Genomic DNA, 72089 nt, shown 5'->3' with positions numbered 1-72089 from the left:
CTAATATACAGCCTTGCCTAACTCCCCGTTTCGAATTGAAACGGGAAGTGCATCTGCCTTCTTTAGTTACCCTGACTGCGGCAAATAGGTCCCGGTGTAAGGACGCTATGAAAACCACCAAATCTTCGTCAATCCCCATCCTCAGTAAAATTTCCCATAACTTAGATCTATTGACCAAGTCGAAGGCCGAGGAGAGGTCCATGAATGCTAAATACAAGGATCCCTCCTAGTCCACAGTGTACTTAGCGGTCAAAAGATGCAAGTTCGAACACTGTACTATCGTGCCTCTTTTTTCCCTGAAGCAGTACTGATTGTCGGCCAAGCCCCCACACCCCTCCAGGCTGTTTCTTAACCTAGCCAAGAGGACTCTGCCCAGGATTTTAATAGCTGAGTCCAGAAGGGATATAGGCCGATAACACCCTGGATCATCCCTTTGGCCCTTTTTAAATATGGGGACTATTGTGGAGGTGGCCCATGTACTTGGGGGGGGGGGCAAGCTGTTTGCGGCTGTAAACACATTTGCCAGGATACCAGCCCAGAATTTGGGTGAGTATATATAAAAATCGGCTGGTACCCCGTCTGGACCGGGGGCTTTATTCTTTGTGGTAGCACGGATTGCCTTTTCCACCTCCCCGCTGTTAAAGTGTAGAGGTGTGGCCACCAGGCCTGGCATGTTTTGTAAGTGAGTGAAGTCGCCCGTATCACCATAGACAGTGCTGAAATGGGCCAGCCACTTCTCGTCAGGTATTACACAATCCATATCTGTGTTGGGAGAATCCGAGAAATATGGATGGTTAACTACGGCCCAGAATTGCCTGCTGTCCCGCAATATATCAGTGGAAGTTAGTTGTTCCCATGCCTCCTGTTTGATACAATCCCGTCTACTCTTAGTTGCCTTCCTATATTCTTTTCTCAGGGTTGTGACCAAAGCCCTGTCCCTAGGGTTTACTTTAAGGGCAGATTTTAAGGCTTTGAGTGCCTTGGTACAGGCGGAATCAAACCACCTATGGGGCTTTGGCTCTCCCCTACCCCTTGGGGCCATAAGGTTGCCGGACACTATGTTGCATATTGACTGGAAAGCATCCATGATGTCATGGCCTAGTGAGGACGGGTCTTGGCAGATCATAATCTGATCTTTAATCTGTGGGCCAATGTCGGTGTAAAAGTCATCTGGTACCACATTCCCCCATTTCAGCCGTCTACCTTCATCTATTGGGCGTAGGGAAGGTCCAGGTTTGATCTGCCCTGGCCTAGGACCCATAAAGTCCCCCCAGCGGATGATCAAAAGGACAGGGTTGTGGTCACTAAAGGGGGATAACACAGTGCAGTAAGAAATAATGTACTTAAGAATAGCAGATGTCACAAAGATATAATCAATAACAGTCCCCGGAGATGAGCCCTTAAACGTTGGTGTTCTACGGACCCCCTCCCCTGCTGTAAATTCAAGGAGGTTAAATTTGGACAGGAGGTCCTCCAGTTCCTCGCCAGCCCTGGTATGTTCAAAGTGCGGGCCCTCCTGTTCCCGTGTCTCCAAGCCTTCAATTTCAGTACAACCAAAATGACAAGGGTGGATGTTAAAGTCACCCATTAACACAAATTCATAACTGGTAAGAGTATTTTGGCTGAGTAGATTTAAAAAGGCATCCAATTTTCAGATATTATCACCACCATACTCCTTGTTAACAGAATTGTAAAAATTAATAAACAGAGTACTCTTTGATGGGCAGGTTTGCCTTTCTACAATTAAACAGTTTGGAGAGTCATATTTGATCTGTTTTAGAGGTCCAATGAGATCAAGAGAAAAAAGGGTCAAGAGGCCTCCCCTCGCTTTGCCTGCAATACTAGGACAAGCCGCGACTGCAAAGCCTGCGAAACCGTCCAACCAAAAACGAGATGTCATGTCCCACGTTTCCTGCAGGGCAATAACATTATGGTCTGAGACAAATGAAACCCATTCATTGTCACTCATTTTTGAGCTAATTCCAGCAATGTTCCAGCTAAGAATTTTACAACCTTCTTCCTTGGTGGCTGCCATAGTGGCCCTTGAGTCCTACGGAAGCGTGGTAGACTCTTCCATCGTTAGTCAGTCCATATCATCCAGGCCAGACAGGGGAGAGAACTGATTACTTATGCTCACACTTATCCCGTCCACCAAAGTTGCGGTCTGAGCATCATGATGTATCAAGGTGGGTGGGTTAGGTAAAGTTGTTACTGGTTGCCTTATGGTGGGCTCATTTGCATTTCTACGTGCCGCTGCTAACCTTTTGCCCTGCCATCTGGCCTGATAATTTATGTTGGGTTTATGAAAGGGTGGTGGTTGATAGAAAAACCCAAGGGAACAGGTCTTAGGCGATCCCCGTTTGAAATTGCTGAGCCATCCCAGAAAAGTCTATCAGCCACATCAGCCCTGCAGAAGTTTACAACCACGCAGTCGCCATATGTAGTTTTAGATTGTTTACCAATCCATCCCACCCTTCTTGCATGGATAATCAAATCCGCTATGTTTCCACCACAACATTTCTCGCCACTCCACCGCTTGACTTTAGCCATGAGTTCCTTAGTTGATTCCCTTTCCCCCTCTCCCAGTGGGTCAACCCCAATGAACACTGCAACCAGAGGGGATGCTTCTGGTGGGAGGTGGAGTTTGTATGTACTTGGCGAGGCCCTTTTTCTAGATAGTTGGGTATTATCAGGCGGTGCTAGTGGGACAGGTGCCACACTAAAGTTGCTTGTCATTGCTTGCTGAGGAGGTGTACAAGTATCATAAGACCTAGTATCACTGGGTAAGCTTCCGCCTATTGGATTAGTCACAAGTATGGCCCCCTCTGCTTTCCTGTTCACTCCCGTCTCCTCAAATTTACCATCGCTCGTTTGAATGTGGTTAGGGGGGAACGAGTGGATGATTCTGTCAATGAGGGAACATTTCTTCAGTAATCCTTCCAGGCATGTGTTTAAGGTATCTACAATGTCTTTGGCGATGCGCACCAGCAACGGTTCTATCCTTGCCACAAAGATTTCCTCCAGTTTTTCCTCCAGAGTGGCTGATTTGTCTACAGTAACTGGCATGCTATTGGCTTTTTTCCCTCTCTTGCGGGTAATAGTTTTAGTGACTATCTGGGATTGGGCTCTTGGGGATATGACAGGTGGACCGGGTACTGAGTCATTTGCTGGTTGGGCATGAAGAGGAGGGTTGACAATAGTCACAAGAGGTTCCAAAGGGACACCAGCTGGGGTGCATGGAGGGTGGGTTATGGCCTCGACTGTAGGCGATGTTGATGGAATACTGGGGGAAATCAATGCGATGGCCAGCTCTTGCTCCGCATTAGCAATCTCCTTTGTTAGGGCCCCCACCGCCGAGGAGAGGTATGACATGATAGAGTTAGAGTGCCTGGGCATTTTAGCGTTTTTCACCCCCTCATCCATGGTAGTATGTTTCTTTCTCTTACCCATCTCGGATGTTGGATGTTAGCGAGTTGGCCCCGCCCGGCCTCCTTCGGCCCCTGACGGCCACAGACGGCCCGCCCTCTGCCCGGGCTCTGCCCGGCACCGCCCGCGCGCGTACGCAACGCGGAGGAAGCTGCTTCCTTTTGTGCGCCTCCTGGCGCTGTGGGCAGGAAGTGGGCGGTGTTGGAGGAAGGCAGGCTGGGAGCTGTGGTCCGCCCCGCTCAGCAGCCGTGCGATGGTGCTGCTCGGCGGCGGGGGCGACCACAGCGTCAGGAACCCAGCGGTGCGGCGATGTTTCTCCCAGGTCAGTACAGCATGCAAGGTAACGCTGTGACCCCTCCTAGGGTCGAAGTCCGCTAGGCAATGTCCCCCGCTCCCCAGTGGGAACTGCTTCCTTTTGTGCGCCTCCTGGCGCTGTGGGCAGGAAGTGGGCGGTGTTGGAGGAAGGCAGGCTGGGAGCTGTGGCCCGCCCCGCTCAGCGGCCGTGCGATGGTGCTGCTCGGCGGCGGGGGCGACCACAGCATCAGGAACCCAGCGGTGCGGTGATGTTTCTCCCAGGTCAGTACAGCATGCAAGGTAACGCTGTGACCCCTCCTAGGGTCGAAGTCCGCTAGGCAATGTCCCCCGGTCCTCGGTAGCTTGTTTCCGGTTCAGGGAAGGCATGGCTTGGCAGTTCGGGCTAGACTGTTCCCATGAGGCACAGGGTCAGACAAATTTGCATATGGCCATGTCTGAACTGGGGTGGCAGAGTGGGCTAAAGAACGGTGATGGATTAAACCCAGATCAGTTGACTGGGGGTGAGTGCTTGTATTGTCAACGCTCCGTCCATCATTTCCTTTGGTTTTTCTTTGTTCACCATAAGTTGGCAGGGTATGCACAGATGTGAGTCCCTTGCTCACTTTGCCACTGGATTCAAGCAAGCCGGGCTATAGAAGGCTGGAATGCCTGAAAACGGTCCTCAGTAGCTTGTTTCCGGTCCTGGGAAGGCATGGCTAGGCAGTTCGGGCTGGACTGTTCCCATGATGCACAGGGTCAGACTGGTTTGCAAATGGCCATGTCTGAACTGGGGTGGCAGAGTGGGCTAAAGAACAGTGATGAATTAAACCCAGATCAGTTGACTGGGGGTGAGTGCCTGTATTGTCAACGCTCCGTCCATCATTTCCTTTGGTTTTTCTTTGTTCGCCATAAGTTGGCAGGGTATGCTCAGACGTGAGTCCCTTGCTCACTTTGCCACTGGATTCAAGCAAGCTGGGCTGAAGAAGGCTGGAATGCCAGAAACCGGTCCTCGGTAGCTTGTTTCCGGTCCAGGGAAGGCATGGCTTGGCAGTTCGGGCTGGACTGTTCACATGAGGCACAGGGTCAGACTGATTTGCATATGGCCATGTCTGAACTGGGGTGGCAGAGTGGGCTAAAGAACGGTGATGGATTAAACCCAGATCAGTTGACTGGGGGTGAGTGCTTGTATTGTCAACGCTCCGTCCATCATTTCCTTTGGTTTTTCTTCATTCTCTATACCTGCAGATTCTGTATCAGGGGTCTGAGATACTTCAATTTTCTTTTGCACATCAAAAACATTTCAATAGAAAAAAGCTAATAATGGCTGCCAGGGAGACAACATTGGTGAAACAATAATTTTTTCGTCAGTGAAAATAAAATTTTCTTTAGAATTATGAAGTCCAGTAAAATGAGATGAATCACCTTGGAAATTAATGGTCCTAAAAATAGGAAAAAATTAAGTAGAAAAGAGATTTATCACAAATTAAAACATTCTTTTATAAATCAAAAGGTAAAAACATAAATCGATCACACTTTTAAAAAATGTCCTTGAAAATGTATTTGCTAACAAAATACACAAGGCTAAACTGTCTTTCTCCTTCTACATTCTGCAATTTGGCCGGTGCAACCAGCCCTAACAAGATTCCCATCAAGAGTTATTTTTGTTGCTTATTCCCTTGCTTCTGGGGTCTTCAGATGGTGGAGGACCTCTCTGCTCTCCTGACAAATGTCTTCGGAAGAAATTAGTAAAAGAAGAGTTCCAGCAATTACTTTTGATATTCCAAAACGGCTTAGGTGTGAAAAGTAATTTTATTCTTGAACCTATCTCTAATGTGTCAATAGAGAGTGTAAGTAAAATCCTCTGTCTGCATGCTCTGCATACTCAATTGTGATTCTGTTGTTTTTGGTCTCTGTACACTGGGACCCTGTTAACCAGGCACAAGTTTAAATACTCTGCCCCCTAAAAAAATTGGATTGGGTAAAAATCCAAATTGGCACTCTTAAATGACCTATTAGTACCTACTATATGGTGCCTAGTGCACCCCAGGCCTGTATTTTAAATGTCACTAGTGCACTTCAGTACCTATTCTGCCACCACTAAAGTGACAAGGTACATGATACGTTCAGGCCTGCCACTGAAGCATGAGTGTGCAGTTTTAAAACTGTGAATTCGAACCTGGAAAAAAACATGTTTCCATATCTAAACCTCCCTTTTTAATACTTATAAGACAAGCCATAACTAAACCCTTAATGCCCATATAGCAAGGTGCATGGTATTTAAAAAAGTAGGACATGCATACTCATGTTTTACATGGGCTGGCAGTGAAAGATTTACAAAGTTATTTTTCATTGTTGCAAGGCTGGTTCTAGTAGCACGGGGATACATTATGATACCTTGAGATGCCTAACTTCTCTTTGGGATTAGCAGGAACAATAATTTAGGGACTCAAATTAATAATAATGTAAAATCCAACCTAGTCAAGTTGGATTCTAAATTACTAATTTGAAACTTTGAAAAAATTTACATTTTCCTGTCTAAGCCACATGTGGCTATCTGGCATTGTTCAGTGTCACCTGACTGCTAATGCCTCTCCTGGTGTGGGACGTGCATTACTCCCGGACAGTGGGCAAAAGGCTTGGGTGTTGGGAGATGCATTTCCCCCTGACAGGATGGCCATCTGAACTGTGCCCAGGAACATAATTCAACTTCATAAGGAACTGTAGTTACACCTAGCCCTAGCCCTCTATTGTCCTTATAGCCAGCGAGACACCAAACCCAGTCCTGTCCCCAGGACCAATTTAGAGTGATCAAAGGATGAGGTTTGCCCATTATATTAGCCACAGTTCTGGGTGGGGTGAAGGTGCTCTACACAAGAGATGAACGGTTCTGCCTTGATGGGTTTATTTAGAGATGGGCATTGTGGGGTGGTTTATAGTGAATGCTTATAGAAAAACACAGAGAAAGTGTCTCAAACATAGGGAGCGCCAGGGGGCGCACAGACAGAAAGGCCGCACGAGAGTGAGGCTCCTGTAAGCCTTGGAAAATTATCCTTTATTTATCCTCTAAACCAGCACCGTAACCTGCTCTGACGACGGCAACGAGCCCACTACCCTTGGGGGCACCTTCGGTGAAAGTTTTAGCTGACTCCGGAGTGCCGCTCCTTTGCTAGTGGCCATGGAGCTCCTGACCGGCGGTGGCCCTGGAAGAGCTGAGTGAGTGGAGGTGGCGTCCGAGGGCTAGACTAGACCACGGCTCTCTACCGGAAGTGTGGGCCCAGCGGAGGTGGAGGACCAGCACCAGCCGAGGGGGCAGACTCAACGCGGCACCACTGTGAGTTTCCCTGAGAACTGGGAGGCAATTCATTGCTGTCGGCGAGGCTTAGGGCATTCCTGGTCGGAGAATTGAGGCGGATTCGAAGGCCTAGGGGCGGCCGGCGAAGGGACCGGCTCCCGCGTTGCCGCCGCGGAAGCGGCCGGAGGAGGCGGCCGCTTCCGATGTGCCAGGAGAGAGGACAGCGGTGTGCCCCATAAGTCCGGAGGTACACACCGGTTGGAGGTATTTGAAGAGTTAATTGGCGCTGGTGATCCTTTGCGGCTCGCTTGAACACAGTGGTAGGGCCTGGTCGGCGGATGCCCATGGTGACATCACTACACTGCCCGCCATTGTTGAAGGAGGGCGAATCACCTAGGCGCTTTCTTGCCTGCGATATCTGACTACTGTGGTGTGGAGCGGCTACCTGACTGGCACTGAATGAATGAATGAAATGGCATTTGTAATGCGCAACTATGCCCAATGGGCGTCAAGGCGCCTAACTCAAATAACTAGCTGTCAGTAGTCAGAAACAGAGCTTACTGGTATGCTTTAATGAAAAGCCAGGTTTTCAGTGATTTCCTAAAGAGGTCAAGTGAAGGCAATGACTTGATCTCAAGTGGGAGTGTATTCCACATCTGGGGTGCCAGAATGGAAAAGGCTTTACTCCCCCAACTGGCCTTCTTGGCTCGAGGGATTACCAGTTGGTTAAGCTCACTGGAGCGTAGGCATCTGTTAGGGACATACCTAGTGAGTAGGGATCCAAGGGCATCAGCCGGTCCTGCAGTTAAAGCCTTGTATGTTAAACAAAGAAGTTTGAACATAATCCTTGAGGGAATAGGAAGCCAATGGAGATTCTTCCTCGCCAAGGTCATGGATGACAGCCAAGGCAGTGCAAGAGCAAAACGCGCTGCCGCATTTTGTATGACCTGCAGGCGCTGCAGAAGGCCCTTGTTGGCCCCGGCGTAAAGTGAATTACAGTAATCAAGCCTGGAACCAACAAGAGCGATCACAACCTGCTTCCGTGCCTGTGGGGAAAGATAGTGGACAATCCTTTTCAGAGTCCTGATGACGCCCCAACAGGTAGCCACCGTTCTATTGACCTGTAGCTCCATAGAGAGCTGGGTGTCAAAAATGACACCAAGGTTCCTGGCAGATTGTGTAGGTATGGGGCAGATGCCTAAAGATGGGGGCCACCACTCACCTGACCACATGCCCTGGTCTTTGCCGAAGACCAAGACCTCTGTCTTCTCCCCGTTCAACTTTAGGGAGTTGGAAATCATCCACTCTGCAACAAGTTGCATGCAGGACCTAAAGTTTGACGCGGCTAGATTCACAGAGTGGGTCAGGGATACCATAATCTGCGTGTCGTCGGCATACGACACTACCTCCATCCCCTGAGATCTTACTAGTCTTGCAAGGGGGGCCACGTAGATATTAAACAGGGTCGGGCTCAGTGCCGACCCCTGTGGCACCCCACATTGCAAAGACTTAGCCGGGGAGAGGTACTCTCCTAGCATGACACGCTGCTCACGTTGATGTAGGAAGGAGCTCAGGAGACTGAGAGCTGGTCCTTCTACCCCTGCCTCCCTTAACCCAGATGTTAAAGTAAGGGGAGACAGGGTATCGAATGCTGCTGTAAGGTCCAGCAGTACCAGCACGGTGGTTTGACCCAGATCGACTTTCCTGCGGATGTTATCCATGACTTTAGTCAGAGCAGGCTCCGTACTATGCAGCTTTCTAAAGCCATGTTGAGACCCATCCAAGAAGCCTGAGGCATGGAGGAAGTTAGAAAGATGAAGATTCAAATGAGTCTCCAACATCTTGGCAGGGGCCGGCAGGAGAGATATGGGTCTGAAGTTCTTCAATATGCCGGGGTCTAAGGTGGGCTTTTTCAGAAGAGGCTTTACAATGGCTTTCTTCCAAACTAGTGGAAAAGTACCTTGTTCCAAGGCTCCATTCATTACTTCCAGCATCGGAGGGAGAATGATGTCCCTACAGTCCTTTAGTAATTTCAAAGGGACTGGGTCCAGTGGGGAAGACAATTTCGTTCCATCCAAAAGGAGATTAAGTCCTTCCAAGGAAAGAGCAGGAAAATGATTGAGAGACTTGGGGGCATCTATATTCCAAGATTCAAGCAGTTTGATTTGGGAGAGGTCCTCAGCACTCAGAAATTTCCTCTGTGATTGTAGAGCTATATAGATATCATCTATTTTATTATAGAAGAAGTCTGATATGTTGTTACATAGCTCCTGTGAAGCAACCACGGGATCTGGTACCTGGAGAGAGCACAGTGAGTCCACAATTTTAAAGAGCTCTTTAGAAGATGTTAGAGAACAGGTTATGTTGGTAAAGTAGTCCTGTTTTTCCTTTATCACTCTACTCTTGTATTCTCGCAACTAGCTCTTGTAGACTTCTCGATCCATGGGATCCCAGGATTTGCGCCATACTCGTTCCTTCTGTCTGCATTTTTGTCTAAGAAGCCTCAAGGCAGTTGTGAACCAAGGGGCAGTTGGCTTCTTTCGAGCTACAGATTTCAGAGAGGGGGGGGGGCTAGTTCGTCTACGGCTCTGGAGATAGCATCCGTAAGTTCTTGAGCCGACTCATTCACCACCCATTGGGATGTGATGTTTGTATTATGAATGAAGGGGGCCAGAGCCTTATTTGTAAAGTTTTTGAAACTCCTTTTGAGGGATTTTTTTCCAGTGCCCAAATCAACATCAGAGCAGAGGATGTCCAGGGACAGTGGGACTGCTAGATGGTCAGACCAGATTATCGGTACCGGCGTGCCGACAGTTAATCTGGAGTCATTGGAAAAAATCCCATCAAGGGTGTGCCCCGCCTTGTGGGTCGGGTGTAAAACTCTTTGAACAAAGTCACAGGCCTCCAACGAATTGAGCAAGGAGGAGGTGTCTTTCAAGGTCCTATCCTCTAAGTGAAAATTAATATCGCCCAAGATGGTAAGATGAGGTCTACCGAAGTAAGGTTCCAAAATTCTAAAGAGTTCTGGGCAGAAATTAACTCTGGAACCAGGGGGTCTGTATAGTAGAATTCCTGAAAAGGAACTCGATGGAGAATGTACAATACAGAAATATAAGGCCTCGAATGGGTCCGTAGGAACCGATAAGGGTCTGATGGTGCAAGAGAGTGTAGATTTAAAGAGAATAGCCAGTCCACCGATTCTGCAACGCTCTCTATCTAACCTCAGGAAGGTATAGCCTTCAGGTATGGCCAGAAGAAGATCGTGACCAGAGGAGTCAGAGGCCCAAGTCTCGGTGACAAAAACCCAGTCAGGTTGCCTCATGTTAACAAAATCGTGAAATTCTATCCTATGTTTGATCAAGGATCGTGCATTGATCAGAAAGCCCTGTTTGGGTTGGGAAATGAGCCTACCCGCCACAGGGGGAGGAGAATTCCTAACTGCCTGGACTGGACCCCCTTGGGCTTGACTTTTGGCGTGTGAGGCTGCCCGGAGGATTGCATTGTGCCAATAGTTCTGGGCTTGTTGCGGTACCCAATCTGCTCCCCGACTGGCTTGGTGAGAGGTAGGAAGCAGATCACGCGTGCTAACCGGCTCGCGCAAAGGACAAAGCGGGGGACTGACCGGAGGCGACCTGCGCGACATGGCCTGACACCGGAGGGGTGTTAAAGAGACCCCCCGAAGCAAGGGGCTGCATTTGGGCTGTGACATTGGAGGACATTTTGCAGAGCCTGGCGCTTCCGATGGTGGGCGGCCTGCTGGTTGTAGAGGAAGCGGCAAGTTTGCAGCCTGGCCTAGTGAGGGGTCTGTGGATAAGACCAGAGTTCTGTTTCGAGCTTGTGTAGGGGCGACACCTCGTAAAGACACTAATTCAGGACGCCCACCACGTTGCTGTGTTTTGGAGACCTGTGCAGAATTTGAATCTGGGTGACTGCCTCCTGCAGGTCCGTTATCCTGTAGAGTCAGTGCTGAACTTTGTCTCTCTGGCCATAACCAGTTGGGATTATACAAAACACTAGCAGCTCTTGCTCCCCCCCCCCCCGAGATTGCAATAGGCGCATGGTAACAACCTCAGACCTGTGAGAGGGGAAAACCCTTGTGCTCCTCTAACCGGAGATCGGGTGGACATTCAAAGGGGGGGGGAGAACCGGACGGCCTGTGCAGAGCTTATGAGTAGAGCCTCTGGTCTGCCCCGAGATGCACTCGTAAAGCGACCCTTGCCGGTAGCCACAAGCCCCAGTCAAGGACATCCAATGGGTAAGCCAGACACTCGACAGACTAAGCTGCCCTTTGAAACCACCACTGCCAAAAAAGGGTCCAAGAATGTGCCGGATGTGGGGAGCTCGCAGAGCCCTTCGACAGCCGGGGCGGGCTCTGGCTCCACCGTGCCGGACATGCAGCAGATGATGCAGGAAATGCAGCAGGGGTTCTCCACAATTGTGGATAAAGTCGACCGCATGTCATCCAGGATGGATGCTATTGCGCATAAAATTGATGTCCATGAGAAGCGCATCACGGAGGTTGAAAGGAGAATTTCCAACAATGATGACACTACAGCCTCACATACCACACAACTTTCGAGAATGGATAACTTTCTTGGGGTTATAGCTGCCAAGAACGAGGAATTGGAAGCTCGAAGCCGACGCAACAACATTCGCATTATAGGCGTTCCGGAGTCCACCAACACAGGACGCATGGAAGACTACGTTGAGAAAATACTCCTGGCTGCGATTGGTCCTGAATTTATTGTTGAGAGGGCGGACTGCTCGCTCGGTCCCCGGCCTAAACCTGGAGCCCCGCCACGGCCCATCATTGCGCGGCTCCTCAATTATCGGAATCGGGACGTCGCATTGCGGGCGGTGCGCACCAATCAAAAGCTGGCGTGTGAGGGTGTCAGTTTTTCGATCTATCCAGACTTCACGCCTATAGTACAAGAACAGAGACGCAAGTTCCTTGATGTTAAAGAGAAACTCCGGGCGCTCCAGATTGACTATGCGCTTTTGTACCCAGCTAAGCTAAGGGTGACCCACCAAGCAAAGCAGCATTTTTTCACGAACCCCCAACAGGTTGAAGATTTTCTGAATACTCTGCGGCGAATGCGAGCAGGGCATGGAAACAATGCAGATGACGGACAAGAGGACGAACAGTCGATGGAAGAAGAATCCTAACTTTGAGGCCTGATTGCTGAGAAACTGTAGAGCCCTGCTGACTCAAATTCGGGGGCCTGCGGAGGGCGTCTTCTGCAGCTGGATGATGCTGCTGGTCGAGAGTACCAGGGACGAGAGTTGGACTGCTGGTGGTAATGTATTCCAGGCACCACCCCCCCTCCCCTACATTATGCCCCTATGAGGCCGTACAGAACGTGGGGCAGGGTGCAGGGGGTGGAAATGTGTGCCCCTTAGATGACTCCCATAGGGAATACTCCACTGATTGTGTTTCTTACACTGCAAATGTTGGGGTGTTTAATTAATGTTCTCGGGGGTGGGTGGGGGGTATACTGGCAAGTTGGGGATGCTTCAGAGGGAGGGAGGAGAAGGGATTGTTGAGAATTGCAGGACATTTCAGGACACCACGACTGATTCTGCTGCTCCTCTGCTTGGCAGGCATATGTATGCATATGTTGGGCAGGTGATGTGTTATTTGCTGGCAAAAGCAGAGATGCGCCCAGTGACTTGGGATGCAAATGTTTTGTTGAATGGGAAAGGGAGAAGAGACGAGGTATGGTTGGGGACGCCTCCTTGGGGTGGGGGTGGACCTCGGGGCCTCAAACAGGAAAGTGTGGGGTTTGATGTAATCTCAACTGACAAAATGTCACGTTCTAGTGGACTGTGGATGCAGGAGGATGGGAAAGACATACTGGTTCACATGTTTGGTGGGTGGGATGAGGATTCTGGCGAGTTGGGGATGCTTCAGTGGGTGGAGGTGGGCAGAATGTGTTGAACATGTGAAGATGTATCGAGGCAGGGTTGGGCAGATAAATGGTTTGACTTTGGTAGGACGGCATGGCCTTGCTCCCAAATTGTTTTTATGGCTACTGAGAGTGGTGGATCTGATGACACAGCAAAGGTCAACAACACAAAATATAGCTTGCGACGCGGCGGAATGGGTGAGGCCGCATGACATGGGAATGTACAGCTGGCTGAATGGCGCAGAATGCTAGTTTAACCATGAATATACTTACCTGGAATGTGCGGGGCCTAGGGAACCCTAGAAAACGGCGACAAATCCTTGCATATCTAGACAGGCATAATGTTCACATAGCTATGCTGCAAGAGACCCACTTTGCCCCCAAACAGTCCAATATCTTTGCATCACGATGGGCTGAGCACAGGGTTTTCTCCTCTTACTAAAGTTATGCGAGGAGGACGACAATCCTGATTAAGAAATGGGTGCCTTTCTCCCTGGTAGGATTCCACTCTAGCGACGAAGGTAGATATAACATGTTGTGGGGCAGGCTGGGTACTGAATCAGTTACGCTAGTGTGCTGCTACGGGCCTAATGTGGATGACCCTAGTTTTTTCAGTTCCTTGTGGGAGGAAGTGCGAAAGTTAGATTTGACTCATGTCATCTGGGGCGGGGATTTTAACGTTACATATGCACCCGCTGCAGACAGATCACACCCCAGCCCACATCACCACACCAAAGCATGCTTACTGCTTAGGGACATCATTACAGAGTATGACCTCATAGACACATGGAGACACAGAAACCCGCCGAAGAGGGAAGGCACATACCTCACTGCACATGCATCGTCCTGGGCGCGGTTCGACTACTGGCTTGTCTCCAGGGGACTTGGCCCGGCAATACGCGATGTTAAACATCTAGCCCGCACTTATTCTGATCATGCACCCGTCATACTCAAGCTGTCTTCAGAAGCCCTTAGTCCACCACGTGGTACATGGCGATTGAACCCCAAAATGCTTATGGACGCAGTCTTCCAGGAAGAACTGCAGGTCGAGATCTTAAATTTCTTTGAGCGTAACAAAGGCACAGTACAGGCTGTGGAGACCATCTGGGAGGCTTTTAAGGTTACACTGAGGGGATACTGCATTTCCAAGGGAGCGGGGGTGCTCCGGGACATTACCACTAGGCTCAGGACACTAGAGCGAGACCTAAAATTATGGAGGAAAACATACAGAGGGCCCCAGATGGCGCCACAATGGAGAAATTCAGAAAGACGCTTACAGAATATTTACGGAAGAGGCGCAAAGGGAAATCCATTTCAGAGGAAAACACTGGCAGGCTCGTCAATACGGGGAGGGGAAACGCCCTGATAAAGCGCTCACTGATGTTATCCGTAAGCCCTGATTTTCTAATTATGTGCTGGAAATTGAGACATTCGATTGAACGCGGTGCTGTGACACGGAAGGTATCCTATTGAAATTTCTCACACACTACAAGGGATTATACACTACCTCTGGCGCTCCATGTGCCAGTATGGACGAATATTTGGGGGATGTAGCCCTTGGATGGCTTGGTGACGCTGATCGCAGGTTTTTGAGCGCACCTTTTGAGCTGGATGAAGTACGGGATACCATTATGGGTTTACAGTCGGGTAAAGCCAATGGGATGGATGGCATTCCAGTCGAATTTTATAAAACATATGTGGATATTATGGCGCCAGAAATTCGTGAGGTTTATGAGGAATCGCTGGAAGTGGGCTCCCTGCCTCCATCCATGAGGGAAGCCCTCATCATATCCCTGCTGAAGCCGGACAAATTATCTCAACTATGCGGCTCTTATCGGCCGCTTTCTTTACTTAACTGCGATGCAAAGATTCTCGAGAAGCTTGTTGCGAACCGGCTGGCATTGCTCTTGGAGAAGCTTGTTCTCCCGGACCAATCTGGGTTTGTTCCGGGAAGAGTGACCTCCCATAACCTTAGAACCCTTTTCACGATCATGAATAACGTTACCCCCGAGTTGCCGCTGGCTGCGATCTTCTTAGATGTGACCAAGGCCTTTGATTCTGTTGAATGGCACTATATATTTGCGATTTTGGCTCGCATGGGTTTCCCCCCGCTTTTTCCCTCCTGGATCCGCCTTTGGTATCATCAGCCAGGTGCTAAGATACTTATCAATGGCCAGATATCACAAAGATTTCCAGTCACTAGAGGGACATGACAGGGGTGCCCCCTGTTCCCATTACTGTTTGCCATAGCCACAGAACCCTTGGCGGCCCGACTGCGGCAACATCATAATGCTATGGCTCTGCAATGCAACATGCGCCAGATCCTTGTGTCCATGTACGCGGACGACATCATGCTCTATGTATGTGATCCACAGACCAACTTGAACATGCTATAGCAGAAGTTTATAGTGTTCGGGCACCTATCTGGAGTTCAGATTAATTGGGAGTAATCATGCCTCCTTCCCCTGACAAAGGGGGTGACTCGATTCCCACTGGACTTTCCATTGGAGTGGTGTACGGATGACCTCCACTATTTGGGGATTGGCATTACTAGGAACAAGGAAGATTTGATTAAACTTAATTATGGTGTGGCACTTACCCGCATCACTGACAGGGTCTCCAGGTGGATTGGACTCCCACTGTCAATGGCAGGGAGGGCGTCGCTGATCAAGATGGTAATCCTGACACCAGCTGCTGTACTTATTTTTAAATATCCCTTTTTCTCCGGGGCGTTATTTCTTTAAGGCCCACAGGTCGGAAAAGATCCGGCTGGTGTGGGGAGGCAAACAGGCTCGGCTGCAGTGGACTGTACTTCTGATCAGGCCCTACGCAGCTGGGGGATTCGACATACCCGATTTTGAGACCTACTATACTTGTGCCCAGGCCCATTACTTATACTTTTGGGTGAATCAGCGCAGATACATGCCGCAATTGGCAGCGGAGCACTGGCTGGCCCACACTATACCTATTGAGGGTGCTGTATATATGGACATAAATGCTAGGGAACGAACTCAAATGACAGTAAACGCCACGGTCACAGCATGGAGAAATATTGCGGACCGCTTGGACATTCCGGTGGTATATGCTCCCAGGTTGCCTCTGGTGTACCACCCTGCGATGCCGCTCTTACAGGAAACTATCTTTCATAAGCTATTGCAACGCATGTCCGTTAAGACATGGGGAGACTTGTATGAAGATTTGAGATTCCGTACTTCTGATAGCATCTTCCAAAGTACCCAGAGCACGCCCATGGATTTTTTTTGTACATCCGGCTTAAGCAAGGGGTGCTCTCTCTACATCCAGACTTCCCAGCTGAGCCTCCACATCTTGCCCCCTGCAGATATTACTGCAACAGCCATCGCTGAAACGATTAGTATCTCTACTTTATAGCACAGTGCGCAGCCAGTGTAGTTTCGATGACGCGCCATCCCGCTCCAAGTGGGAAACTGAACTAGGCGCCCCTATGACAGACGAGCAATGGGAATATTGCTTCTTACAGACCAAAAGGATATCGGCCAGCAGCAGATTGAGGATCATACATTTGAAATACCTCCATAGGCTATATCATACACCAGTCAGTATGCATAGATTCCATCTCCGGGACAATGACAGGTGCGATCGTTGTCGCACCTCACAGGCTGATTTTTTGCATTTGGCCTGGGCTTGCCCAGCAGTACAGGATTACTGGGACCAAGGTTTTGTGGCCCTGCGATGTATGACTGGAGTGCATATAGAATGTTCGCCGTTGGTCGCTTTGCTGAGTAATGTGGCACAGATACCGATCGCCAGTAGAAAATACTCTGCTCTAGCCTTACTGCTCGCAAAAAGACGTGTGGCCTGTTTTTGGGGCAGGGGTGGGCGCTCAAGTTTAAGGAATGGCTTGAGGATTTAACATACTGCCAAGACCAATCAGCGCTGCATGCGGAGCTATTGCCTGTCTCCTCCAGACAGCGAGACATTTGGGCGCCACTTGTCACTTATTTACAGTCAATGACTGAGGAAACCGGCGAGTGATGCAAATGAACATACAGCTGAGTGATCCCCAGATGGGAAGGGACTGATGCCTGGATGGGACTGGAATGCACGGGTGAGACTGTCTGCTTTGAATCCTAGGACGTATCTGAAACTACCTGATGGGATGCAACGGAAGTGCCTTTGGTGGGCTGCGCTCCTCTCCTTACATCATATTCCTTGTATAAAACTGTACTGAAATGTGAACTAACGCGGCTGGCCCAAAGTGGTTGTAGGCGACTTGCTGTGTTGTCATTTAAATGAGTCCATCACTGCAGTTATATAATTTATCTACTTATTGATGCCGCTGGCCACTGACTGGTTGTAAGCAAAAGGCTGTGTGTATGTCCAACTACCAATAAAGGTTTTTTGAAAACTCCCCCCCAAAAAATAAGTGCCTCAAACATGAGTATTGCAAAAATGGGGGGCTGTAGTCAGACAAGAACAATAGATTTAACCTAGATTTCTTTACTGGCGATGAATGTTTGATATACTGAGCATTCCGTCCATCATTTGTTGCTGTAGCACTTTTTGCCCTAAGTGGGATGGGTATGCCCTTGCTTGCTGTGCTACTGGATTCAAGCTAGACTGGCTGATGAAGGGTGAGTATGCCCTTGCTTGCTGTGCTACTGGATTCAAACTAGACTGGCTGATGAGGGGTGAAACCCCAAAACCAGTCCCAGGATGCTTGTTTCCAGTCCAGTGAGGACCCGGCTTGGCTGGGTCCAAACTGGGGTGGCTTAGCGAGTAAAAGAACAAGGGTTTTAACCCAGATCTCCTGACTGGAGGTGAATGTCAGATTTACTCAGCATTCCGTCCATCATGTGTTGCTCAAACATGAGTAGTGACATCCTTGGAAACTTTAAGCTCATTGGTTAGGGAGTGGACAGAGTTCCCCGCACCGACAGGCTGGCATCAGACTTAAAAGTGGTCTCTTCAGAACACCTCTGAACCTGTGAAGGCTGAAGAAGAACTGAACCTGCTGTTAAACCTAAATGGAGCAACCTAATGGGCTGGACCTGCTCTCCACTTGTACACAGAACAGAAGAGTAGAATATAATAGTTATTTGGCCAGCCTCTTGTTAGATTCCAGGAACACAAAATCTGAAAGAAGACAAAATCTCTGCTGAGCCCAGCTACCCAATTGTAATTGGATTTGTTCTGGACCCTGCTGGTGCCTTATGGGACATTGAGTTCTAAACCCCAAGTGAATCCCAAAGGTCCTGGACCCATGGCTGCTGCATATTCTTTTCCCCTTCAAAATTGATAGACTGGACACTTAGGAATATTTTCTGAACTTTTCTACAAAAGAACAAGAGGCTACCACCAGACTGCAACTCACCTGCAGCCATTGACAGCAAACTGCTGGTTGGTCTCAACCTGCTGATTTGCCCCACTGAAAGGATCTTGACTTTCAAAAAAGTTTCAAGAATTCACTGAGATGAACACCGATCAGCAGGCTGAGGTCATTACTTCTTCCACCCTGGTGGTCTACCACCCGCCATATTTAGAGGGTCACTTCTGGACCATACTGATCTCTGTGCCTTCAGCACTTAAATGTGGTGAGGGTGTCAGCTGTCCTTACTCCGATGGGCCCTCCTCCATAGGTCCATCAGAGTAAGCTTTAGAATGGCAGGGCCAGAATGCATAGCGCAGTCAGGGAGATGACAGACCGAGAGGGGTTTGAAGGAAACGATACTCTGGCGCATTTTGTTTGTAGTGGAATAAACTGTCCACCAAACTATAACTCGGGGCTTAAATCGCCAACCCATGATCTTCATTTTTGTTATTCTTACCAATACTTGTCACAATCGGCACCAGGGGGTTTGTCTCCCTCTAGGTCATTATGGGCACTGTTTAGAGGATTAAGAGTAGAGAGCCATCTTGATCTCTGAATGACTTCAGCAAGATGAGCTTTGAGGCCCCTATTCTCTAATTCAACCCTCTAAGCTTCCAGACTGACAAAAACAGATCATGGAGAGGAAGGCACTTTGGAGCCTGAAAAATGAAAGAATAGTGAGAAAGTTGTACAGAAGACACAGAGACATGGATTAAATTAGTGGAAACCACGGTCTGTGTGACCAGAAAGAAGAACTACTCTCACATCTGATTTCTTCCCTTACGGCAGACAATGAAGGATATGAGGAATCATAAGAAATGCATAAAGTTGCAGAAGATGCTAGCTTAGGCAGAGTATCCACCCCCAAGATCCTGGAGCAGGAAAACAAAAGAAAATTCTAAATTCTCTGATGATTCAAAGAGATTTAGAATGGGTCTCTCAAACCTCTGGCATGCGGCTATGAATTACTATGGGGTTAGAGAGAGAAACTGTAATATTAGAAATATACTGAACTAGAACATGCTGACATTGTAGGGATGATTTGATGTGACTACGTGCTTGAGGAAATGCAGACACTTCTCTCAAGTCCAATGACAACTGACTCCATTTCTAACTGTAATGCATTAAAAGAAACCGTAGCGTTGCATGCCATCCCTTCTTGCTGGTATCAGTTGTACCCACTAGAGAAGGATCTGAATGGGGTGGTAGACCTCAGTCTAATAATTCCAGGTTTATCCCCCACTTAAGAAGAATGTGAATATGAGCAGTCAGTAGAATCATTATATAGGTAGATGTTGCTGTGAATCTCCTCGTCCAAACAGTTGAGGAGGATCTGCCATCATTATGTTGGTTGCAGGCATTCTGCGGAGTCACAGAACTATGCTTGGGATCATAAAACCTTAGTAGGCAGGGATTGAGACTTCCTACCACTTGAGTACTAATGAGCCTGGACTGACTAGCTATAGTGTCTTACTTGCCCTCCTACTCACTCACGGAGGAACAAGTGATTAGACACCTCAAAACACAACACTCCTGACCATCTCAGGAATTGCGGTTGGAGGACACACCCTTTCACTCTCACACTCGTACTAGTCGACAATACGATCTGACAGAGACACGAGATAAGTTTAAAATGTTTTTTTAACTATTATGCTCTAGTATACTGTATACGTGCCACAATAATTAAGGAAATACCTAATACAAATACGTTCAGTAATGTAAGTAGTCCAGTAATCATGACATGAGCTGTCATCATAAAAGATAGAATAGTTTAACTCCCTCCCCTTCTACAGAAGCAAAGTGATTATATACCAGGAGCTCTCTAGGTGTTTGCTGCAGACCCCGTACCTTAGGATGCACAGAAAAGTAGTGTAACAACAAAGAGGAGAGTAAGGGATTTTTTCACCAAGTGTGAATGGAGATCACTCCTGTTCCACAGGGTAGGTATGTAGTTAACAAAGAAGGAGTATCGCTATAGAGAATAGTAGACTCTTAATGGGATGTGTGTTTGAAAAAGGAAAGAACTCTTCCTTTTATAAAAAACCCTCACTCACCAGCCTAGTGGTGACATGCTTCATCACTGGGGTCCGCCCTGATGACTGAATGCCATCAGGGTGTGCTACAACACCTGAAATACAGTGGAGCTGGTTTGTGAATGTTTGAGTGCAAAAAGAATGTTACAAATTGTCCTGGTTAAACTAAAAAAATACATTTTATTCATAAGTAACTGGACAATGTTAAAAGAAATGTGGAGATACTTTGAGGGTCGTTATGACCAAGAGTATCTCAGTAGGTGGTCTGGTCACCAGACCACCTACTGAGATACTCTTGGTTTTTGAGTTTAACCCGGACAATTTTTAACATTGTTTTTGGACCCCAATAATGAAGCATGTCACCACTAGGCTGGTGAGTGAGGGTTTTTTTATAAAAGGAAGAATTCTTTCCTTTTTCAAACACACATCCCATTAAGAGTCTACAATTGTCTATGGCGATTCTCCTTCTTTGTTAACTACATGCACAGAAAAATCTACATCACAGGTGCTGTCACAATCTCTTCCGTGGAATGATCCCTCCCCTAGTGTGTTGTTACCTATTCATTCATACCGATATGGCAAAAGTATGTGTTTACAAACAATAGCTGAATTTGTGTGTTTTGTCTAGGTGCTGAGGCCGGATAAGAACAAAATAACAGGGGGCATTGTTGTTTGACCTCGTCTATCTACGGTGTACAGACTCAATCTTCGGAGAGAACAGAAGGTATGAAAACAACAGCAGGTTCTGTGTGAAAGTAGGGTGTGACACAAAGCGAAAAATGTTTGTATAGTAACGTGTGAAAAACAGAGACCAGTCTGCAATGTGCTAATGCTAACATAGGGGAAACATCAGTGGGCCTGCACGGGACATATGACATGCTAATAACTCAAATGTCAGAAACTTGCCTAATAAAGGTAACTTATTTGACCGTTGATTTACCCCAGGTTAAGTAAGTTATATTCACAGCTGCAGGTGTCTTGTCTTCCTGCTTTTTATAACCACAAGTGGAAAGAGGCCTAGGACCCGATGTAGGTAAATCTCATTTACCGACTCTAGAATACCGAATTTTACTGTTACCGACCGGTATTTGGTGTCCTACATCGGGCCCCTAGTGCCTTGTCTGCTAACTGTGTAGTCCAAGAGGATAGTGCAAATTCGGACTATAAGATGAAACTCCTTGAAGCTAAATGCTTTGTGTTAAAAGCCTTGTGTTTGTCTTTGCCAAGCTTTCCTTTCTTGACTTGTATGGGACTGTAATACCAAGAGTGAGTTTCAGATCTTTTAAACCTGACCAGTATTTGTTTTTGCAACACATTTAATGGATAGAGTGGCTGTGAGAAGATGGCCTGGTATAGGATGTCCACTAATGTAAGTGGGCACCTTGCATCAGTCCAGGCAACCCTTATGGTCATTTAAGAGGTCTTAGACAACCTTAGAAAACTCCCTAAATGGTAGCTGTGGAGAGCAAACGTCAGGCTTAGTCTTGAAGGAGTATAAAGCAGCGTGTTTCACCTGAATGCAATCTTATAGTATATATTAAGTGAAAATGTATCACACAAAGTATTTATAAAAATAAGTATTTATTAAATAACAGCATCTAGTACATTACAGTATCTCCCACACAGAGATAGACACAAAGCACACAATACTTTAGCAAAGAAATCAAAGTATTTAGCACAAATACACAGTGGGCCACAGGGTGGGACCAAACCATATGATGAGAAAGTGGTATAAGAACCAAGGCTTGAGTCAGGACAATGTCGAAAGTAGATAGAATTGCTGAGGACCCAAGGAACCACCCAAGGTAAGAAGATAAGGACCCTCCGGAGGGCGCGTGCAGCGTGGGAACACAACCACGGGCTCTGTACAACTCTACGTGTAAGTCACAGTTGGATTGTTAAAGATTAAGGACTCTACCTAGTGGACCCTGAAGAAACCTCATTGAAGACAGAAGGTTGGAGAGCCACCCCACCGGTAGATACCGTAGTACCCATGTTACCTACACCAGGGAAGCCGAGTGCATATGGGTGAGGTGGTCGGAAACCGCAGTCAAACCCAATGGAGGGCTTCAGGTAAGTGCTACTGCTGGAAGAGGAAAAAGTATCTGTGGGAATTCAAAGGTGGATTGTAGAAGGAGAGTACCTGAAAGCAGGGGATACAGAGTCTATGTCACTCGGAAATGAGCAGGATATTGGGAGGCGAATGCCATTCAATGTCGGGTGCTTCAGGGAAAATGTCGATGACCTTGACTCTGCAGCTGTGGGGACTAGGCGATGCTGTGGATGATCAGGAGCTGGATATGAGCTGACCCATGAAGGATGACGAGTGCTGAGGGGTTGGTGTTTGGCGGGAGCACCAACAAGCCTTGGCAAATGCAACCCACGCAGGAAGTCAATAAGGTGCAAAGTTGGGACCAGCAAGGTCCAGGGGACTTACCACAAGCAGGGGAGTCAGGGCAGGCCAGTGCAATCAGGGGAGCCCACAGAGAACAAAGTTGACCCTCAAATGGATGCCAGGCCAGAGGCACTGGAGTCACAAGAGGACCTCAAGCAGCTCACCAAAAGATGCAAGCCACAATGCACACAATGTGATGTTGCTGAAGATTCTGGTCACAGAACAGGCAGGAGGTTGGGGCTAATTGGAGCCTGACAATACTTTTGCAAAGAGACAAACAAGCCTTTGTAACTGCAAGTTGGACAGGGTACCCAGAGGTTCGGTTATTGCAATCCCCATGAGAACTACTGGACTCAAATTTGGTAAGAGGGTGGAGGAGGCCTCAGGAGCTGAGGAAAACCACCACCTGTGTCGTAGAGCCCACAGAGTCTGGAAGAACTCGGGATCTGCAGACCGGTCGACTTAGTTGCGCTGCCTGCAAATACAGGGGAGTGACTCCTTCATTCCAAGGGATGTTACTTTGGTTGCCCTTGATGCTTCACAGGCCTTGGAAGGTTCCTGTATGATGCACATGCACAGACGATGCAACAGACTGGAAGGGAGATTAAGTCTGGCCCATACGAAGTCCAGCAAAGTCAAGGGTGCCCAGACAGTAGAAGTGCAGAGGTGTCTGATCTGAATCTTATCCCTCAACAAATCCAGAGACCGACACCCAGGTAAGCCCTTAAGGACCCTAGGGAAAGGGTTGGACCCTCCCAGGGGAGAATCTGGATGGGGGAAGTTACTCCCATGTCCTTTGTCCAGTTTAACGCTAGAGCGGGAGCCAATGGCTCCCAGGACTGGTTTGAACAAGACTATGCATAGGGACACCAAATATGCCACTCATGCAGACTTTCTGGCACTAGCAAGTGCACCCACCCAACCCTAATACACTAGCCTCCAGATTCATTCTGGCCCTGCCATTCTAAAGCTTACTCTGATGGACCTATGGAGGAGGGCCCATCGGAGTAAGGACAGCTGACACCCTCACCACATTTAAGTGCTGAAGGCACAGAGATCAGTATGGTCCAGAAGTGACCCTCTAAATATGGCGGGTGGTAGACCACCAGGGTGGAAGAAGTAATGACCTCAGCCTGCTGATCGGTGTTCATCTCAGTGAATTCTTGAAACTTTTTTGAAAGTCAAGATCCTTTCAGTGGGGCAAATCAGCAGGTTGAGACCAACCAGCAGTTTTCTGTCAATGGCTGCAGGTGAGTTGTAGTCTGGTGGTAGTCTCTTGTTCTTTTGTAGAAAAGTTCAGAAAATATTCCTAAGTGTCCAGTCTATCAATTTTGAAGGGGAAAAGAATATGCAGCAGCCATGGGTCCAGGACCTTTGGGATTCACTTGGGGTTTAGAACTCAATGTCCCATAAGGCACCAGCAGGGTCCAGAACAAATCCAATTACAATTGGGTAGCTGGGCTCAGCAGAGATTTTGTCTTCTTTCAGATTTTGTGTTCCTGGAATCTAACAAGAGGCTGGCCAAATAACTATTATATTCTACTCTTCTGTTCTGTGTACAAGTGGAGAGCAGGTCCAGCCCATTAGGTCGCTCCATTTAGGTTTAACAGCAGGTTCAGTTCTTCTTCAGCCTTCACAGGTTCAGAGGTGTTCACTTCTCTCAAGTCCAATGACAACTGACTCCATTTCTAACTGTAATGCATTAAAAGAAACCGTAGCGTTGCATGCCATCCCTTCTTGCTGGTATCAGTTGTACCCACTAGAGAAGGATCTGAATGGGGTGGTAGACCTCAGTCTAATAATTCCAGGTTTATCCCCCACTTAAGAAGAATGTGAATATGAGCAGTCAGTAGAATCATTATATAGGTAGATGTTGCTGTGAATCTCCTCGTCCAAACAGTTGAGGAGGATCTGCCATCATTATGTTGGTTGCAGGCATTCGGCACCTGTCTGGGCACTATACACCTTGCATCCTTCCTGTTAATTTTCCTGTATCACAACTGAGAAAAGTTACCGAAATAACATTCTCTGCCTGACTCGAGTCCTGACATCACACTTGATGGCTGCTTTGTGCTAGGCACAGAGAGTCATAAGCAGCATATAATAATATTTTGTGAATATTTTAGATTACAGTTGTTCAGACTTAACAGACGAGGGCTTCAGAGCACTGTACTTCAAGATGGATTCATATGAGGTAAGAGAGCACAAATTACGTCAAAGAACTGCACAAATGTTGGTTACCATGTACTTGCATATGTAAATATTGGAAATACTAAAAGGTGTACACAGTTTTAATTGGTATAAAAATGGGTAGCCTCATTTACAAGAAACTGACGCATCAGCATCGATGTGTCAGTTTCCTTGCCTCTGCGTTAATTACCCTTGTGATACCACAATTAACAGTTGTGGCAGAAATTCTTTTTTTTAAGAGAGCTTTAGTGAAATGTTTTATGAGTAACGAAGAAAAAAAGGGAGCAGGGAAAAGAAAAGAAAGAAAGAATAGTCAGCAACTGTACCAAAGAAAAACAACATTGAAATAACTTGCACAATAATTGTTCAAACAACGTAATGGTAACAGTACAATATCCTACTATGAACAATATAGGAAAAATAAACCAAAACCCTCATGGCAGTTAAAAAACAGAGGTACTGTCCTTGATCTGCATTGAATGAGAGGATAAATAGTTAGTAAGCGGAGATCAAAAGGCCTCTTTTCGAACAAGTTGGTGGGTGGAAGTGACAGATGCTCTGTCCAACCTATGATGACAGAGAAGATTACAGCAACCAGTATAAGTGACCTTAGTAGCTTCCTTCCAGTTAGAAGTTATAACTTGAAAGCCAATAGCAAGTTATAAAGTCACAAACAACCCCAACTTGCAGGCACCAAACCAATTGGGGAAGTACTTCCTAAAAATATAGAATTGATCTCAAATGGGAAACTAATAGATCATATAGAGGACATTGTTATACAAACCCCCTATCCAAAAAGAGGCAATTTTATTTATTTATTTTTATTTTAAGAGTTTTATATAGCGCTGGCTAGACCCGGAGGTATCAGAGCGCTTTACATGAGGTTCCACAAAATTACAAGATTACATCAGTTCCAATTTACATCAGTTGCTAGACAAACAATTTCAAGAGCATAGAAAACTCAATGAGTTTTCATATATTTCCACGGAATTCCACGGAGTGAAATTCCACAAGTTCTGCTCACCCTTAGTGTTTTAATGATTGTCTTCAGAAGTTTTGCATCCATGGTTGCTCCCAGGAAAGTCTTAGGCATGAGTTTAAAGTTATAGCTCTGCTCCATTCAGTGTACCTTAATGCAAAATGTGATTGATTGAATTATTAGTTGAAGTGGATTGTAGTCGATTGTAGTCCTCTTCAGGTAACATTGACACTATTCCTCACCATGTCCAGTTAGGTCTCAATAATTTAAATCTGAGCTCAACCCTTGATAGCCGTGGTACAGAGCAGACAGGTGCAACTTAGCAGAAATGCGTAAAGCATTTATCAGTACCAAAACAGTTAAAAAGCAGTTAATACAACACAATAAAAATACCACTCCAATTTATAAAATGAGAGTGAGATTTAATGAGCAAACAGCCAAAACCAACATGACAAAAAAACAGATGTAGGGAACTGGAGATATGATTTATCCAAGTTTTAGTTGTTTCTAGCACCAAAAACTGCAAAGCGCAAACTGTAGGTATCTGGTTGCACTAAACTGTGTCAAAGTCACAAGTTAAGGCCAACCACGATGAAGTGTGAGCTGGATACATAGGCCAGGTTTGGTCTAATGGAAAGGTTTATCTACTGACTTAGAAACATTTTTAGAAAGTTGAAGATCTTTAGCGGGGCAAGGCAGCAGACTTTGAATGAGATGGGGTCCATGAGGCCAGGTTGCCATCGGATGAAATCCACTTGAAGCCATTGACTTTTGGTGAGAAATCTCAGAGCAGAAGAAATTCATACTTATGGTGATGATTTCTACCTTTGAACTAAGAAAGTTTTTGGGAAGTACTTTCTGTAGGATACACCAAGAAATTGAGTCTGACATGTGATGCGATGTTGGCTGTGGTGGTCTAATTGTTGCTTCTTTTGTCAAAATACTTGGAAAAGATCCAGCTTTCAGGAACAGGCAAGGGGAGTGCACTCTGACTCTTATACAAGGGCCCCAGGACCATAGGGATACCACTTGGGGTCGGGACTCACTCCAAGGATAGCCAATAGCACTTTCCAGGGCAAGGGCAATTGGAACTGATCAACTGGGCTCTTCATTAAAGGGGACTTCTTGCAGCCTTTTATGACCCTGTAGCTTAAAAAGAGGCTAGCCAGCCATCCCTTGAAGCCCACTCTTTTGTTCTGGATACATATGGAGCACATCCAGCCTTTGGAATCTCTGTACACAAGTTACAATAGGTGCAGTCTTCTTTCTAAAGTTAGGGCTCAGCAGGTGCAGTTTTTCTCTGTCTTCTTCAAGTCCAGCAATGTGCTAGGGGTGCAACTTTTTTGTCTAACACTAGTTTGAAGGTGACTCCATAACCAATAGAGAAAAAGTTAACAGGGGCAACTCTACCCACTTTGACATCACTTCCTGGAGGCTTCGACACTAAACAATCCCGCACTGCTCTGCCAAAGTCTAACATGACATCATCTTTCTTCCCTTGGTCAGAACTCTGGGCACATCCCTGAGTTGTGTAGAGGGAAATGAAGAATTGCTGCCACTATGGCTACTTGGCCAATGGCAAGGACAGGCCTAGATGTGAGGTACACCTCTGATGCTTGTTCAGTTGAATTCCACATTCCCTGGGCAATCCTGTCAGAAGTAGGTCATGTCTTCTCTCATCTAAGGTCCTTTTGTTTCCTGACCTGAGAGCAATACACACCTGTCAGCAGGCTGCCAGGTGACAGTTAGAAATGATCTCAGAAAGGGTTACTGGAGGTGTTAGGCTGGAAAATGCTACCTTTAAAAAAAGTGGCTTTTCCAAAATGGTAATTTAAAATCTAATGTTACCTTCAGATTGTATTTTAAATTCATATCAATTTGAGTAATAAAATCATGCTTTTAGCTATCCACAGAATGAAGTTATACATTAAAAGGTGTCATAATGTAACACAGTGCTTTTCTATGGGAGATCTAACCTTGCCACAGTGAAAAACAACTTTGAAAAACATGTACAACTTAAGTTCAAATGTCCTACCTTTTCAATTCCTTGCACCCTGCCCTATGGGCACTTATGGTCTAGCTTGGGGGTGACTTACTATTATTGAACAGGAAGGTTTAGGCAAGGCAAAATGTGTATTTTGCTAGCTCTAATTTTGTGTTTGAAACCTGCACAGTTGGCTGCAGCGGTAGGCCTAGAGTTATGTTTTTACTTGTCACTTTAGGACGACAGTGCTGCCATCACTGGTGATATTCAAGTTACAGGCCATGGGTACACAGTGCACCATATACTAGGGACTTACAGGTATGTTAAATATGCCAATCAGGGATTAGCCAATACTACATGATTTTAGGGGTTCAGAGTACATACAATGTGCACTGGATACCAGTGCCCCATTATTAAAAATATTTCCAGCACCATCAGTTCAAAATTTGGGGCTGAACATGCAAAAAAATTACCTTTCCTTACACAAAGCATTAGAAACTTTGTGTAAATGTGGTTTATACAAAAAGCTAGGCAGGATGTCCATCCAGAATTTTGTGAGCATTGTAAATATAGACAGCTAAGCAAGATGGTCACCAAAATTTCCAAATTTCATGTGATCCGGCTAATCTTGTGAATGCTAGTAGTGCTTGATAACTTTTAGTAGTCCATCCTAATAGCCTGTTCTGTGTTTTTTTCCAAATACATTTATCTTCTATAAACAGTGGTTTATATAATTGGCACTTTAGTTTTTTTACTGGTTCATTTTAGTTCAACTAATTCCCTAATAATCCATTTGTCAGAAAAATGTGATCACAAGTTTTGGCTTTTTTATTTTGTCTGTCTCCAGCATATTGAGGTTGGGGTATGTGGTATAAAACGTTTTGTCCAGCAGGAACTCAGAAACTGCTAGGTTTGGAGGTTTGATTGTTACAGAATTGGCACTTGTCTCCATCAATGCAGTGCAGTGCTTAATTTGAGCCAGTGGTTTCCGTTACTTGGCATCGTCACTTATTTGTCATACTAGCACCGTTGACAGTCTGCCACATGGTGGCGCTTTCTATTTAATTTAGAGATGAGCACAACAACTGGTGTTTATTAATTCAAATTACAATAAAATTGACTAGTGCCTGCAATATTTTATTCAGAAAGTCTCACATATGTTTGATACATAATAAATACCATAAAGGCTTAAATGCATTTCTTTACAAAAATTCAGAAATCATCTTGAGATCATTGTATGTCCCAGATGAGTAACAAAATCAGAAAAAGGTCAGACAGCATCCATATTAGCACCCCTTGTGGGTCGTCTGGCTCATCCCAAATGAGTTCTTATACACAATTCTTCCATAACAAATTCGAAAAACAGCAAATTCATCATGGTATGATCGTAAAAAACAGCTCTTTAGAAAATCAGAAGTGTGAACATCATTACCTTAATACATAGCACTATCGCATTTTACATTTTAAGAAAGCAGCCAACATCTTCATTGCTACTGCCATGAGGAGATGTTTGAACAAAATATGAAGTATTTAAACAATAACACTTAACACAAATGAATGAGACTCTTCTACACACTGGGACTACAGTGGAAAGATCTTGGAAGTTGCAACATATCACGTACAATAGGAAATGTATTGAATGCTTTGTGTTTATAAGTGAAGGAATAAACCATTACATCAGCTGCCTTCGCTGATGTAAAGGTTTATTCCTACAGAGAAGATGGGCAGAGGAACAGAGTGGTAGGGGGAGAATACAGGAGTAAATGTCAGAAATAACATCCATATTACCCAAGATGGCATTTTCAAATAAATGTGGCATAACTAGATTATATTAATAAACACAAACATACACCTTAATAAACTTGTTTCAGCTGTGATCATCTTAACCCATCATTTACATATCGGATCCAATAAACTAATTATTAATATTCTTTATTATTTATTGCACAAAAATATACATTTTAGAAAAATGGGAGAATTCAATTGGGATGACGTATACGATGTTGTAAACCAAGTCTCCCTGAAAACTAATAAGTAAAAGTTTTTTTTTAAACATAGGAGGCTGAGGGTGTTCAAAAACTGCTTTCAGACTTATGTTCTGGTTTACAAATTGGATCATTATGGTTGGTATTCTGTAGTGCAAAGGGTTGTAAGTGTTGAGGTCTTAGTTGCAAGGTGTTCCTCTTAGGGACTGACGGGTAGTTTGGTAGGTTGACAGTGAGTTTTCCACTGATGAGCAGGAAGAGTGGTGATTGATGTCCATGTGTTGTCCACTATAGGTACTGAGGGCAGAATCTTGGCGGGAGGCTTCGCATATGAAATTCTTCCTGACATTCTTGTAAAATGTTTTGTTTAGAAAATAATGGAAAAGCTCTGTGAACCTATCCTATTAAGCTGTAATAAAGAGCTACTCCATTTAGGATATATTCTATTCATGGTGTGGTGCTGTCTATTACTTTTGTGAGGGGTAACCTAAGATATGGCTCATCATGTAGGAATATTTTCTAGGTCGGAAGATGTTCAGCATTTAGATAGAGTACATGGATTTGATTAGACTGACTGTCTGAGAGGCAGAGAATTAGTTCATCCATAGTGGCAAAAATGAACAGAATATAGACAGAAGTCCAAAAAGTGATAGTTTTGTGCAGCAAGTTTTTAAGGCTTGATATAGTGTTGCAGCCAGGATCAAGGCAATTGACCTGGAAATTGTATTGGGTGACTAAGGAGCAGATCTTCTTGTATAGCAAGGATTCATAGGAGAAGATGGCGGCTGCAATGCACACAATTTCACAAAGTAGGGGGCCCTGGAGCCACCCCAGAACGGTGGAGAGGTCCTCACCACAGAGGTAGGAAGGGATACACCGTCCCTATTGATTATCCACAACAATAACTAAGTACCATTTCTTGAACCGGTATTGTTCCTTTCAAAGAAAAAGAGAGAGAGATAGAGGATGGGGTGTTCTATTTAGAATGAGACCTAATACAGGCTTATAACCATAGTCCTATGTCACCTCCCTGTTAAGGGTGATAACGGAAAGAGACCCTTTTCTTATTATAGCCCTCACTCACTCTAATAGTAATATGCTTCATCATCGGGCTCACCCCAACTCCTAGAGGTCGGTGTGGGCTCAACCATCTTTCAGAGAGCACTTATGAATATATTGCGTATGGGGGCGTAACGTTTAAAGATACAATTCCTCCCCCACTCCTAAAGAATCCTTTATTAGTGGATTGGGGATGAAGGTTGAAAATACTATTATAGGGTGGGAGAATGTGATGGTCCTATGATCCTAAGCAAGACACCAACATGTTTCAGCCGTTTCTATTGGCCTATTGACGGTCTTGGGCTTTCATCAGGGTGGGATGCGAAGAAGTCACTACCCCCAAAGACGTGAGTACAGAATTTGTGGAACAAGTCTAATACTTGCTGCTGTTTTCTATGAGAAATTACCTGAAAAAGAAAACAGCATTTTTGTAACTCCAATTGAGCTGGCAAATTCTAAGGCCTTGATTACGAGTTTAGTGGTAAATGCTACCAAACTTGCACATAGGGTAAATATTGATACCACAAGGTACGGTAAATACATCGTAAAGAAAACTGATTATTAGTTTTTACAGTGAACCATGGAATCATTATGAAGCGCATGTGTTAAATACCAAAAGTGTGCTATTTAATGCATATGGTAAATACAGTATGAATTATACAGTATGAATTATTTAGCACGTGTGGTAAATACCTCACCCGATGAATATCATCACCACAAAACATCAGGAATTGGCCATTTTCAGGCAATGAAAGTTAGTCCCTAGAGAACATAAACAGCCAGAGCAACACATAAAGGACCTTATGACACCCCAGATGCACACCAACAACTCATTACTGTGTGGGAGTAACCAGAAATGTATTTTATGTGGACAAAGCACCTTGAAGCAAGATAAATCGGATCCATGGCCTACCAAACCTTTCCGTCATTGACCAAATCAGATCAAAGAAGTACAAGTTTACAGATCCTGGGTGGGAGTTCCTGGCCAAAGAGGTGGTAAGACTAAGGGTGGGCGTAAAATCCGTTTCGCGGCGAATTCGCGGATTTTCCGTAATTTCGCGATCCGCGAATCTCGCAAAATCGCGGTAAAATCCGCGAATCAGTGGGGACGAATTTTCAAGCAAGGGTTACAGCAGCAGGTGCAAAAGTTGAACCTAATTTCTTTGTAACCTTTTACAAAAGGGTTACAAACAAATTACCTTCAACTTGGACACCTGCTGCTAATTGCTTCCTGGCGCCTCGTTGCCTACTTGCAACTATTCTCTGACCTGCTCTGACCCTTGAAGCAGGGTCAGAGAATAGTTACAAGTAGGCAACGAGGCACCTGTCCAAGGAATTAAACCTCATCAGGAAGCACTTACAGATATAAAAAACAGGAAGAAGGGAGAGAATGACAAATACACCCATTTTGAGTTGTCAGGAGGGGTTAAACTAAAAGAGACCTTTACAGCACAATTTTCATATGCATTTTGCTAAAAATAAAAAGCTCTATGTTCTGTAGGGGCAACTCAGAAATCTGGCCCTTCAGAGATCCGGCCTCTCTTTCTTTCTCTCGTTCTCTCTCTCCCTCTCTCTTTCCCTCTCTTTCTTTCTATCTATCTATCTATCTGTCTATCTATCTATCTATCTATCTATCTATCTATCTATCTATCTATCTATCTATCTATCTATCTATCTATCTATCTCTCTCTCTCCCATAAACGACTGCATGGGTAACTTCGCTATGCAAGCGGCTCGCGAAGACGCAAAAATCCCAGCAAACACGCAAAAAACCCCGCGAACATGCAAAAAACCCTGCGAACACGCAATAAAACAAAAATCCGCAAATTCGCACAAATTCGCGAATTTTGCAGATCGCGAATTCGCAAACCCGCAAATTCACGGATCGCAAATTCACAAAATTCGCCCATGCTTAGGTAAGACATCATGGCCATCTAAAGTGCCATCTCATGATGAAGATGCCCCCAAAAACAAAGAAAAACATGCGTGTTAAAGGAGATAACATGCATAATTAATACTAGATCAAAGTATCCACATGATGTTGAGAACTTTAAAAACAGGCCCTAAACCTTGAAATTCTAGGTACCTAAGAGAGTTGCCAAGCATAAGCACTAAAGCATGGAAACTCGTGGGAGTTCTCCACCTTAGCTGTACCTCAAGATGTGTGACCAACCAATTATGATCATCCCAAACTTATCTTGAGTGGAAGACATGAGAGGCAGTATCAATGTCAGAGCAATCAAAGTTAACAATCATAAGAGTTCTATTGGAAGTACATATGGGTGTTAAAAAGTTGACTTGGCTGATATCATCATTGTGAAGACAGGCCAATGTAATTTGGTACACATATTCATACTGACCAATACCCCTAAAGTCAAGGGGTGTACGCACGGTGTGTACGCACCCTACACCTTCGACCTTGGGGTGTAGGACCAGTACCCCTATGGTCCGTACACCTACGATCATGGGGTGTATGCATGGGGACATACGCACCGTACCCCTGAAATCCAGGGGTATACGCACCGTACCCCAAAGCACCGTACCTCTGCATTCATGGGGTGTACGCACCGTACACGAAGGGGTCCGTTCCGTATGCATTTCAAGGAAAAATCTGCTTTTATGGACGTTTTAGGGTCCCGTAGAAAAAGAGTCGTACGGAGTGTTGTCGATACGATTTGTACTTGCTGGGTCGGAAAATGCAGCTTCGATCCTTAAGGACATCGCGTACTGCGCGTTCCGAATGCGATTCATACGAATTTGTGAGTTGTACGGTCTTTGATACGATTCATACGGAGAACTGCTTTGGGTACAAATCTTACTACATCGTACGTACGGGTACGGTTCTATATACGATTCGTATGGGAAAAAAGCTTTGTGCGGCTATTCAGAGGGCATTTTACCGAATCGGAATCGACCCCAAAATGTTAAAACCCATGAGCCTTATTACTAACATTATATGCAGCACAGGGCAGCAAGTGAAGTTGCTGCGCAGCTTGCGTGACATGGAGAGAGCTGAACAGCGCCATGGTAAATCACAGAGGGAGTAAGAAATTGGTCATTTTAATGCTGAGTGTGTAAGGGAAGAAATCAAGATTTACTTACTTTACATCATTTTGGTGAGGCTGGCTAACTGAGGCAGAAGAACTTTTTTTAAGACTGTTAACTACAGAAAGTTAGCAGATGTTCCTCAAAGTGCAGAGGGAACCAAAGCAGATATCATAGGATGAAGCAAAGGGGAGGAGGGTATAAAGTCAGTGACAGGGTGCGTAGCTTCAAGTCTTTGTATAGACTATGATTTCTGGGACTATCTGATAGATCTTTTTCCATTCAGGTGTGAGATGGAGTTATCTGTTCCAACAGGTTCTTTGTTCAAGTGATCCACTGGTATGCAATTTGCTGAACTCCAAATATTTTATTTAATATGTTTTTAATTTTTTTTATTAAAACCGTCAATTGAATACAAATTATTAGATAAATACATAGATACATGAGGAAATGCTGCGGAGGATAAATAAGTTTTAAAAGGGAGAGTGAAAGCATTATTTCAACATTTCATATCTTTTTCCTTTTATGGGTCAGTGGCCAAATAGGTTTCCCTCCTTTTTTAGCCCCATTCCTTTTCTTTCATATATCCCCTTTTCCAGATTTTAAATAGATAAAAGTTGTTGAAAAGCGGGAGGAGTGGGCTCCCAACACGCAGTAGAAATGCATATTGTTACTATTGCCATAGCCAGAAAAACAAAATATTGTTGCGTCTCGGATGCTCCTTCCTTTCTGACCCCCAACAACATTTACTCGGATGTAAGTGTTATTTTTATCCTCAAAGACTGTGTCATAAATGTTTCTTTATCTATCTTCAGGGTTTCTAAAATTGGACAAGTAGAGAGCATATGGATAATGTCAGCTTCTGCACTACGGCATCGGGGCAGAGGACTTCCACTGTGCCACCCCATTTGGCAATCTTGGCCAGCGTATAGTAAAGCAAAAAGATTGTTTTGTAATGTTGTGCTTGCAACCCAGCCGACCTCAGGATTGAGTGGCAAAGTGTTAGCAAATCAAAATAACGCAGTACCATCTATATCTAGGGTTTACTACCATTTCTCTCCGAATTTTTCTAAATTGTCAGACATCATTCGTCTCAGCCCAACATATATTTGAGTGATAGTACCCCCCTCTTGATCCCTGATCACCTCCATTATAGGGTCTTCGCTAAAAGCTCTTCCCCCCCTTTCTTTTTGGCTATGTAGTTCCGAACCTGCGGATTTATGAAAAAATCTTTCTTATCAATGTGGTAAATCTGCTGGACTTCCTCTAATGGCACTATTCCATTCGCATCAAGTAGATCCCTGGTCTTTCCCACACCAAGATCATACCAGCACGACATCACACCATCATGGAATATTTCTGGAAATTATGGATTTCTAAAGAGCAGAGTATAAAAATTCATCCTCCCTAACCCTAGTTTCTTCCTAACGGCCTCCCATACAGAGAATGCCACCCTAAGGGTCTTAAATTTAACCTTTTTATAGTAGCTAGATTCATTGTACTTCAATAGCCAACTCTGAGCCTCTTTTCCTAATAACAATTTATATATATATGTTTGGGGGTCACAACTTCCCACTGGTCAACAATCTTCCCTCCAACCAAACCTTGCATAAACTGGAATTCTGCTGTCCAATAATACATTCTTAAATCTGCGACACCTCACCCCCCTATCTGCCTGGGGAGAGTCATAAATCTAAGGGGGATATTCTCAAGAACATGTGATAATGACAGCAAAGTTAGGTTAATTTAATGCAGCTCTCCATATCGCAGGCTATCGCTGGAAAATAATGCTGTGTTAACTAAGTATTCACAACACAACGGTAACAAATTATATGCTTATGACACTGCTTGAAATGTCCGCAAAAAACTAAATGCGATGCAGCAAAAAAGCTAAACACAAATGCAAAAAAACTTGCGATGAGGCCAATCGCGATACAAAATGCAGTGAAACCCAGCGACAGGCCAGCAAATCCCACACGTCATGTGGGAAAATGCACTATAAAAGTTACAAAAAGAACACACCAAAAATAATTCAAAGTGCCTAGCACCATGGATACTCCCAGATCGAGTGCAGAGGTCAACGCAAACCCCACAAGCCCCACAGACCACCAGCAAGGAACAATGGGGTCGGGGAAGGCTAAGGACAAGAGAAAGAGAAAGACGGGTGCAGTCCGCAGGCAAACCAGATCAGCGTCACAGAGATGACAGAACACTACAATCAACTGACCCACAATTAGACTAATGTGAATGCAGTCGGAGTGTCGAGGAGGTCAAGAGGTGCTGGCATGATGTGAAAAGCAAAACCAATCACAAACCTGCTGCCAACAGGAAGGCAGCAAGGGCAACAGGAGGTGGGAGTCCTGCGCCACAGGAGGAGCTGGAGGAAATGGAGGCCACAGTCATCAGTGTGGAGACGGTTCAAGGAGTTGGGAGTACGGACACAACTTGATAGGACCTAACACAACATCAACAGGGCAAGTAATGACCAGGGACTGGAGGACGGGAGAGATGGGCACAATGACACACATGCACAAAGATGTGTAGCACACTGCACACCCACACAGCACACACACATAGCAATCACAGCACATCCCATGATAATGTGGTACATAGTGCAACACCAAAACTGCAGAACAGGGGACACAACTGGTCATGTGCAGAAATAGGCCAATCACAGCTAACAGAGCAGGAAACTGTGAGATTGAAATGTACATGTACAACCTCACATCCGTCATGGAATCCAAATGTCCACTGTCCCGCATCAAATTGCCACTACCTTCCAAACAGTCACAATGTACATTGTCATATAGTCTGCATGTCTACAAGAACAATGCGCCAACATACATGTCATACATGTCAACACAATGTCAGCATACATGTCTCCTTCACATTGCAGAGGGACAAACAACACCTCCAGCAGAGCAGGCCAGACAACCCATCAGTGATGCTGTTGACGACCACCACAGCTTCGAAACTGACACACTACAACAGCTCATGGACATCTTAGGCAACCCACCCCCAGGAGCAGGGCAGCCAAGCTACATAGAGGAGACCCCTGCCCCAGCACAGACCACACAGCAGGAAGCACCCGCCACCACGGCAGACTCCCAACACCTCACCGAACCACACATCACATTCCAAGGCCAGGTGTCAGTCAGAATGCCAAAAGGAGGTGGCGAACAGGTGCAGGTGGGGTCAAAGATCAAGGAAGCCAAACTACATCTCATACAGGGTGTACAAGTCCCATCAGGGACCACCTACACCCCACAAAGGAGACCCACACTGAGACAGAGACACATGCATTTGCACATATCCTGTACTGAACCATGCCCAGATCCCCGGAATTACCATTCACACACCCACGCAGGCCCACCGTACAACAGCCCAGTCCACTCCTCCTATGTAGTGAGTGGCTGATGACAAAGCTACATGTCCAAGATCTTACCATTTGCCAGCGGGGGCACGATTGAATCCGCTGTACACAGCACATTGTAATTTTGAAGGTCCCGGGCCCTCATGCATACATTATGACCACACGGACACTCTTATATAGGTGGTGGGACTGGCTACGGGCACGTGCGCCTGGCCCCGATATTGTCAAGGTCACATGTACAGTGACGCCTGTGCTGGATGTGTGTGGGGTGAGTGTAAGCCAGCCTTCACTGATTTGTTGGTGCTGGTTACAACTACAACAGTGAACACTATTAAAACAGAAACAGAAATTAGCAGCAGTACAGAGACAACAGTGGAGCATCATGGTGGTAGCCGGAGCAAGTACAGAGTCCACCCAGTATGCAAACAGAAGTGTCCGTGAGTTGCAGTGCACTGAGGTTAGGGCACAAGAGCTGAGCGCGCTCATTTGAAGAAAATGTCTAGGATTTTGTCCCTTTGGGATATTCCTGATGTAGCTGCAGTGGGGGTTTCACACCTGCATCATTTTCCTCATCATCCTCCCAGGTCTCCCAAAGTCCCTGTGGTGATATTCCTGCGTGAGCTTTCCACAGCACATAACCAAAACAGAAATGGACGATTACTCATGGTGCACTGAGTTAGTGGCACCTGGAGTGCTGAGCAGGGCATCAGGCAGATGATGGCATCCACGACAGGTGTGAGCAACTCCGTTAGTCTTCCAGTACGAGTGTTTACACTCTGGCAGTTGGTGGTTGGAGGTGGACCTGGCGGTGGTGGTGTGTGCCTCCTGCTGTGATGCGATGTCCGAGCTGGTCAGGACTCTATTTAATGTGGGAGCCTTGGTGGACTGCAGTGTAGGCCGGAGGAAGGGGACAGCAAAGGCCAACAAACACATGGCGTCGATGACCACAAGCCCATTGTCGCAGAAGCCATACAATATTCTATATGACAGGGTCCATGACTTCAGCTGCACAGAGTTAGTGGCCCCGGATGCACTGCGGCTGGGACAGGCACACTCTTATGGGACGGTGACTTGCGCTGTACTGAGGTAGGGCCACCTGGACTGAGCGGGTCCTCATCGATGTCCGCGGTGAATGTGGCGGAGGGTTGTGTGGGACAGTAGACGATGTCCTGCAAGGCATGATGCAGAGGGCAGACATCATCTGGAAGGGGAAAATGGAGGAGTGGAATGCTGGAATGCTACAGCCTCATCATTACCAGCATGTTATTATCAGCTACATGACGATGAAGAAAACCCCCAGTCCAGAGACTCAGACACCACCAAAGTTCAAACAGAGAGTGTCCATAAATGTCGGGTAACAGACTTAGTAGCACCAGGCTGAGAGGGGTTGCAGTCTGCAATGATGCTGGTACAAGGATATGAACTTTGCCATTGATAAATCAAGACTCAGTTCCAACTGTGTGACTTACTGGACCGCAGTGTGGGCTGAAGGTGCCTGCAAGGGGCCACAGATGTGTGGTTGTAATGCTATTCACAGAGTCGGTGGCACCACACCGAAAGGAGTATATTGATTTGAAGTCTGCATTGCCATGTGTACTCGCCATTGCATGATCAAGAATCAGTTCCAAATGTGTGTCCGCTGTGTATGCCAGTAGAGTACGCCAATGAGAAAGGAGTACTGCGCGCCTTGCTCGAGGAGGCCATGATGGTCGTAGCAGGTCGCCAGGGTCACGGGCCTTGGGCTATGAGCTTGCACCGGCATGTGGTGGGCCCTCTTCGCCACCACCTGGTGTCGACAGGTGAGCAGTGGGGCCTGGGTGCACAGGTGGCGGGTTCGGGACCAGCAGCCCAGGGTGCAGAAGGCACACAGGATTGCACGCAACACCGCTCACGGCCACGGCGTCGGCTTTGCGGTGGGGGTGAGAGGCACCACCCTGGCAGAGACATTGGGCATTCCGGTAGTACCATGCTCAGAGCTACGTGCTTTTTATTCACACCCCTATGCTGGCCAGGCGGACACCGGTCCAGCCCACTCCGCTCACGCCTACGGGGGGCATAACAAGCTACATTTCCGCGAGCTTCCCCACTGGCTGGGGTGACATGGTTGCGTCCACTGTCCACTCCACTCCAAACACCAGTGGTGTATATCCACATGGATATGTGTGTGCTTTGCATACTGCAGTCTGTCCATCACATCCACGGCACACTAGGCATTGTGTACATTCTCATTCTTGGGTCACTTGCATCCTTTGCACATGGCTGGTCCCCACCTCTTCCCACAATCTGCTATTGTGTGGCTGAGGTGCCATGCCGTTGATGGCTTATGTACAATGCTGGCCCAGGTTCCCACAGTAAGTTGTGCTGTTGTGTCTAGTGGGTGGGCAGGTTGTTTGGCATGTTGTATGTTTGTTTGTAACATGTGCATTCACAGTGTTGTGAGTTGCATGATTGTGGAGTTGGGGTGTGTGGTGTGATCATTTGGTACTTGCCAACGAGTAGTGCATTTTGTTAGGTGCTATCCTGGTAGCGCTGGGTGATGATGGACTGTTGGTAGATGTAGGAATCCTGCACACTGCCTGGGTGGTTGTCGTCAATGTTGGTGGTTCTTCCCCGGTGGTCTACTATTGCCAGTACATTGATGGAATACGTGTGCTTTCTGCTGCAGTTATTGTGTGCAGTGTTGCCAGTGGACACAAGTAGGACATGTGTGCAGTTAATTGCCCCACCACGTGCGGGAAGCCAGCTTTGGCGTAGACGCCTTGCTTGGTCTCCAGCTGTTTCTATGCAGTGTGGGGGGAGTATAGATAGTGGGGTACAAAGCTGCTGATGTCATCCACAACTGTTGTGAGGAACTTGGATTGGGCTGGTTGTGAGACTCCTCTGACTCAGGCAGTTGTTGGTTGGAAGGTACCAGAGGCCAACACGTGCAGCACAGCCAGCAGCTTCGTCTGAGGTTGGATATTGGTTGTCCGCTGTGTTGGTACAGTCAGCCTGTGGGCAATGGTGGCTAGGATGCAGAGGATGGTTGTCCCTTTGTGCGTGTATTGGGCAATGACATTCTCTGTTGTTGGGTCTGTGATGTTGGTGCATTTTATGAAGGTTGCTGTCTTTATCTGCACTGCCTCAGTTTTGGCTTGGGAGGAGAGGAGTCCGGGGGGCGTCCTGGGGTGGTGGTGGTGGGTGTTGTGGCCTTCTTGGGTGTCTGGGCTGCATGATCAGTGGCTCCATGGCATCTGTTGTTCATCAGGTTTGGCTCCAGGCTGGGCTCCCCTTTCTGGTGCAGATTGTCGTCCGACTTTACAGCAGTTCAGAGCAGAAGTTACTTTTCTGCTGCTAATGTGCCTCATCATCTGTTTTGGGATCTTCTCGCTGATCTGGCAGGCCATTGAGTTGCGTAGTGGTGTTGTCGCAGCTTTAGGCACGGAAATGCCTAATTTGCATCTCATTAGCGGTAGTTGCCGGGGTCATCTGTTGGAATGTCTTTTGCGGCTGCTATCGCAGGTAAACTGGTGATATGGGCTGTTATCACCAGCTTGTAAATGGGGCATACATTTTATTGCAACTTTGACTACGATAAAGTGCTGATAACAAGGTGATAGCTCCTTGAGAATATGCCCCAAAGTGCGCTCCTCGTTTTCCTGTGTGGCCATATGAAATTATTCTTTTCCATCTCCGTAAACCAATTACTTTCAATTTCCAAGGGTATTCTTCTATAGGAACATAGAATCTTTGGGAGGAACATTATTCTAATGTTGTTGCACTGACCCACAATAGAGAAAGGCAAATATAGAGGTCTTTCTTCCCTTTCTAAATGCTGGAATCAAGCTTAGCTAAACATTTTTTGCCAATTCGGATGTTATAGTGATGCCAAGGTACACTGCTGATTTCATCACCCAAAAATTAGTTGGGAAAACCCTGCTATTTATTAAAATTTGGGTTTTATCCTGATTGAGCGAGTAGCCTGATACCCTCCCAAAATCTTTTGCCTCTTTTTCAGTCTCCATTAGGACTGTATGAGGGTTAGGCATCACTACTGCATGATCATCAGCGTACCCCAAGATTTTGGTATCAAAGCCTTGAAACGAAATAGGTTGGATTTTCAGACTGGCATCTGTCTTCCAAATCAGAGGATCTAGATAGAGTGCAAATAAGACAAGAGAGCAAGTATACCCCTATCTAGCCCCCCAGGTAATATAGGTAGGCTGTTTGACCTCCTATTAACCGAAACAGGGCCTGAGGGGCTTTATAGAGTACCCTTATGGCTTTTATAAACCATTTTCTGTTCCTAACCACTTGAGAGAGGGTCATAAACACTCACGGGAAACCCTATCAAACTCCTTCTCAGCATCAACCAGAATAAGCACCACTGGGTCTCCGGAAATTTGAGGCAGAGTCAAATAATGCAACCACTCTAGGAATATGGTCGGCGTTCCTCTTCCTGGGACAAAGCCATGTTGTCTGGGGGATATCATCTTATCTATAATACAGCTCAAATGGCTGGACAACACCTTTGAGAAAATCGTGGTGTCACTATTCATGAGGGTTATGCGTCTATAAGCCCCCATGCCATTTAGGGGTTTCTCTTTTTTTAAGAATATGACAATGTTAGCCCAATCCCACGACTCTCTGGGAGTCTCCACTTTCTGGACCTGACACATTAAATAGATTGAGTCCACCCCTAAGGTTAAAAAGGTTTTATAAAGCTCTAGCCAGATTTGATTGGAACCCACAGCCTTTCCAGAGGGAAGATCATTTAGCACCTTTTGTATTTCTTCCCCAGTGAACGGAGCATTAAGGTCTTCACCAGGAAAATCTGCTTAAATTGAAGAGAATCTGGATGCCTCTTTATATATCACTCCTCAGAGCACCCCTCCTTTCCATATAGCTTCTCATAAAATCTGTGGAAGTCTTGTCCATATGGCAAGCAAATGCCACACGCTCTCACTGTTTTCATAACAGTTTTGCTGCCAGGCCTTGTATTTATCAGCTTTTCTTGCTGCTGAAATTGCCAGGGCAAGTTTATATAAGATTTATTCTATACTTATCTGTAGTATTATGCTCTTGTTAATGTTATGTGATTTACACCTCCTGCTCAGCCAGTGTTTGTGCTGTGTGCTCAATAGAATGTTGGAGTCATGATGGGCCTCGGAATACTGGGAGACTGTAAGGTGAAGTGACAGTTGAGCATGGGCTGAGCAGCAGACAGGCTGCTCCTGGTGGGGCTGCTTCACAGAGCTTTACTACCTGCTCTGCAGAACCTAACTACCTGCATTACATGTAACTCTCTTCAATAAAGTTTCCTGAATATCTTCCTTTCTGCCTGGACCTCGTCACTACGTTTATTTGGCGACGAGTTGGTGACTAAACTACGTGAATCAAGCTGATCTCAGGAACCTGGCGTACAAAAGAGTACCTGAAGATGAAACAAGCTACACAACAGACAGTCACAGCAGAAAAAAGGAAAAGAGTAGGTATCCACAGGAAAGGAAAAACTGCAAACAAGATACAAGGGCGTTCTTCACAGAACAACAGCTACGTCTACATCTTACAGAAAAGAAAAGAAGACGACAAGATTCAAGTAAATATGAGGCACTACGCATCTCAGCCCCACCAGTGTCCTCACCACCTGACAGCCATAGCCCAGGCGTGCTGTGCTCATCTGGTTTACTTTCTTTGGACTATGAATCTTGCTATTTTGTTATCAAGCCCACCATCATTCTGCTTATGTACAGGATTCGAAAGTATGTCCTTCCCCCTCAAGCTTCAACGAATCACCGACAAAATGTCAATTACAAAATTATCTAGGACCAAAAGTTTTGTGGTAAAAATATCGAAGTCAAGAATATCAATATCCTATCTACATCATGGTAAGTACAAAAATATATAGAAAAAGTATCGATGTAAAAAATATCATAAAAAACATCATTTTTTTTAAATGTTTAAAAATAATGTAAACTAAAGTAAATAATACATATAATTGAAAGAAACTGTTAAAAATATTAAAAATGTTTAAAAATAATATCTAATACATATAGGGATCGATTCCGATTCGGAAAAATGTCCTCCGAATAGCCGTGCGGAGCGTGTTTCCTGTACGAATCGTATGCAGAACCGTACCCGTACGTACGATGAAGTACGATGTGTACCCAAAGCAGTTCTCCGTACGAATCGTACCGGAGACCGTATAACTCACTAATCCGTATGAATCGCATTCAGAACGCGCAGTACACGATGTCCGGACGGATCAAAGCTGCATTTACTGACCCAGCAAGTACGAATCATATCGACAACACTCATATGACAATTTTTCTACGGGAGCTTAAAAAGTCTGTAAAAGCAGATTTTGCCTCATAATGCGTACGAAACGGACCACCCTCGGGTACGGTGCGTACTCCCCATGGTTGCAGGGGTACAGTGCATCAGGGTATGGTGCGTACACCCCTGGATTTCAGGAGTACGGTGCGTATGTCCCTGTGCGTACACCCCCATGACCGTAGGTGTACAGACCGTAGGGGTACAGTTCGTACACGCCAGTGTCATAGGTGTACGGTGCGTACACCCCTTAATTTTAGGGGTACGGTGCATATGTGAATGTGTTGCCCTCCGTACGAATTGCTCATATGCGACATTTACCGTACAAATCGCGCACTCATTCCCCGGTCCGGATCGTACTTGGCGGGTCGTACGGCATTTTTACGAATCGTACAGTTCACTGTGCGGGTCGATGTCATACGGATTTACCCTTCATTTTCGTACGGTTCGCAATGATTCAGACGTATTTTCTCGGAACGGATCGTACTACGCGATTCTGATGGATCGTACGATTCGTACGGAAACGGCTACGAATACCGTACGGGTTCGTTTCCCGAATCTGAATTCACCCCATAATGTTAAAATAAATTAAACATATACATATAAAGTATAAAATATATACTTAAATAACATTACTCATAAAGAATTACTTTAATAAATTATAAATTGTTAAAACATTTTATAAATTATAAATACATATATACACATAAAAAAATAATATAAATACAAATATAAACAAGATATATAACAAATTAGAAAACTGCAATATTATACACAACATTAACTAAAACAATACAAAAAAATATTGGATAGCGAAGAGTAAATAATTACTAATCCAACTCCAGAGAGTGCAACAGTAGGGAAAGTGTTGGATAACATAGGGGTTATAATAGCTATTCCAACTCCAGAAAGTGCAACAGTAGGGAAAGTGTAGGATAGAGTATGGGTACAAATTACTATTTCAACTACAGAGGATGCAACAGTAGGGAAAGTGTTGGATAGCTTAGGGGTAAAAATGAGTATTCCCACTCCAGAGAGAGCAGCAGTAGGGAAAGTGTTGGATGGCGTAGGGGTCAAAATTTACTATCCCAACTCCAGAGAGGGCAACAGCTGGGAAAGTGTTGGATAACATAGGGGTAAAAATGACAATTCCAACTCCAGATAGTGCAACAGTAGGGAAAGTGTTGGATAGCAGAGGGGTAAAAATTACTATTCCCACTCCAGAGAGTGCAACTGTAGGTAAAGTTTTGGATAGCGTAGGGGTAAACATTACTATTCCCAATGCATAGAGAGCAACAGTAGGGAAAGTGCTAGATAGCAAAAGGGTTAACATTACTATTCCCACTCCAGTGAGTGCAACAGTAGGAAAAGTGTTGGTAGAGTAGGGGTAGAAATTACTATTCCAACTCCAGAGAGTGCAACAGTAGGGAAAGTGTTGAATAGTGTAGGGGTTAAAAATAACATACTTATCAATAATTCTTTTTTTATTAAATAATGATTTATTCATAAATTATCAATACATTAATTATATATACCAATAAATAAAAATTACTAATTACTTTAATAATATTAAATTACTTCCCACCCTATTCGCCAATAAACACACAACACACTCACATAAAATGTAACACAATTAATATAATTATCAATTAATACATTAATAAAAATGAATTACCAATTAATAAATAATTACAATAAATGTATGATCAATATCAATAAATAAAAAAGAATTACCAATTAATAATTAATTGACAACAAATTAATTATCAATACCAATAAATATTAATAAATAATTACTTCATTATAATACATTACTTCCCACCCTATTCCCTTATAAACCCACAACCCACTCCTAAACTAAATTAACACAATTAATATATGTATCAATCCATTAATTAATAAAAATGAATTCCCAATTAATAATTAATAAACAAAAAATTAATTATCAATACCCAAAAATAAAAATGATTAATAATGTATTATAATTAATTCACTTCCCACCCTATTCCCCTATAAACCCACAACCCCCTCCAATACAAAATGAATACATTTAATATAATTATCAATTAATGAAAATTAATAATGAGTTAAAAATAATTGATCAATACCTATAAATACAAATGTATAATGTCTTAATTACAATTAAATTACTTCCCATCCTATTACCCTATGAACCCACAACCCACTCCAATAAAAAAATGTAACACATTTAATTTAATTATCAATTAATCAAATAATAAAAATGAATTACCAATTAATAATTAATTAAAAATAGATTGTCAATACCAATAAATAAAAATGTATAATTTCTTAATTACAATTAAATTACTTCCCACTCTATTCCCCTAAAAACCCGCAACCAGCTACAGAACTAAAATTCAAAATGTAATTAAAAATAATTAATCATTTCTTAAAATTATGAATTAATTTACTATAATTAAATTACTTCCCACCATATTCCCCTATAAACCAACAACCCACTATGGTACAAAAACATAAAATTTACTTAAAAAACAAATTACTAACTTCTAAAAAATGAATACACATATTTAAGAAAGAAAATACAAAACATAACAAAACATGTGGAACATTTGTATATAAAATACAAACTAAAATACATAACACTAACATAAACATCCATATTATTAAAATCGATATTTTTCATATTGATATTACTAACTGCGATATTTAAAAAAACGATATTCCTTACCTTCAGGTCGATATTCTGGTCACTAATATTCTTGATGTCAATATTCTGGCCCTAGGATATTTAAAACTCAATATTAAGGTAGGTCGAAATAAAAACTCAATATTTTGTCTGTGCACCAGCTTCAACACCATGTGACGCAGCGCAAATGTTTCCTGTCTACAATACAGTGTTTGCTGCTTGCTACAACCTGCCACCACGGTGTTTCGGTGTGTTTATGACATGTAGCTCCACTCAGCCAAATTGTGTTTCGGTAGGTCAGTGACAATTGCTGCTGTGTCAACCTGGGTCAGCTCATGCATTACAGCCCAAACGAGCTGGAGTACACTCAGAAGCAAAGTTTTTGCCTTTAAATTCACTGTGATGCTGTTCTACAAATTGAAGTTGATTGAAATCCTATCCAACGTGCTGCCTCAAATGAGCCTGTCTGTAAAGATAATTTTGTGAGTGACTTCTTTCTTCCTGTGCATTGCATAGTGTGTGTTACAGTCACTGGGACATGTTCTGCATTTACAATATACATCTCTGTCTCTTTTTTGCCAGCTGGTTTGGGCCAATTGTGGAAGACAAACACAGTGTCTTGAGAAGTGGAACGCTATGGAGTCATTTTACTGTTCACTCTGTGTGTTCTGGTGCACTTCTACTGCACAGCTTCATGGATTTGTAATGGTTCTTCATGGCGTTGCTTTATGTGTACTCTTCTCCGCCTGTGGTGAGTTACTATACAACATTTATTATCTTGTTTTACCCCAACTAACTGCTACCTTTATGGCTGTTGCAACCGTTGGTTCAGTTGCCTGTCTTTACATCTGCCACTCTCCTCAGAATTTGACGCCCGGCCGGCATCTCGCCCGTTAATTCCGTTTTCAACCGTTTCACATTGTGCACCTTTCTTACCTCAGCCACGAAGCCACGCAGGTAAGGGTGGGCGTAGTATGCGTAGTGGGGCTACTCAAAGTGGGTATGAAGCTACGCCCACCCACGCACTTCACGTAGCCCCACTACGTGCCGCCCGCCTCCCTCCCGCACCCTCCTGCCCTCTCCTACATACCTAATTTCAGTAAATAATACCAGAAAAGTAAATTAAAGGCACCCTCCTGGTCCGCGGCATCCTGGGGCTCCCTCTTCTCTTTCGCACCACCACGTCTTCGATCCCAATGCGCATGCGCGGCCACCCACGCATGCGCATTTCTTGCGAGAAATGCAGATGCGCGGGTGGCCGCGCATGCAGTTCGGGCTGGACTGTTCCCATGAGGCACAGGGTCAAGGCTGATTTGCATATGGCCATGTCTGAACTGGGGTGGTGTGGAGTGCAAAAAACGATGGATTTAGGCCCAGATCTCTGTTCTGCTGTGAATGTATGACATTGTTCTTCATTCTGTCCATCAACTGTTTTTTTGCATTTTGTCAACCCGAGTGGGATGGGTATGCTCAGACGTGAGTCCCATGCTCTCCACTCGACTGGAGTCAAGCTATCCTGGCTGAAGACGGCTGATAGCCAGAAACCAGTCCTAGGTTGCTTGATTCCGGTCCAGAAAAGACATGGCTTGGCAGTTCAGGCTGGACTGTTCCCATGAGGCACAGGGTCAAGGCTGATTTGCATATGGCCATGTCTGAACTGGGGTGGTGTGGAGTGCAAGAAAACAATGGATTTAGGCCCAGATCTCGGTACTGGGGTGAATGTATGACATTGTTCTGCATTCTGTCCATCAACTGTTGTTTTGTATTTTGTCACCCCGAGTGGGATGGGTATGCTCAGACGTGAGTCCCATGCTCTCCACACCACTGGAGTCAAGCTATCCTGGCTGAAGACGGCTGATAGCCAGAAACCAGTCCTAGGATGCTTGATTCCGGTCCAGAAAAGACATGGCTTGGCAGTTCGGGCTGGACTGTTACCATGAGGCACGGGTTCAAGGCTGATTTGCATATGGCCATGTCTGAACTGGGGTGGTGTGGAGTGCAAAAAATTGATGGATTTAGTCCCAGATCTCTGTACTGGGCTGAATGTATGGCATTGTTCTGCATTCTGTCCATCAACTGTTGTTTTGCATTTTGTCACCCCGAGTGGGATGGGTATGCTCAGACGTGAGTCCCATGCTCTCCACACCACTGGAGTCAAGCTATCCTGGCTGAAGACGGCTGATAGCCAGAAACCTTTCCTAGGATGCTTGATTCTGGTCCAGGAAAGACATGGCTTGGCAATTCGGGCTGCACTGTTCCTATGAGGCACAGGGTCAAGGCTGATTTGCATATGGCCATGTCTGAACTAGGGTGGTGTGGAGTGCAGAAAAACGATGGATTTAGGCCCAGATCTCTGTACTGGGGTGAATGTATGACATTGGTCTACATTCTGTCCATCAACTGTTGTTTTGCATTTTGTCACCCCGAGTGGGATAGGTATGCTCAGACGTGAGTCCCATGCTCTCCACACCACTGGAGTCAAGCTATCCTGGCTGAAGACAGCTGATAGCCAGAAACCGGTCCTAGGATGCTTGATTCCGGTCCAGGAAAGACATGGCTTGGCAGTTCAGGCTGGACTGTTCCCATGAGGCACAGGGTCAAGGCTGATTTGCATATGGCCATGTCTGAACTGGGGTGGTGTGAAGTGCAAGAAAACGATGGTTTTAGGGCCAGATCTCTGTACTGGGGTGAATGTATGACATTGTTCTTCATTCTGTCCATCAACTGTTGTTTTGAATTTTGGCAAACTTAGAGATAGGTGTCAGCCATACTGACCAATATCGTTACTCAATGCAGAAACAAAGTTATTGGCCAAGGTACTGGTGATCCAACTCAACTGCAGGGGTGGTACTAACCTGGTTTATCAGACTGAATTCATGCCCCACAGGCCAACTAAATTCAATGCCAGATGCTTGTATAATATTATTGCCATGGCACTAGGAGTGCAGGTATTCTTATTAATCGCGTTCTTAGATACTAACAAAGCTTTTGATTCAGTGGGGTGGCCCTTCCTGTGTGTGATATTAGAAAAGATGGAATTGGGACCCACATTTTTGAGGTGAGTTGAACTGCTTTACAGGGAGCCTAGAGCTCAAGTAAGTGTGAAAATGACACTTTCTAGTGAGTTTCAGATTGGTAGGGATATGGGCAGTGTTGCCTCCATCTCTGATGCTATTTGCCTTGGAGACAAAAGCTCTGGCAGAGTGGATTGAAATGAACATTGTGCCCCTCATGCACATAATCTCTTCTTACTCCAGAAACAAGCATTGGAAAATGCACAAGAGTTGGCTAATTATTTCATGTGCAATGATTCTTCCTAGTAAATATCTTATGCTGTGTGAAACTCTAGTTCATTTTCCAATGCTTGTTTCTGGGGTAAGAAGAGATTATGTGCATGCGGGGTACAGTGTTCAATCCACCTGTTAACAATACTTTTACTTTATGTTTGTAAGTTATGCGATTTTATTGTGTCCCACCAGGAAATAAATGGGTGTAAGTTCTGATATTTATATGTTTTCTTCATCGTCATTGCTTGATTTTGCTTGCAAGAAAATGTCACTCATAGTAGTTCAAATGTCACACATAATTACACTTAATTATGAAAATGTCACACAGGGCAAATTCAAACCTTTGCAGCTATGTCTGACAACATCCATTGGACTTGGCTCTCCCAAGAATTAAAATTGGCAGAGGGCAGGGTGGCATCCATCAGAAGCCCCACGTCATGGGCAGCCAGGCCCCTGCGAGTAGACAGCAGCCCTGATACAGCTGAGTGCCACCCGGAAACCAGTAAGATGAGCCCCCACGGCACTGGCCTTCCTCACATATTTTCTGCGGTGCTCTGGCAGCAAGACATGACGTCACCCCCATGGTGCCACCAACCAATGGATTCAAACAACTTGACTGGGTCCCGGGAAGTCAGGTTGTCAGAGTCATAGCTGGGTCTGGTGGCTCAGTGGACTAAAGCAGCCACTGCAGGGTCCTGTGTTCGACCTCATGGTCACAGGTTTAAATCCTGGTGGGTCCACTCAGCCTTTCATCTGAGGTCGATAAAATGAGTACCATTGAGTTGGGCAACAATAAACATCTGTTATTCAGCGCCAAGACACCTACGGGTAATCGTGTGCTTTACAAATACACCTGTATGTTATGTTTATGTTACCTGTTATGTTATGGCTCAGAGCCGCACTGTGCCACGGAATCAAACCTGCTGATACACTGCAGCACTGTGAGTCTTTCAGAAGTGCCCCAGGCCTGCAGGAACAGCGCGCCACGCCGCAGCCACAGGCGCTTGCTGCCGAATGCCACACATTCTAGTTCTATACACAGGCTTCTCAGTGGCAGCTGCCATATGCAGATATGCGTGAAAATGCATTTCAGTGCAGTGATGCGGAGCACCACACTGAAATGCGTTAGTCTAACGCTTGTTGTGTGATACTTGGCAGGACTGAACTGGCATACAGGATTGATTTTCGGGGCATGGCGAAGACTGGATCCATGCTGTGGCTGGCCAAGACCCTGAACACTGGAGAGGTATGGGGGCAACAGACAAACCAAGAGGGGGGCAAAGGTATAATTAAAAATTAATGTACTTATCCGTGTATAACTCTGTATTTTTTACTTTCTTCTACAGTCAGCTCGAAGGCGCACGTCATGGAGCCTCAGGCAACCCCCATCTGAAAATCCTGATGCTCCTCCCATGCTGCAGAGGAGCAGCATGACAGAACTGCCAGGATTATCCGGAACGGGCTGTCTCAACGCTCCAGCAGGCAAAGAGGCCTGTGACTGCTCTCCACCCAGCTGTCTGGGACAGCTAGGTGGGGAGGTATTCACTGCGCAAGTCAGGCTGGCTGTTGCAATATGGTCAGCCAAAGTGACTTGCGCAGTGTAAACTGGTGGTGTGAGCACCACTCCCCTGCTGCTAGTGAGCAGCAGCCCGCCTCCAAACTCTACTCGGGCTGGGAGCAATGAAAAATAAAATAGTAATTGATTTTTTGTACTGTTTTACTTTTCATTTTTGCTGCACTGCACTGGCAACAAGGGGGCGAGAATCCTCTGACCTGATTTGGGAGGGGGGGGGTGCGGGGTACATGTTTAATAAAGATGGGAAGATGGCTAGTGGGAGCCCCCGGACACTCATATAGTGGTATTCACATTGCACAGAATAAATATAGAAATGTGGTGGGACAAAGGACTGACCCCCAAGACCCCATTAAGATTAGGGACGATGATGACATTATTGGGGTTCCAAAAAATATGATGATGTAGGACTGCATTAGAGGACGTTTGGCATGTAAATAGAAAGGTACCCTTTGAACACCTACCAAAAGAGTATGAGATGTCAACGTCACAACGGATTAAGGGGCTTATTTACCACCACCTTGCATAACCATAACATCACTTTTTCCAATGTTAAAAGTGACGCACTGGCGGCGTAAGGGGATTGTAAATAAGCCCCTAAATATCTATAGTTGCGTCATGCATTATGTTCTCACATCCTTAAAGGTTAAGAGACTAAGGAGAGCTCCATGTTAGAAGAGAGTATATTAAATGGGCACATGGCAACAAACGTTATTGAGTTATGTAGATTGGGTATACAACCTTTACAACGAATCTTTTACCACGCACTACCATTACAACGCAGTCATTACAACGCAAACCATTACAACGCATTGCGCTGGGGGGCGCTCTAGGATAGGGAATATGTTTAATTTACTATCCAACACCTTCCCTAGTGTCCACGGGGACTGGAGTTGGAATAGTAAATTAAACTTTTCACTATCCAGCACCCCAAAGCAATATGCGTTGTAAAGGCATGCGGTGTAAAAACTGCATTGTAAAGGTATGCGTGGTAAAAGTATGCGTTGCAACGTCATACATCCTGTAGATTGAGGGAACATTCTTGCTGACATATAGGAGACCTAGACAATGAAGACTGACAGGAAGCTCTGTGGTTCCCATGAGAAGCAGTGATTAAGGTGAACCTTTGCCTTATTCAGCTGGAAAATCTATACAAGATACACTATAGGAGGACATTATTATATTAAGTGAGCAGGACCGGGGATGACCAGTGCCGGATAAAGACTGGGCAAGAGCATACATTCCTAAATATATTCTGGGAGTGTCCCAATTAATGGAAAGCAGAGGTTCAGAGGATGGATACCTTTAAGTACATTCTCTTTGTGGTGGATGACCCTGATACTGCTTGGGATTTGTAAAGATTAGGTGAAACTTCAAGTAAAACAATAATGGTATATCTGGTAAATCTATGGCTTATGACAGCAAAGAAAGCCATTTCCCAAAAGTGGGGATGCAGGCCCATTCCCAGAATACAAGATTAGGAACTGAGGATTGAAACAATAATGCTGATGGAAAAAGTGACATATGCAGGAAGGGATGCCTGAAAAAGTCAGAAAATATTGGCGTAAGCTGGACATTGGATAGAAAGTGAGTGACACGATGGAATAAAATAAAACTGTATTCCACAAGGATGCTCTTCTTGCTGGCAATTCATTTTCGTTATGGCCATTGAGATCCGATGTGTTACAAACATTACCCTCAATCGAAATACTTTACACATTCCATCCAACCTTTCACAATTCTTGTCTTTCTCCATCACCTACCCAGCCACATCCTTTTCACCATCTCATTCGATGTTGTAAAGCACCCTGCTGCCAATTCCTCCCACATTTATATATGCTTTGGCCAATGTGGGGCTATCTGCATGCCACAGTTTCTCCTACATACTCTTGTTAAAATATGCACAATCAATTGGTACCAAACCACACCCCAAAATCTCCGCATAATTATCTATTGTTTTATTTGCTCCTTGAACACTCAATAAGAATTTATATTAGTTTTAGATCCATCAATGTCTTTCTATGTTTTCATATTTCATGTACAAGTATATTCCCAGTTGCCGCCAGTCTCCCAGGGCACTATGATTATACTTGCCTAGCAGCCTGCAGAAAGTGCACACATGCAGAGAGAGACATGCTGCACACAGGAGCCACGGCAATGCAAGATAAACTCTGAGTCACTCAAATGTATCGCAAACCCACAGATTACAGCAACAGCAAGAGCAATGCCTACTACATGCACACTACTGACAACTGTGTATGAGAAGCAAATGTGAGCCTCACAAGTTTTGCTGTTTCACTGTAAGGGCTGCAGGTATGCAGAGATTTTGAACACAGACTCCACTCCAATGGCTCCAGTGTATCATTAGGGAAATCCAGATATGGGATATATGGACTTGGAATTCGTACTGCATATCAATGTGATTGCAGGTTGCATTCACTATGGAATAAACAGTACATGCAGTGAAGTACCGTGGGCCAGTACACTGTAGGAAGATCAGTTGCCAAAATCAGGTAAATACCCATATTTCGGTTCCTTGGGGAATCTTTCCTCAGTGTCATTTACCAAATCCAGTCACAGGATTGCACTGTAAACACATGAAGAGTAATCAATATGAAGATGACATCAAATACTTTCAGGGACAAAAGCAACATTCATACTGATCAGCCTGCCAAGTAGTCTAAACTCCAACACAAAACAAACTCTTGAATAAACATTCCTTTCTAGCTTTCCTAAGATTCTAATTACACCAACATTTAAATAAGGACAAAACAATTTCAACTCACAACCGGACCTGACAGATCTCGCCAAAATGTCTCCTATTATTATCCAAAGAACCTATGCTAACCACATGGCCCATCATAACCCCAAAAGAAGCCGTCACCGCCCTGAAGTCCATCCACTTAAAAGCCCCCAGAGAACCCCGGCCCCCACCACCACTACTCGAGATGACTGTACACATCAGCGCCATGCTCACACCCATTCTGAATGCTTCCACCATTCATAAGAAGAACACAGCTGTCTTTCGGTTGCTGAAGAAACCCTCTGTGCACACTTCAATGCTCACCAGCTACAGATCAATCTCCCTGATACCATTCCTGGTACAGTTAATATAGTAAAAACACCAACAGATCTCATTGAATACCTCAACAACCACCAGCTCTCAACACTACTCAGTCTGGTTTCATACCCAAGAACAGCATAAAAACGGTCATCATCACTGCCACAGATGACATCAGCATGACTCTGGACAAAGGAGACATGGTGGCCCTCATCCTCCTGGACCTCTCCGCAGCATTTGAGATAGAGTCCAACCCCATCCACATTCAATGCCTACATGCCATCAGAATCCAAGGGCATCCAATCTGATGGATCTATTGCTTCTTGTCAGGAAGTACACCTCGGGTTCCTGTGCTCTCATCTGTGCAGTTCTGCAATGATCCTCCATAAACCCGACTCTCTTCAATGCACACATGATTCCTCTAGCCAGCATCATCTGCCTTTACAACCTTAACATCCTCTCCTATGTCAAATACACACCACTCGTTCTCTCCCTCACGGGCCAGACGCCAAGTACCTTGACCAAGTTCAATGACTGAAATCACCCACTTAATGAAGACCAACCTTCTAAAGCTAAACACTGACAAGACCAAAATCATGGTCTTCATGAAGAGCATTTCACTATAGAACTCCCTTGGTGGCCAACGGATCTAGACTTGACACCGTCTCCCACCACCCACACCAAGAACCTGTGATTCTCATCGACAAAAAAACCCGACATGACTGTCTAAATCAACCCCATCACTGCCTTAGGCTTACATACCCTAAGATGCTGAGGAACATTTTCAAACGGCTTACAATGAGCACCTGAAAAATTGTCATACAGGTCCTTGTAACAAGCAAGCTGGACTGCTGAAACATCCTCTATGCCAGGATCAACAAAAAACTCACAGAAGGCTGTCAAATCACCCTCAACCTCTCATGTTTGCCAGATCAGAACACTTGATCTACTGCTGGATCACCATATGCAAATTAGCAAAATTCAAACTCCTCATTCACACTTTCAAGGCACACAATAACACTGGCTGAATATACCTCAACAATCCCACCTGCCGGACATCTCTGCTTGTTCGGAATCCTACTTGCACACATCCCAGGTACCCTTCATCTACATTGCTCCTAAAGAGTGGGGCAACCTGCCATCCCTGATAAGAGCCTTCTCCTCACTTCTTGAATTCCACAAGACCTGGCTTTTAGAGTAATCCCACTAGGCCCCAATTTTGGCTAGACTCTCATCTGCTCTGCTCCAGGATACCCTCCCGGGTGAAAGTACGCTCTACAAATGTGCATAGCATACCATGACATAACACTTACAAAATGTTATTGAAAGAACCATTATTCCAATCACATTGGACACTGCCTACTTCCATTCTGAACTTTGAAACACAATTATCTCTAAGAAGTCTTATTATTAAGATGTTACTTTCTCAAACAATTATTCTCCCAATATTTTTTCCGTCATGAGTGTGATTCTCCCGTAATAAGTAGTTCTCATCTTTGATAAGATTGGAAAATGAAGACAATGATCTCTATAGCGTCCTAGCGAAGAGAGAACAGGCCATTCCAACAGAAATATATCTGTCTTCACTGATAGATTAAGAAACTAGGCACAGGAGGATTAGGCCTTCAGACTAAATAGTCTCTGTGAGGCCAAAGATATAGCCTTCTATCTCTAACTCCATTACTTCCCCTACGTCTTGATTTGGGCTTATCATCTATCAGGGAGGATGCTGAACTTAACCCTATAAGATTCTGGCACAGACTCTGGTCAACTAAGGAGCTTAACCACTACAGGAGTGATCTTGTGCATGTAATGAACCTAAACGTCAATGACAAGATCCCCTGGCTAACTTTTGTTAAAAAAGAATTGTTCCGGCTAGGCCTCAGTGAACTGTGGTTAGCCCCGAAACTGGTTGTATCAAGGTCCCTCGGAAAAGTCTAGCGAAAGCCTGCAAGCAACAAAATCTTGTAACCCAAATGACTGCACCTAGCACTGGCACTTTAACCCATTGTTTTATCCAATCCAAAAATACCTATAAATTTGAATCTTTTTTGGATTTTATTTATCCGGTCACAGCAAGGAAGCTCTTCTTACAGTGGCGATTTGGAACCCTCCCCCTTAAATCCTTTACGAGTAAATGGACCAATGGAGGGGATAAACTATGCCCTGGCTGCAATTCCTGTGATGAGGAGGAAATCCATGTCTTGTCTTAATTTTCTGCCCCACCTATAGGTCCCCAAGGAAGTATTGGTTGGTGCCTTTATGCAGAAACATGGCAATAAGAAACTGTTCCACTTCTTATAGAATATTGAAATCTGACTCCTCCCCTCACATTGTTTTTGCAGTCTCAAAATATCTGTTCGCCATGTGGCGTATTAGGTCCAAGTTGATTAAGGCTTTACCAACATAGGATGATAGTTCCGGCCACTGTCTTAAATTAAATTTTAGCCCCCTATGGCAAAGTTTTTACATCAATATTATTTAAATTGAATCAATATAATTGTGATGTATCTTTTTATCCACTTCTATCTCATTTAACCTTTATTCCCAAAACTTGTATCCATTGTATTATATGTACCAAATGTTGATGTAAAATGTTGTATGTATTTTTATGTATCTTTTATGGTCTTAATGGCCGAAATAAAGATTTTTTGGATTGGATTGGATATAGCCTTCTATCGAAAGCTCGCTTCCATCACATCACTCATATGTATATATTTATCATTATTCATATTATATACACAACATATTTTGAATGTATATGCCTTTAATCTCTCAATAAAGAACTACGACACAAAAGAAAGCTTGCTCCCTGTGTACCCCATAATCAGTATTCCTTCAAACAAAGCAGTCCTTGCCCAATGGCGATGGTCACAGTTCCGGTTCACTTGGCAAAGAGAACATGGCACATGAAGCTCAGCCTTTCTCGCATGAAGGCATGAAGAGCAACGCCATCTATATGGAAAAAGGCTAAAACAAAAACAAATACAATTAAAGCGGAAGTATTAATTGTTTTACCTCACGACCTAAGGATGGTGGTTTAGCTTCAGTGTATGAAGTGTTGCGGGCAGGAGGATTTCTGAGTATATTGACATTGAAACCCTGGACACACACACATGTCCCTCAGTTGAATCAAAGAAAAAATGTACCTCCCAAATTATTCCAGAATATGCTTTGTTTGCCTATTAACGCTGAATGAAAGTTGTCGAATAAAAAAAAGTTATTTGCATTCAAAGGCTGCTGTTAAATTAAAACTAAATGTTTTTTTTATACTTAGTTGCTAGGGAATTTAATAATTCGTGCACAAAGCTAAGTAAATAATACCACAGCAATATTCTCATTAATAGTGTAAATTCTGTTGGCACTTAGGTTCTGAGCAATTTATTCATTGCCAATTATTCCGCCACACTATATGTATCTTAAAAATTCCATTACAATTCATCAACGTTCTGTGCACGTTTTCTGTCTTGAAAGTGTGACGGATTCTAATTGTTGCTTCCATTCTGAACTCCTATCTTATTTGCAATTAGTGAGAGAACCCTGGTAGTTAGAGGCGATTCTGCCTTTACATTATTTAAACCAGCAGAACGACGCTGACCTAGATATTGTGTTGGAAATGTCAAAGAGCAAAGTACAGTCAAAGGACATCAAATACGATTTCAAAGACAAATCAAAGTCATTAAAAATATTTTTGAAATTATGGAGTCTTTTTGTACAATATGTGGGCGAATGTGCGAGGAAGATATCTTTCGCATAGTTCTAAAGATAAAATAAACTCAAACTGGTTTAAAATGGTGTGACAGATGAAATGCAGAAAATGCAATGTTCTGTAGTCAGAAGGGTAAGGCGCTTTATACTTGATGATTGTCTCATGAAAATACAGTTATGCATACCGCAAGCTCTGACTATGAAGATTCTTCAGAGCTACTCCTTCATTTGCTTCCACTAATATAGCGGCTACATGAGCACAATTCACTAACTTAAACCACAATTGGAAAGGCACACGTGCAACACCAGCAGAAAGACAGGTAAGGCATGAAAGTGCCAACCAGTGATGGGAAATTAAAATAAAATAGAACTTCAGGGATTCAAAACCTACACTAGCCTTTGAACTCACCAGAATGAAAAAAAAGTGCAAGAGGGAATGAGTTTGATATCCACTCTTCCTTATAATTTCAAAATCGATACTGCTTTATCTGTTCTCAAACTCCATTTGGAAATCATTCCCTGAATATTTTCCCTACAATCTTCTAGCGAGAAAATGTCTGCGTGGTCAATCAATCAATCAGTGACACTTATAAAGCACGCTACATACCCGTGGGGTCTCAAGGCGCTGGGGGGGGGGGAGCCGCTACTGCTCGAACAGCCAGGTCTTCAGCTTCTTCCTGAAGGAGAGGTGGTCTTGGGTCAGGCGCAGGTCGGTCGGGAGGGAGTTCCAGGTCTTGGCGGCCAGGTGGGAGAAGGACCTTCCTCCTGTAGTCGCTCTTCGGATGCGGGGGACGGCGGCGAGGGCGTGGTTGGCTGATCGGAGGTGGCCATGTTTTGCTGAATGTAATTGCGGTTTGCAAACTCAGCACACTGGGACCCTGCCTTTCAGGGAGCAATGTATGTGGTCTGGCCTCCACAACATGCAAACATAGGCTAATACTGATTGCCATACTGAACTCTCCTTTAAGCAAGCATGGCATACTATGGTAAGTTAAATATCACTTACGGACGGCAGAACCTTTTGTGTCAACCACTAGTGTGGCAAGAAAAAGAGTGAAACTAAAGCCTGCCAAACAGAAAGCTGCAAAAAAATAGCTTCAGAGCTACCAAAGTAGGCCGACTGTGGCAGTTTAAACCTACAAACCAACCAGTCAAAATAACAGGGGGAAAACCCTTCATTTGAAATAATAATAAATCACTCCCAAGTAGGCCTTGTAGGATACAAGGTAAGGTACTTGGGGGCAGATCTACAAGCCCCTTGCGTAGCTTTTACGCCACCATTGCGTCAATTTTGTGATGCAGCGGCGGCGCAAAAGATGCACCATGGTGCAGGGTATTTACAACGTGACGCATCTGGAAGATGCGTCACGTTGAAAAGCCCTGCACCATAAGGAGGCGTTCCGGCGCAGGGGGGGCCGTTCCTGCGCAGGAACGCCTCCTAAAAGTGGTGAGTGAAATCTACAAGATGATGCAGCATTGGAAGAATAGGCCCCACAGAGCATTGCTGGAGGTGCATTGCGCTTGCGACACAACTCTAGCAATGCGCCGCCTTTACGGCACAGATGGGTGACGCATCTGTGACGTTTTTGCCACATGGTGCGCCGTGTTGTACATGCGGCGTATCATGGGTGGGGGACCTGCGGCGCACAATTACTGGTGCATCCATGCTAATTTGCAGGGATGCGCCAGTAATTGTTAATCTGCCCCATTGTATTTAAAAGTGGGACATGGGGAGATTGATGTTGGCTTGTCTCTACAGTGACAAGCCCCAAAAGGCAAATTTCACTGTGCAAGGCTCTGGTTGTCGGATAAGGAAAACTAGATGCAACCATAATTTTTTATATTCATATAAAATCTAGCATGCTCGTGATTTTAGATTTGTAATCAATATTTATGAAACCTAACATTCAGAAAGTTACCTATTATCTGACCGAAGCTCCTGTAGGCTTATTTGCATTAGCTTGCCAACAGCTGCCCCTGCCAGAGCAAAACTGCTCCCATAGCTGAGGCAATGGCTTAGGCATGGTGACACAATATGTTGGATGTGAAGTGTGTGACATCTGCCAGCCCAGTATGTTTCAGGATTTTAATTGACTACAAGGAGGCAAAGGTGAGACCTGTCCATTCATAGTGTAGAGTAAGGATAAACTTGAGGAAGGGAAGCCTTTGATCTTTAGGTCCTCTGTACATTTGATCTTCAGGTCCACTGTAGTCAATTGGTCACCAGCCCGGTGGGAGAGAAACCAGTTGGGTTTAACTGAGGAAAAGAAGGACTGCTCATTTCCCTAAACAGGCCCACGGCTGGTCTTCTAGTGCCATTATGGATTTCCCTTTGAATAGTGCACCCTGGGATATTTTGCAGAAAGGCGTATAGTATGTACTGTTAATGGGTGAAATATTGAACCTGGAATCGATTTGAAAAGTCTTTATTTCGATACACATAATCATGAAAGACATTTACATTTAAAATATTAAACATTCCATTCTCGTAAGGATAAAAAACTAACACAATTGGAAAGTAAATCGACAAGTTACACCATCCATATGTACAATAAATTTTTCTAAAAACAGAATAAAAACTGTAAAAAATCCCAACCCATAATACAGTGTATACCACAGGGTAGTTGTAACTAAGGTAGAAGAAGGATTTTGCTTCTTTCCCTAAAAACAGGTAATACAATATAAAACCTTTAAATCAAGCTTAGCTTATGTGCACCAATTGCCCACATCCAGTGTAAAAATTTGGCAACAGCAATTACAATTGTATGCTTCTGCGACGGGTTTGGTAGGTAGCAGGACACTGGCGCTCAGGCAGGGATTGGTGTGTTGTAAGGGGATACTTGGTTGGATAGGTTATTTAACGGTGCTGCCAGTGTAGAGGGGGACCCAAAACCTCTGGAGGAGTTATGAGCGGAACGCCTATAACACATTACAATCTACAACAAATACTGGGCACACGTTTTCAAATCAACAGTGTAGATACTGCTAAGGTAATCATAATGAAGGTGACACCGGTGGTTATCAAAACGGTTGGTTATAGGGATGGAATTTCTTCATATATGCAAAACAACGCCAGCCGACACCTGTTCATCAACAGGACCAAGCCTGTGACTCTTCAGGGCTGTAAATTACACAATCACAAAAAAGCAAAAGAAAGCAAGGAATATAAACAATTGTCTAAGGATGCCATTTAAAGCATACGTACAAGTATATTATGTGAGAGAAGGTGAATTGGCATAGTACTTTTAGTATGACTTCCTAAAAATAGTGGAAACCCTAACACAAATAGTGAAAATACGAAGGAGTACAAGTATAGTGTCCGTACAGGATCTCACCAAAGATCTGTTGCGAGTGATGGGGTAGAGAAGGAAGAGATAGAATATGGGAAGAAAGAAAGGAGGGTAGTATGACCAAGCTGTTGTTGCTTGGTAGCATGCACGTAAAAATCGAGCGAAGTAGTATTGGAACGGTTCTTAATAGGAACATTGCAACAATGAGCCATAAATTTCGGCGCAAAGTTAAGTTCAAACTTGAAAAAAAAGGGGGTTTCAATTTTTCAAATGGAGAGAAGAATGGGAAAAACAGTACAATTAACCACATTATTGTAGCGCGAGTCCATCTAGAGGTAAGAGACACGAGGTGGCTCTGGAAGGAATGGCTAGTGACTTGAAGCGTTTCATGGAGACCATATTCCAATATAATTCCTTGAGAGCCTTTCAAGATGGAAAGACACTATTCCCGGGATTTGCCACAAGAGGTTGAGGCCCATTCCATTGTAGGTGACCTTTGCCTGCCTCAGCCATGGAATTTTGCTCGCACTATCGGCATCCCCGACCTCAAGGAAAGCCTGAGCGTACAGGGAGAGCTCAGGGGTTACCCAGAGTCTCCTCCAATAGGCCACAGGTTTATATCGTGCCACATCCTCTATAAACTCACAAGACCTTGCTGCGTTTTTAGAGATTAACAAGGTGTCATCTTCAAACATTAGCAGAGGTCTCTTCCTACTATCAAGAGTAGGGGCGTCAGTAGGGTCATAGGTGAAGTACTGAATTACCCTGTTAATATACAAGGAATTTTTTTTTGGTGCAAGTACCCTCCCTTGACGGACCCCTCTGGCGATCGGGAATATATAAGTTACCCTTCCTTGCTGACCCCATCGTACTTGTGCAAAATTCGCATCATGAAGTTTAATTAAAAAGGCCAGTAGATCCAAGGGCATGCCCTGTTCCGCAAAGACACTCCACATCTTGGCACGCGGGACTAGGTTGAATGCCGACTTGAGAACTACGGACGCAGCATAAAGCGTACCACCTCTAACGATATCAAACTCATCGATCCAACTTTGAATTCTGCTCAACACGAGCTTAGCAGTCACCTTCTGGATACAATCAATTAAACTTATGTGCCTGTAATTACCAGGATCTGAACAATTCCCCTTTTTAAAAATCGGGATATTCTCAGCACCCATCCATGAGTCAGGTATAGGTGAGCCATTTGCAATAGCGTTCACTAGGGACTGGATGTAGTTCACCCATACTACCTTGTCATGCAAGAACAGATCAGCAGGTACACAGTCTAACCCAGTCGGTCTACCTCTCGGGTGTTTAGTGCTGTTTCAACCTCCTGCTTAGTGAAATACAAGACAGGAATGTCTACAGGGATAATGGGAAAACCATGGGACAGCTCAGCAGGGGAAGCAAACTGTGTCGTAAAATGTAAAACCCACAATTCTGGTGCTACATGGTTGGAATGTGGTTGACTAGGCTTCCCCTTGCCCCATTTAACCAAATGCCAGAAGGCAGCCATGTTCCTATCTTTGCTGGCATGATACATCTCGTTCCAATACTGCTCGTCCCATTCCCTTTAAGCCTTGTGTTGCACTAGCTTGTATTCCGCCCTGACATTTTTACTTTTGTCCCTATTTTTTGATCTTATCACCCTGGCTAATGCTTTATATGCTTCCCTACATGATTTCCCATACCAAGTGTGCACTGTGGATTTAGCATGGTTCTTGGGGTTTTGTACGATAGTTATAAAAAAGCCCTTAAGCTTGTTAAAAAGTTCGGTACAGATAGGAATAACTTTAGTCTCGATATCCTGCGGTGTAAAACAATTTTGGAGATCTACAGTTGCCTCGGCGACCAACTGGCTCATGACCACTAATTTGTCCTCTTTATTAAGACAGTTTGACCATTCTACTCTCCTGGTATCATTGCTGAGCTGCACTTCTATACCCACTAAACAATCTTCTGGGGCATAACTTACTAACAAGTGAAGTGACAGTACCAAGGACTTATGGTCACTTTTCACCCTTTCCACAACAACCATGTCCTTGAGAGAGGACCAGTATTCCTTGCTAAGAAGTATATAGTTTATACGACTACTACGCAATCCTCTGCTGAAAGTGGGAGAGCCCTGCTTATCAGATGTCATCCTCCCATTCACAGCCCTTAACCCATGCTCTAGGCATAATACTTTTAGCTGCAATGCATCTTCCGCCCATTTTTCAATAGGGGTTAGGGTTAGTTGCTGAATTTCCCATAAAAGATCCTCCTCAAGTCCAAGGTCTACCTTGTTGGTATCTAGAGGTTCAAAAGAATAGTTAAAATCACCGGCAACTAATATGTTTCCCCCTCATTTATAATGATCGAGATAGGAATCTAAGAGGGCAACAATGTCAGAAGCTTTACCTTCAGGCATCCCTCTAGCATAAACATTAAAAATTAAAAGGTCCTCGATATCCGGAATTTTAATTGTAATTAATATGATATTGTTACTCTCAGTGAACAACTGCTGAACTTTATACCTATCATCCTGTCTCACCCAGATGGTTAGTCCCCCCATCGGTCTATCTCTGTGACCAGCAGTAGCAGGTTTAAAGAAATTTAAATAGCCTTGTCTGAACTTCGGGTCCACTGACCATTATTCTTGAAATATCAAAATATTGTTTTGTTCGATAAAGGATAGCCAGTCTGATAATATTAGTTTATTCTCTAACCCGGCAATGTTCCACGAAACCAAAGCCAAATTTAAAGGACTAGGGCTGGATTTACTACTTGGATGGAACCGGTTATCACCAGGGACTACATAAAGTTCAATTTCGCCCACCGTGTGCTCACTCCATGCAAGATAGTCTCAGTTGGTCCATCTTCCAAATTATTTAAGCCTTCCGGTGGATCGATTATTATTAATGGAGGACCCCCTTGGCTCTGGATATTCAATATGATTTCGTATTCGCCTGAGTCCTTGGTAATGGATTCTCTAGAAGTAATGGAACCAAGTTTAGGATACAGTCAATCATTATCTTCCAGCGAGCTAAGTACCTCGTACCTGTTGGAGGTCAGGACTGCACAATTATTAGGGCCTGGCAGGTTCATGGGTATACTATGTATTGCCCCTCTGGGATTTCTAACTAATTGATCAAAGTGACCCAGCGGGAAAAGATTATTAGCCTATGTACTGACCCTAAAGGAGACTGCCCGATCCAGAATACACTAGACCATGCTTGAAGACCTGAAGCTTAGAACTACAAAGTCCCCATCCAGACCTTTATCAGAATGACCTACCCAAGCGACTCTTCTAACCATCTTAAATTCGGTGTAGAGATGGTTCCCAAGCCCTGTCCTAGTATTCAAAAAGTGAAGACCAATGTTCCTCTTCTCGGAATTGAAGTCTCGGGACATTGGCCAGTACGATGGTGTAGGGTGTCGCCTCAGGTGGAAGGTGGAGAAAAACATCTGTCGATATATCCCCACCCTGACTCTGTAATCTCCACACTGTGCCCTTTGGCCCTACCTTGCAAATCAATGGGGCAATGTGGGATGGTAAGAGTGGTATGGATGGTTTCGGAGTAATTACTATGGAAGGGAGTGGGTAGGCCTCATCATGACGCGGTGACACAGATAGATTACCCACCTGGCCGGTAGCTATAACTTCAGGCTGGCTATTGTCAGGATAGGTTGGTTGGGCTTTTATTATATCCTGCTCTATTTTGATTAATCTGTGGTCTATAGCTTCTTATTTAGACATAAGGGGATCAATCAGGGCTAAGAGCTTGGCTTCCATCCGTTTTAAAAGATCATCATGAGCCTTTAAAGAATCAGGATGTCAGGCCTCAATGCAGATGGTTCTAGACTAACAGCGCCCACCTTGGTGTTATCAATCTCAGTGGGTAAAGCTTGGGACCTGTCCCTCCCAGATACCACGCTCTTGTTCTTAGCCTGTTTTGAGACCTGTTGGCTGGCTTTGGGTGCACTCCGCGCTTTCCTTTTCTTTGTCTGGTCATTTCCTTCTGGGGTTTGTGATAACTTTTGCTGCCTAGTGAGCATATTGATGGGGGAAGCTGGGGTCGAGGAGGATGAGTTGTCCACAGGGCATGGTTTGGAAGTGCCTATCTGTGAGCTACCTACGATCACAGGGGTTGGTTGGGGGCTCACAGTTAGGGCCACTGATGACTCTAACACTTGACCATACCCTGTAGATGAACCTAGTGGATCAAGTGAAAGCCTCCGTGCATTCAGCTCAATCTCGTGTTTAAACACGGATTCAGCCCATGTGAGGAAGGCGTTTGTGGTCCCCACCACTCCTGGCCCTGCCCCCTCCCCCTTTGCGAGTGACTTTACTCAACCCCAAAAAGTAGAAGACTGAGCAGTTTACAATGGAAAACGTTCGACCTAGTTTTGAAGCACAGTCCCTTGATCAGTCACTATAGCAAGATTGAAAGACCCCGTTGTTACCAGGTCCAGTTACACAGGCTTACTTGCTGTTCCAATGTCAATGTTGGAGGGGTGGCCCATCCCAGCCTCTTCCGGCCTCTGACAGGCATGGACGGGCACACCCTTGGCACTGCGGGAGCCCTTGGGCGCTTAAGAAGCGCCTCCTGGCGCTTCCCTGTGACGCAAGATTCGTGTGCCACACAGGGAATGCTGGGAAATGGTGTCCAGGCGGTGGGAGCAGTTTGAGGGCAATGTGTGGGCAGGTACGGCGTAGCAGACCCACCTGACCGTTTTGAGCAGCGCCAGCAATGGCAGGTGGCAGGTAAGTTGGTCACAAAACAATAATGTTTTACTGACACCTCAGGTGCTAATACATTTGTTACATAGCCCCTTCACCTTTATGAAGACAAAAAAAAGTTGGTTGAAGAGTACCGGGTACCACTACAAACTCCTAATCAAACAAAAAGTGAACTTTTCTATAGAAACACAATCTTTTTTTCCTTTATTGAAAATGGGTGCTGGCTTCGGATCACTGAAATAATATCGAGAGACAGAATATCGACCATCAAGAATATCGTTGACAAAAGATCGACTGACAAAATATCGAGTCTCTATCTACAAACAGGTAAGTACAAAAATATTGAGTTAAAAATATTGTGTACAAAAATATAGTTTTAAAAAATAGCGACTTTACTAAAAACAATGTTAAATTAAATTATTATTAAACAATAATTACTAAAATATACTTAAAAATACTTAAATTATCTTATAATAATTAAAACATTAATGAAAGAAAAAAACATTTAATTCATATTTCTTAAAACATATATATATAGTAACAAAATGTAATTAAATAATAGCCAATATTATTAACGTACAATAACAAAAGTGTAAAAATTATTATTCCCACTCCAAAGAGTGCAAACGTAGGGTAAACGTTGGATAGCGTAGGGGTTAAAATTACTATTCCCATTCCAGTGGGTGCAACAGTAGGGAAAGCGTTGGATAACGTAGAGGTAAAAATTACTATTCCCACTCCAAAGAGTGCAACAGTAGGGAAAGCGTTGATTAGAGTAGGGGTTAAAATTACTATTCCCATTCCAGTGAGTGCAACAGTAGGGAAAGGGTTGGATAGCGTAGGGGTTTAAATTACTATTCCCACTCCAGTGGGTGCAACAATAGAGAAAACGTTGGATAGCGTAGAGGTAAAATGTACTATTCCCACTCCAGTGGATGCAACAGTAGGGAAAGCGTTGGATAACGTAGGGCTTAAAATTACTATTCCCACTCCAGTGAGTGCAACAGTAGGGAAAGCGTTGGATAGCGTATGGGTTAAAATTACTATTCCCACTCCAGTGGGTGCAACAGTAGGGAAAGCGTTATATATATATATATATATATATATATATATATATATATATATATATATATATATATTACCTACTGGCGGTCGCCAGTAGGTAGTTATAGTTAGGATTGTTTTCCATAGGAAATCCTCAACATTCTATTTGGAATAACTTTGGCCCTGGTGGATGAGTCTTTGCGAATTTCTCAAAGAAGATGGCTAGGTTCGCTGCACTCCTTCCCTGAAAGTTTGGGGGGGATTGGTCAAGTGGGGGCTGAGATATAAGGGGGTCCCAAAACGTGTTTTCTCAATGTTATTTTCCATAGGACCTTTAGACTCGGCTACAGTTCGAACGGGTGAATGAATTTATAAGAAATTTGCCAAAACTGTAGAGTCTTGTTCGCAGATTACGCTTTTTTTGGAATGGTGTAAATCCGTTCAGTAGTTGTTGAGAAAATTAAAGTTAAAGTCAATTATATATCAATAGGCGCGCACACGTGCGCGCACCCAAGCGGCTGCGCGCGCGAGCGGAATTTTGCTGCGTGACGTCTGTTAACGTTCGATTAGAAGGAAATCAGGAAGTTTTGTCCGCCATTTTGTCACTGCGAGTAAATATATTGTTCATTTCAAAGCGTTGAAACATGGAAAGGGGAGAAGGTAGAGATTGTCTTCCTGCGTAGGTTTTCTCGGGGTGTGCAGTAAGGCCCTTAAACGCAAAAAGATATAATTTTTCCCCGAAAACAAAATACGGGTGCGCGCACTCAGTCGCGCACACCTATTTACAAGAGTGTGGAAAAGGAGGTAAATCAGAAGTTTGAGTGCTTTGATATAAGGTGGCTCTGAAAAGAGCCCTTGTGTTAATTGAGTGTTTTCTGCATTTATAAGTAAGTACCGATGCAGAGCCTGATGTTGCAGAGGAAGATTCTGTTTCCCTCATTCGTGAAATGAACACCGTCTCTCCTATAGACGTCTTGCATGTGGTAGCGCAAGTTGTTGTGGTAAATAGAACCCATGCTATATTCTCTGAGGAACGCAGAAACAGATTTATTTACATGTCTCCTTGCTTTCTCAAATTGTGCACAATGGTGATTGGACCAATTCCATTTCTGTCTTTGGCATATATTGGAATATACCAAGGCAGATTGAGGAAAAAGTGTCATCAATTGTCGAAAGTTGTCTTTTAGAAGCATTTCCAGACCTACCCTAGATCGTTCCCACCACAGTGCACAATTATAAGGTCTGGTTCTGGGAGATGCATAAAAGTTTTCACCAATGGAATCAATTGGTGACATTTCAATCCTCTTTTGGAAATCCATGTTATGTGTACATTTGATAAGCTGAGGTTGGAAATTCGTCTGCTTACTGCATATTTTTCACTCCAGTGAATATAACTGTGTCCTATTAGCCAGACCTTCATTTTCAAGGGATTTGTAGTCGTCCTCCGATCGGTTCTGGAAGTGGAATGGTAGTTAGAAGTTGAAATTTTAAATAAAGAAAAAGGAAGAGGCTGGGTGTGGTTAAAAAAATAAAAATGATTGGTTGATTGTAACAAGTGGAGAGTGAACAGGTCAATGTTTATGTTAAACGAAAAGTACTATTGGGTGTGAAAAAACAAGACATGTAACAGAGTTGTGGATTGGCAGGTGTTTCTGGAGGGAAAATAGTGTTCTTAGTTTGTTGTAGAACTTTGAGACATGAACTTTTGACCTGTGCCTTCAGGAAGGTGCAGAATTAGGTGTAACCATGGAAACAGCCGGAGATGGCAGTTGGTGATGGGTTCACTCTTTGGTGCCTCTGCATCTGAGTCTGTTCTCTGGTGGCTGGCGGACAACTGTTTGTTATTGTGGAGATCAAAGGGTGATAAGGAGAGAAATACGACATAGCGTCTGGCCTGTAGAAGCGTGGGAGCAGTGATTAACTCTGAGTGAAGCGGAACTGTGTCGGTGCTTAGTAACAGTAAAAAAAAAATGTTAACAGTGGTATAACTGTCTTTACGGTGCGCGACCTACTAAGAAAGAGTTCACGGGCCGTAATTGGTTTGCAGGTTCTAGTATCAGTAAGTGAGGTCGAGAAAAGAAAACATTCAGGACTTTATTTATGAAGGCCTTGCGCCACCGGTGCGTTACTTTTTCCCATTTTAAGAAATGAGGCACCGGCGGCGGAAGGTCTTCATAAATAAGATCCTCAGTGACTACAGTTAAGGTTATGTGGAACCCATGAATAGTTTTTCAATATGAAATCATTTCAGTTGAGATTATGGATTAAAAGAGAAACCGTGAATATTTGAAATGTTTATTTAGAAATGTACTGTTTTAAAGGCAAATCATTATGTAATATGAGTACAGAAATTGCAAAAAACACAGTAATTGGTATTGTCAGTAGTACATGGAATACAAAAGCTATAGTTGAAGAAAAATGAATATAGTTGGAAAAAAACATTGTACACTCTTATAAGGAAGTATATTATATTTTAATAAATGGAAGAAGGTCTCTGGCCTTTCAGTTTGGGAACGATATATGAAAATGCAAGTGGTTATACATCATTACTTTATGAATCAGCTGTCAAACAACACGAAATTATAATGTCCACTGTTAGTAAAGCAAATAGGTCTGTTCTTCAAAAGAAAATATGGAAAAGAACGTGAAGAATATAGAAAACCAAAAGGAAATGAGGACGTCAATGGCTTGTTTGAGAGTTATTGAAGCATTGTTTAGGGAAAATAGGTAGCTTCTGCTTGTAACAGGAAATCAGTTTTATTATTTGAAAACATGTCAGCCATCTAATTGAGAAGATGAAAGGAGCATTCATGATCTGCCATTATTGGAGCGTCTTTTACAATGATAGGGCAGCTCAGTGGGTTTTCAATGTAGCTCTCTGTTAGGAAATCTTGCGCCGCTGCGAATATATTCCAATGACCCAGAACTCCTTGTATCGCTGCAAAGGCCATAAACCCTCCGGAAAGTATGTCAGCTATCCAATGGAAAAGAGTAAAGCAGTACTGATGATCTGTTATAATCGGAGCGTCTTTTACCATCAGAGGGAGCTCGGTGGGTTTTCGATGTAGCTCGCTGTTAGGAAAGAGTTAAGTGTCCATTGTGTAGGCAAAGTATGCAGCAAGGGCCTCTAACATGAAATCATTGTTATCATCTGAAAACATGTCAGCCATCCAATTGTGAAGATGAAAGGAGCATTCATGATCTGTCATTATTGGAGTGTCTTTTACCATCATTGGGCAGCTTGGTGGGTTTTTGATGTAGCTCTCTGTTAGGAAATCTTGCGCCGCTGCGAATATATTCCAATGACTCAGAACTCCTTGTATCGCTGCAAAGGCCATAAACCCTCCGTTGTAACAAAGCTGTTCATGATCAAGTAACGCATTCATGAGGTGATTGTAATTCGGTTCAGGAGGTACCAAATTGCAGAGACATAAATCCAGGGCCCACGTGAAATCACAGCTCAGGCAATGAAATACAGGCTGCACACAGGTGAAATGCGAATATCGAAATGATAATCGATATGAAGTATTCAAAGTCGAGAGTGGTAAGATGCCGTAGTAGTCAAGCATCCTCTGGCGAAATAGTTCTAAGTGGCCCGGCTCGTTTGGGAAGGCAGGAGGGACATCCATTTTGAATTTCCCAAGATGGTACAGGAAACGGCGCAGCACCGCTGGTTGTATAGCAACTCCACAGAATTAGGTCGCCGGCTATGCAGTGGAGAGGAGTAGAATGTCTTGATACATTTTCTAGGAGTCTAGTCACTTATATATTGCTTAGTAGTTATTAAAAAAGTAGCTTTTTTTGAACTGGAGGATGCGTTAAAAAATAAGGGAGTGATTTGAGGGAGTTGTAAAGCAAGGTCAATTTTTTTTTACATCAATGCTGTTTTCTGTGAATGTTAGCTTAGTGAAAGATATGTGTGTGAGCAGATGCAACGTTCAGTTTTAAATGTGACAATGGCGCTCTTGTTCATGTCTTCCGATTCAAGGTCGGTATTCGCTGCCAAATACAAAGATTAAGAAACGCATGCGTGGGGTACATAGTGTGCATTCTTAAAGGAAAGTAAATGAAGGGTTATTTTTACCGCGTTAGCATTGTCGTTTAAAAAGTTATAGTGATTTCTATTGTATGTGAAGAAAGTGTCACTGATGAAGACTGAAAATAAATCCTTATAAATTATACGGACTGGTGTATTTTAGAAAAGGTTTGTAACATTACATGAATTGTGGAAAAAAAATAATGTAATTGAAAGTGTATGGTTTGAAAATGAAAAGTAGAGGTTTATAGTTCATGTTTTGAAAGCAGTTCTAGAGGGTCAGAAGAAAGTGTATGGTTTGAAAATGAAAAGTAGAGGTTTATAGTTCACGTTTTGAAAGCAGTTCTAGAGGGTCAGATGCATGATAGATTTATTAAAAATAGAACATGTTTTTAAATAGTATTTTGGAAAAAATATGTGTCTTTATGTACTATTTACATTATGTGCCTGTTGCGTATTCTTTGAGTTTTAGTAATCCTGTGTCTTATAAGTTTTCTAGGGGCGGTTTGAGGTTCATGGTGGGTTTGGGCAGGGAGGGTAGGTTGGGGGTTTGTAATAGGGGGTTTGGCTGGGGTGGAGTGCGGAGTTTAGTGAAAAGTGAGGGGGGCGGGGAGTTACGGTGTTTGGTAATGGAGCAGAGTCAGAGGACGCCACATTTGTGTTATGGGCTGCCACGTAAATATGTATTTATTCTCAGAGGTTTATTATATTAAGGATATATATTAGCATGGTGGCTCTTGTCGTTTTGTTGTTTTGTGTATGTTTATAATGCTGGTTCTGTAGTTTTTGTTTATGGACCTTATTGCGACACACAGGGGATTTACGTTGCACAGTTGGCGATCAGAGACTTAGGAAATAAAAGTTTATAATTGTAAGGGCTGTAAGCGATAGAAATCGCCCGTTCTCAGTGTAAAAAATATCACCGCTATTGGTGGTATTTTCTACGGTGTTAGTACTCGAAGGAGACTAGTAACATATATGTGTAATAAAATTATGTAATAGGCTCAGCATTTTACATTATCTTGGAGAGCAAAAGTTGATTTTACATAGCAATAAGTCTCTTATAATTAAGGGAC

The sequence above is a fragment of the Lissotriton vulgaris genome, chromosome 4_1, assembly GCF_964263255.1.
Source record: "Lissotriton vulgaris chromosome 4_1, aLisVul1.2, whole genome shotgun sequence".
Classification (NCBI taxonomy): Eukaryota; Metazoa; Chordata; class Amphibia; order Caudata; family Salamandridae; genus Lissotriton; species Lissotriton vulgaris.
The sequence above is the reverse complement of the archived record's forward strand: the minus strand, read 5'-3'. Positions refer to the sequence as shown.